Source organism: Lathyrus oleraceus, chromosome 7, assembly GCF_024323335.1.
Source record: "Lathyrus oleraceus cultivar Zhongwan6 chromosome 7, CAAS_Psat_ZW6_1.0, whole genome shotgun sequence".
In the NCBI taxonomy this organism is placed as follows: Eukaryota; Viridiplantae; Streptophyta; class Magnoliopsida; order Fabales; family Fabaceae; genus Lathyrus; species Lathyrus oleraceus.
The window spans coordinates 14458451-14530539 of record NC_066585.1 but is presented as its reverse complement, the minus strand read 5'-3'; the positions used below and the strand labels follow the sequence as shown (position 1 = coordinate 14530539).

Genomic DNA, 72089 nt, shown 5'->3' with positions numbered 1-72089 from the left:
AAGAAGATGGGGGAGAGAGAGAGAGAGAGAGAGAGAGAGAGAGAGAGAGATTTTCATACACTAAGGGGAGAGAATAAAAACTTAAAGATGAAAATTTGTTTTTTGATTGAGTTCTGATAAGAACGAAAAGATAAGGAGATTTCGGGTAGCCACTGAGATGAAGCCACATATGGATTTTGTTGCAAAAGATAAAGAGGCTTTATTTAAAGATAATAGAAGCCTGGAAAAAATATGGATGGTGTGATGCTAGAGAGAATCTTGTAGAGAAAAAAAATCTAAAAGAAAGATTTGGTGATAAATGGAAAAATATAGAGTAAATAAGAATATGCTCTGGATACCATGTTAGCGAATTTCTATTTTGACTTTCATTCTTATCATAATGAGACAAAATTGAATAGTTATTATAATAGTGAACTAATAGAATAATTTAGTTGGAAAAATAAATTATAGATAAAAAAGATGAACACAATGACAACATGTAAGACCCAAAGATCCCTCATGGCATCGTATCATTGCTCATTTGCATTTGCCTGAAGGATCATAGCATCTTGGCTCCTTAACCCTAGGGTTGGGACTTGTGTGAGTTGCTTTGAGACCACCAAGCATGCTTGAATTGTATATTATTGCTTTTCTAATTTTTGTTTACTAACCAAAAGCACAAAAAATATGTCACTAACTTTGTTTGTTTTGAAGCTTGAGCAATCATGTGATCCAAGGCTCCTAGGAGGCCCCTATGCTTGTTGATGTGGCCAGATGAAGTTGAAAGCAAGCATGACAATGGTTCCCAAAGCTCTCAATCATCATATATGCCTCCCAAGTATCTCAATTTGTCAATTTGATCAAGATAAACCAAAGGGCTTGAGGATTGTATTCCAAGAAAACCCTAATTCAACTGTGCATCAACTGTGCCTTGCTCATGAAGCAACCTCAATCCATGATCAAATACAATAAATGTAAGTTCTTTAATTCATAATTTTATGCATATATGAGCCCATGTGATTGTCCTCAATCATTCATTCATCAAGATTTGAAGTTTGGACTTGAGAAGTTGATCAGTTAATTCATCTGACTATTTTGAAATCCACTGAGACCTAACTTTTGATGTGTTTGTCAAATGAAGATGACCCCAAGAGAAAAAATGTTCTTAAGAACCATGTGAACAACTTTCATGTTCATACAAAATTTATTTGAAACTTGGAAGGTCATCATTAATTTCAAAACATTATAGGTCATTTTGACTGAAACCCTAATTTTGGGTCAACTTCCCAAGGACCTAACTCACTCATTTTTTATGCTTTTTAGGTGGGATCAAATGCATTGGAACTTTTAAGATGTATAATTCAATTATTATGTTGGACAAAATTTCATAATCCTAAAATAAACACATGTGATAATACAAAACATTATAGGTCACTTTGGACCAAAGTCATTGAAATGTGAAAAAATCCAACTTCAAGTGCCCATAACTTTCTCATAAAAAATCCAAATGATGCAAAATTTAAGTCCAAATTCATTGTCTTGAAAAGATCTACAACTTTTATGTTGAAGGTTCTGTCATTTTAGTCTTTCATCATTGAAACAGAAGGGCTTGAAGTTGGTCCATTTTGGCAAAAGTTTCATACACATGTTTTGCACCTTGAACTTCATGGCCTGTTTTCATAAATTTCCCAATTCCAAATGGATTTTTGTTCAACATAATATTTGTTCCTCATGTCAAGACCTTTCCAACCATTACCCACAAGGTTATGTTTCAATTTGCTAAGTTTCACTTCTTGCTTGAAGTTGCACACATGATTTTTCCATTGCTTGCATCACTTCTTGCTATAAATACACATGCCTGGCTTCATTCAAAACCAACCTCAAGGCGCCTAACATTCTGCAGAATTGAAATCCTAACCTCCATTAAAAGGAATTTTGAGTTTCATTCTTCAATTTTCAAGTTCAATTTTCAACTACATTGGTTGATCATTGAACTTCAATTCCTTAGCCTAGCTCCTTTGCCATCTCAAGATCACACTACATCAAAGAATTGGAGTAGATCAAGTGTTTGAAAGCTGCTCTCCAAAGGTTGTTGTTCAAACTTTTTCCATTCGAAACTCCTTGATTATTGCTCATTTCCTATGTTTGTTGGTACCTCTGAAGTCCTCATGTGAGAGGCAATTGATTTGTGCATTTAATTTCATGAATTGATCAAGTTCAGTATGAACACCAAAACTTCCATCTCAAATTTCTCTTCATGTAGTGATCTTGAGTGGAAACCAATGGCACAGGGGTGATGTACATCACCCCATCTTTCCAATGATATGAGGATCGTGTATTTTGGATAAGTTTTCAAAACCTGCAACTCTGGCCAGAGTTGGCTTGCTCGTCGGAGAAGACGGTGGTGTACACCACCGTCCCCCACGCGTTTGCATCTGGACCATTGGATCTCATTTCCAGATCTAATCATGGCGCTTGAATCTTATGACTTTCATTAATGCCATGTGTTTCTCTTTTGACAATGGTACATCATACGCGCGCATCTCTCATCCATCTGATCATCCATGTCATTTAATGAATGTGATCCAACGCGCCAGGATTTTTCTAATTTCTGATTTTTCATTCTATTTTCTTTTATTTCATTTTATTTCATTTTATTTCAAAAATCCATAACTTCTTCATTTTAAATCCAAAAACTATGGGACTAATTGCATTATTTCGCTTTTTAATTCTAGTTTCTGAAAACGATTTTTAATATTTTTTATGAGTTCATTTAATATTTTTTGTGAATTTTCTCTTTTTTGGTTATTTTTAATTCATTTAAAATAGTTTCCAATATTCAAAAATGCCAAAAATATTTTCTTAACATCTTTGAATGATGATGAATCTATGAAAAATATTCTCATCAATTTCTTAATTGATTTGAGATTTATTTGAGATTTTAGTGCAATTATGTTATATTTCTTCATTTTTAATTGTTTAAAATTAGTTTCTGGTTTTTAAAAATGATGAAAAAATTTGTCAAACCTTGTTTGGCCTTGTTGAACTTAGGATGATCCATTTGGACTTTTCCAAGTTGATTTGAAATGGATTTGAAGTTTGACCTTTATTTGCTTATTTTAATTCAAGTATTATTTTAATTTCAAAAAAATACCAAAAACATTTTATTTGCTTCTTGACTTCTAAGCTTCATCTCACTTCTGTTTACCATTGATTGACTTTGATTCCATTCATGTTTGGTCAATGTGTGTTGCTTGTGTCATTTGAATTCCATTTATGTGCATTCCATTTCTTCTTCTTCTTCTTCTTTTTTCTTTTTGATCAATGAGTTAAAGATTGGTGGTTAGCCTTGACATATGAGAGGCTTAACCTTCCTTGATTCAAACCAAATTCATCTTGATCAAAGATCAAGTGAATTGTTTTGCATTAAGGATAGGTTGCTTCTTGGTCAAGCAAAAAACCTAAATCAATACAAGATCATTCTTCTTTTCTTTTGGCATGGCAAGTTGTAGGAGCTTGGCTTACTAGTCATGGTCTCTAACTTGTGTTTGTTGCCTAAAGTTTTATTGACCGGCCTCAGATAGGTGTGACTATTACATTAGTCCACTTACGATTGCTTAACATAGCGCTAAATTGCCTTATGGCACACTAACACTAACAACTAATGACTAACTTTTAATTCAAGCATTTAATTCTTGCAATTTACTTTAATGCAATTTAGGCTGCGTTTGTTACAGCTTTTTAAAAAAAAAATCTATTTTTTTATTAAAAAATCATTTCTAAAAATTTTAAGAGTGTTTGTTTCAGATTTTTTTAAAATGATTATGTTAAAAAAATGATTTTTTAATTAAAAATGAGAAGCTAATCCAAGTAGCTTCTGAATTTCCATTTTGCGATAGATGAGAGAGAAAATGCAAATACAAAACACGGAAGGTTACATCCAAAGCAAAGTTACATAGTTATCCTTAAATTTTTTGAAAATTCCGAAAATACCCTTCGAGGGTTTTGCTTCATTTTGTTCAGAATTGTGAACAGTGCCGTCTTCTTCCCTCTGCTTCAATGGCGGCGTGAGCAGTGCCATCTTCTTCTTCTTTGCACCCGGTAAAAATTATCACGAATCTTCTCCTTCTTTAATGTTATCTGGGATTTTCAATTTTTCAACTTATTTTGTTAAATTTGTGATATAGGGTTTTCAACTTATTTTGAAATTGAATTCTGGAACTTGAAGCTATTGGTAATTCAGGTTAGAGCTCTTTGTCATGGTTAATAGTGAAATTCATGGTATGAACAATTTAAATGTGGTAGAATATTGTTATGGGTTGGATGTAGTTGATTAGAGTTGTTTGTTTGCTAATTGTTCTGTTCTTGAAATACCTCATGAGATTGAACTATTTCCAAATACATTATTAATATGATAGCTTCAAGTGATTTCCAAATACATTATTAATATGCTAATTGTTTAGTTGTTTACAGGAAAGAAATTTATTTCTTTTAGAAATGGTAATTAAAGGGAGTGAGTGATTAGAGGTTTCTGAGTTGGAGTTAAGCCTTTCCGATGAAAAGAAGGGAAAAAGAAGTTGAATGTTTAGGTGAAAAGAAAATAGCCAAATCATTCCCACATTTACACAATAAAAGATTTAGCCTAATAATTTTTTCAACAATTGGACAGTTATGCTTATTAAAAGAATGGGAGTTGCTTATCTTATTATGTGCAGATGAATCATCAAAGCTAGTTATTTGAGCTACCTGCACTTCTTAACTTTGTCATGTCACCCTTCTTAATTTTCATATGGCGCTCATTGTTTGCAAACAACACACTGCCAATTAACTTTCATTGCAATGAAAATTTCATAGGATTTTATGAAGAATAATATAGTGAAGTACTAAATCAACTTATAATTAAACACAAATTGTAGTCTATAGGTTATAGGTTACAATTTTGTTTTCAAATATTTCTTAATACAATGTCCACTGGTTGTGAAAAATAATGGTGAAGAAGAGAGTACAGAAAGCTCATTTAAGGGGTTGGATGTTTTGGCTAATGAGTAATGTCCTACTTTTACTGCTTTGATAGACACAAGCATATTTTGATTTTTAGTGTTGCTAAGAGTGTTATGTTTGTAGCAAAGCTTGCATCATTCCCTTTGAGGGGTGATCCAAGCCTCCAATCCAATGTAGTTACTTTATGTTTAATGTAGTGAGGTAGGGTTGTGCTAAAGAAGTTTAGTAGCAGTGGCATGCAGACATTATGGTCAAGAAGAAAAAGCATGACAGTGGTTAATACAGTAACATAGAGAGTAAAATAATGAGAACTATCATGCCTAGAACAATTGGAATAATCACAGCCTTTTCCTTAGCACATAACTTTTTTATATCAACCATGACATCCTTTTATGTGTAAACTAATTGCAAGTTCAGTTTGTAACAGACTCCAAAACTATTATGACACCAATTTCATAATAATTGAATTGCAAAGGGAATTAGTTACAGTTATTTTGTTACCAATCTGTTAGGGGATTTTTGTTTGAGCCCTCTCATTTCAATTAAAAGAGGTTAGTGTGAATTCAATTGTATTGGTGTTAGTGAACTTAAGGAATCTGTTAGCTAGGCTTGTGTTAAGTTTGTTAAATAAAGCTAAACCAAAAGAGAGTTATGTTCAGTAACAGACTTGTTGTGAAGTAAAATGTGAATGAGGTTAAATGTGCGAAATTGTTGTGCAAAGAAAACTCTGTTAGTGTATGTTATTTCACTAATGTTAGTAGTTAGCCTAATGCCTTGCTGCTATGATGCTTGGGTTACCCTGCTGTTGTCATGATGTTATTTATTTTCCCTTTTTTGTGTGATGTCTTGGTTGATGGACTGAAATGCTAATGTTCTTGCTTATGTAGCTATTTGATGTTGCAGAGATGTTAATGTAGTCACAATATACTAATCAGGCATTAATTAGTAAGTGAGTTAGTTTCGAAATGCAAGGCATGTGTGAATATGAAGTTAGTATATTTGCATCATGATGCAAAAATGGATGTTATGTATTGACTGCTTGGCCTTACTGCTATTAACTCTTATGCAAAAGGGACTGTTATGCTAGTATGAGTGCCATATGACTCAAATGCGAGAATGTGAGATGATGTTTATGCATTTAGTAGCAATGAGTTTAGTAGTTAGTATGCACATGACTGTTAGCAGTAAGGACTATGTTAATTGTGTTGAACCAAAGCATGTAGCCCTATTAATGCATAGCCATTTGCACCCGTGTACTGACTTAGCTTTGCATTGATACCTGGTGGGAGATGCTACAAGTTGTTGTCTTGGCTGCAGAATTTGTAGGAATGTTATGCATTGATGTTGACTATAATTATACATTTCTTGAACTGTTGAATGCAAGGTTTGAGTTGTCATGAACTTGAGAGGATTGAAATGTCATGTTATTATGAAATTGGTGTCATAATAGTTTTGGAGTCTGTTACAAACTGAACTTGCAATTAGTTTACACATAAAAGGATGTCATGGTTAACTGTTAATTCTTATTTAGAGCATGTATTTGTTGTTACTTATATAGAGTTATATTTTTATATCAACCATGAGGATTAAATAATAATAGGTTTGTAAATACCATATTACATACACATAAACTCTTATTTGAGTGATAAATATTAATAGGTTTATTTCAAATTTCTACTCTATTAGTGATAAATATTAATATTCTATTTGATTATTAGAATGACATCTAAAAAAGATGTGAAAAGTTTAGAGAAGGATGGAAAAGTTGTTGCAAAATGGGGGATGACAGTAAAACAGAAAGTTTGCTGAAAATTTGCATTGAAGAAATAGAAGCGGGTAATAGGCCAACTACCCACTTCAGTAAAGAAGGGTGGAAGAATATTACTGAAAAATTTCAAAAGAAAACCGGATATGCTTATGATCGCACTCAACTAAAGAATAGATGGGATACATTGAAAAGAGAGTTTTCGTCATTTGTGAAGTTAGTGGATAAGCAAACTGGAGTAGAATGGGATCATGAAAAGAAAACTATCATGGCTGACGATGATTGGTGGGCTGAAAAGAGTAAGGTACGGTTATGTCGGTGTATACTAGACTAGTATTTAATTAATTGTATGAATTTTTTCATGATATATGTTTTGAATGTTTATTTATTTTTCAGGAGGATCCAGATATTTTGAAATGGAAACATGGAGGACCTAAGTTTGTTGAATTGCTAGATAAATGTTTCAAGGGTGCCATAGCTACTGGATTCGCCCTTTACAAACCATATGAAGATCAATTCCCATGTGAAGGATCACAATCTGTTTTTGAAGGCGGTCGTGAGAATAACACAATTACTGAGGATGAAGGAGATGCAGATAATTTTGATGTTGGCAATGAAGTACAACCCAACCCAACACCAAGTTCTTCCAAAAAGAGAAAGGTTTTAGGGAAAGGAGAGAAAATTGGGGCAACAGAGAAACTTCAACGATCTCTTGATCGTATACTCGATGGGTTTGGGCCAAGCCAACAAGGACTCCCAGAAGATAACATTAGTTATGCTAAATGTTTGAAAATGTTAGATGAAATCCCATCCTTGGTAAAGGGATCACATTTACACTTTAAGGCTGTTAGAATCCTTGCCAATAAAGAAAATAGGACAGCATTTTCTTACTTCATGAATACCTCAACTGCTGATATGGCTCTTGATTGGATAGACACATGTCCCGAAAAAAAATATCCGCGTGATCGTTGATAGGATTGCATGCTTCTTAGAAAAAAACCATTAACAGTTTGAACTATTATGTTTTTATTAGCTTGATGTAATATGATATTTTTCATAATTACTTTGTTGTTTTGATACCAAATGGAAATTTCATTATTGACTTGTTAGAATATGTGATTTTGGATTCTTAAATGTCATTCTTGTGTTCTTACTTTCTTGCTTTAAGGATTTAAGATGTCATGATCTTTAACTATCCAAACATTTATAATTTTACATTTTTGTGTAACAGGATGGGTGACAATTCAAGTAAGAGTTTGGGTGAGAGTTCAGATGATAGTTCATATGAGAGTGACAATACTTCTGAAATAGATATTGAAGTCCAACAGGTTGATAGAAGTCAATATCATATTGCAACGGTGATGGCTACTTTTATGGTTACAAACCATGTTTTGAAATACATTGTCAAAGAAAAGAAAACTACGTCAATTCTCTCCGGCCAACTATGGTTTATAGAGTTGATAACAGGAAATGATAACAGGTTTTTTGAGCAACTTCGAATGAGGAAACAAGTCTTTCAGAATTTGGTATGCGAGTTAACTAATAATTGTGGGTTGACACCTGCTAAACACATTGGAGTTGAGGAAAGTGTTGGGATATTCTTATATATGATAGGGCAACCTTCCTCATATAGAAATGCCCAAGAGCGATTTCAACATTCTAGTGAGACCATTCATAAACATTTCAACAGAGTTTTAGAAGTTGTATGCAAGTTGGGGAAAAAAGTCATAAAACATGTTGATCTTGTTGACTCTTCTCAGTATATCAGAGATGATAATAGATATTGGCCTTACTTCAAAGACTGTATAGGGGCAATAGATGGCACACATATTAAAATACATGTCCCAACAGAGAAACAAAAACCGTTTTTCAATAGGAAAGGACATACAAGTACTAATGTGATGGTTGTGTGTGACTTCAATATGTGCTTTACTTTTGCATTGTGTGGATGGGAAGGATCTGTTCATGATGCAAAGATTCTTATGGATACTCTTCGTAAACCCAATTTACGATTTCCTTATCCCACAGAAGGTTAGTTTTTGGTACTTCAAATATTTTATTAGTATAATTAATATTTTTATGTTCTTATCTGATATGTTTTGTTTATATATATATAGGTAAATACTATCTTGTAGATTCAGGATACCCGTCACTTAAAGGTTTTTTGGCACCATACAAGAATGCAAGGTATCATCTTACACATTTTAGACTTGCTCCAGGATTCAGATCAAGAAATGAAATTTTTAATTATTATCATTCTAGTTTGAGAAGTGTGATTGAAAGAACTTTTGGCGTGGTAAAAGCAAGATGGAAAGTATTACAAGAAATGCATAATTTCAAGCTTCAAACTCAAATGGCTATTATTTGGGCTTGTTTTGCACTTCATAACTTTTTAAGAAGAACAGACTCAAGTGACTTGGATATTCTTGAAAGTTTAGAGAACATCAATGGTTTACAAGACAATGAGCAAGACTTCCATGAAGGAGATGGAAATGGTGTACCTACTCATGGTGAATGGCAAGCTCCAACTCAAGCTGATGTTAGATATATTGAAGAAATAAGAAACACTATCAGAGACCAATTGCCCAGAAACATGGGGCGACAATGGCAATAATTTTATTTTTATGTTTGATGGCTTTAGAAAAATTAGAATGAGACTTAAAAAAGATGTAGTTTTTTTTTATGTTTGATGACTATAAAAAAACTAGAATGAGTCTTTAAGAAAATGTAGTTTTATTTTTATGTGTTTGTTTTATAATGCTTTAAAAATATTTCTATGGAGAAACTAGCATTAGAGGTCTTATCCCAAATATATATATATATATATATATATATATATATATATATATATATATATATATATATATATATATATATATATATATATATATATATATATATATATATATATATATATAATATTGTTATTTAAAAGTGTTATTAATTTTTAATCATAAAGTAACAGAAATATTTTTAAAAATTATATAAATAATTATTAGTTCATTATCATGTATAATCATCTATTCATATATTTAACACTAATTTGTATGTCCTTTTTAGTAAATTTATATTTAAAAAATCATTTTTACGTTTAAATTGCCAAACAAGAAAAAAAATGATTTAAAAAAAATGATTTTTATGAAAGAAAACAAACGCAAATCAACTTCTACTTTTTTAATAAAATCTCTAAAAAAAAATCTCAAATTTTTTTTTAAAAAAATCTATTTTATTTAATCTAAAACAAACGGGCCCTTAATTTATTGCTCATTAATTCATTTTTCTTTGCCCTTTGCTCACTTGAGCTCATGTTTATGTTAATGCAATTTGCCTTTTGCTCACTTGAGCACATTATTATGTATATATTATTGTGCTTGTTTTATTTTTGTTTGTGTGAACCCAATGCAAATGGAGAAAGGACTTAGATTTAGGATCTTACCTATGCTAATGGAGTTTGAAGAGCAACTAGGCCTCATGCCTTTAGATTGCTAAAATTGTCAAAGAGCAACTAGGCCTCATGCCTTTAGAATGCTTAATCTTGAAGATGAATTGAAAGGATCCTACTTCTAAACTCACTCTTGTCCATTCTTTCTATTGTATTGTGGAACTTTTTTGATTTGTGTGTTCTTATGTGCTAGGGATCCTAACTTGAGCCAATTATAAGAACCATTGTCATGAGCATCCAAAGTGAGAGATACAAAAGCCATTGGAAGATTCCTAGGAGCTTGATTGTTATTTGCTTGATTGCTTGAGTTATTTGCTTATTGCCTGCTAATTCCAAAGGATGGGAGCAACTTGGATCATCTTTATGATCTCAAGAATGTAACTCCAATGTGGTTTTATTTCTCTTCCTTCATCTTGGCATGTTTAGGACCTAGCCCTTCTCTTCTTCTCTCCACTCTAACCCAAGCTAAACTTTTGTGCAAACATTAACATTGTTTTAAATTAGAAACCTAAGCACTATGTTTTTTATTTTTCAAACTCTTTTCATAACACTTATTTTGAATTGAATCCTTAAGTCAACTTTGACCTTATTTTGTGAATACTTTTCATCTGTAAATACAACTCACTCAATTATTTTTGTGGTTTCAATGGCCACTTTTGCCAAATCTTTTCATAAACATTAGCTATTAGGTTTCAGTTATCCTAGAGGTTGATATAATACTCACCTATATCCTTAGTGATGGACTATAAGACTCTCATGCTTATTATAGGGTTAACCCCTCACTAGCATGTTGAAGCTCTCCTCACATGGTGGATTTGTGGTTTTAGGTTGAGTTTTCTCCCTTTGATAACAAAAGACCTTAAGGCTTTTGACCAATCAATTCACCAACTTCTTTTGAGATTTTTACCCCGAACTACGAGGTTTTGATCCTATTCTTTTTTAAGATGGTACGTAGGCAATGGGTTTATCCATTCAAACACAAAATTGTAAATAACTTGTATATTCTTTTCTCATCTCCCCAATCATGTTTGCACAAATATTTTAACAAATACCAACCTACCTTACAACATTTGTGAAAAGGGCTCCCTTAGAGTACTAAGGATGTTTTGGGTGCTTAAAACCTTCCCATTGCATAACCAACCCCCTTACCCAGATCTCTGACATTTTTATTAGTTTTTGATTTGATAAAACTTCTTGGTTTCGCTTTCTAACCTTTCCTTCGGATAAATAGAAGTGCGGTGGCGACTCGAATTGTATGATTTACTTTTGATTTAGTCAATAAATCTAAAGGTAACGAATACCCTGCTACACAACACAAGAGATTAATTTGGAAATTCCAAAATTACATAATAAACTACTATTGTTGTCAAATAACAATCAGAGAATAACAGTGTAAAAATAGTTACAACACATAGACTACCCTCAACCACCACAAGGCCCCAATATACCCACATTCTCCAAAACAAATATTTAACTACCCCTCACAACACTCTAAAACAAGAGTATAAGAGAAAATATAAAAATTCGAGTACAAGTTTAAAGTGATTTTGACTGGTACCTTTTGTAACAAAGAACTTGAATCCTTTATATAGCCTTAGAGTCCCTCTTCCTTTACAAAACTAAGTGATGTGTGACTTCTTCAATACATATATTTTTAACCAACCTCAACAATCTCTACCTTGATTGAAAATAATACATAAGTTTTCATTGTCTTCATCGACAATCATACTCTACCATAAAGAGTATAGTCACTTGAAGCGACGCCACTTCAAGAATTTTAACATTGTCTTTACCGATAATCAGAGTTTAAAAAACTGTGATACTCCACCTAAAGAAGAGTATACTTCACTTGAAGCTAAATTAATTCAAGAATTTCTACATGTTGAAAACCAGGTTGAAAACTTATGGTGATACTTCCATGTTTTTATGAAGCTCTTCAACCATCAACCAACCATCAACATAATATCAAAACATAAATTGCATCAATTCCCATGTATTAATCCGCTAGCAATAGCTCGTTCTTTTCCATGACAATAAAATTTTCATGAGGACACACTTCTCAATTTTCAGAGAAGATCATCATCTCCCACAACGAGGGAGACATTGCTATAATTTGACTCAGAGACCTTCTGTCATACTACCCCATTAAGACACTTATACTTTATATGTCCAATATTTCTAAATTTTCAACAACTCACCCATTTCATTGTTTTTCTTCACATTAGGCCTCCCTCTAGCTACCAGCACTGAGTTTGATAAATAATGTCACATGAGTAGTCGTGGTTAGGCATTACTCTTTCCAATATATGCCTTAGAAGCCAAGGACCTTAGATTACCTAGCCCATCTTGGCCTATTTTAGGACGTAGTGCGAAAGTCGTTCAAGTGTAAGATTTGATACGATTGTTACGCGATACTACACTCATAAGAGTCTCTCTTAAGAATATTTTTGGAATACGAGTAGTCGTTTATCCGATAATATCCGAAAGATGGGATGATGACTATGGGAACCTCTTGTAGAACATGATTTTCAGGTTTAACCATAGTACACTCCCCTTTGGGTGGTTCTTAACCGAGACTCCATGCTCGTGACTTGCAACAAACCCTTGATTCATGGTTGATCCGTTCTTGTATATCCTTAATATCAATGGAACTTGGGTGTTGATAAGGTGTAAACCATAATCCACCAAAATGGATGATTGATATTAAGGATGACTTGATCCATCCCGTGACCTTTGTGTGGTGTGTTTTGCTTGATCCTTGAGTGTGATTGTTGCATCCTTGCATTCATGCATTCATACACATCCATATCATCAACAATGAGAAAATTTTCAAGGAACTTAAGAGGTCTATTTGCAAAGTTTCAGACATGGATAAACAAAGAAGGAATACAAAGAAGTACAGTTTTAGACAACCCAACTTGAAAGAGTTAAGGAGTTTGACATCCTATGTATTAGATCCCTTGGAGTTCAAAGCTCGTCATGGGAAGCTTTTTTTTATTCTTGCTACTCAGGTGGATGAAGGTCTAATGAGTGTGTTGGTGCAGTTCTATGATCCTCTGTACCGTTGCTTCACATTTCCGGATTTCCAGCTTTTTCCTACGCTTGAGGACTATGCCTATCTTGTGGGTATACCTATCTTAGATCAGTTGTCGCTCAGTGGCTTGGAGAGAGTTCCTTCTTCCCAAGAGATTGTTGATCTGTTGCACATAGATGTATCTGATATTGGTGCTCATATGACTACCAAAGGTGGAATTCAAGGTCTCCCATCTGATTTCCTCATTGCTCAAGCTACTTTGTATGGGAAGGCCATGAGTGAGGATGCCTTTGAGGCCATATTTGTACTTCTTATCTATGGGCTAGTGTTATTTCCCAACATCGACAATTTTGTGGATGTGAACGCTATTAGGATTTTCTCTACTCTTAATCTCGTTCCGACTCTGTTGGGTGACACTTATTTCTCTTTGCATATGAGGAATGCAAAGGGTGGTGGTACCATTGTGTGTTGTTTGCCTCTGTTGTACAAGTGGTTTATTTCGCACTTGCCACAGACGCTCGCCTTCAAGGAGAACAAAGGATGTCTACGGTAGTCCACGAGACTTATGTCTCTCACTAATGATGATATCTTTTGGTATAACCGTGTGTATGATGGTGTACAGATCATTGACTCTTATGGTGAATTCTCCAATGTGCCTCTTCTTGGTACATGTGGGGGGATTAACTACAACCCAATTTTGGCACGTCGTCAGCTTGGGTTCTCCTTAAAGGATAAACCTAATAACATTTTGTTAGAGGGTGTGTTCTTTCAAAAGGGTAAAGATCCCCAAAACTTGAAGGGCAGGATGGTCCGTGCTTGGCGCAAGATTCATAGGAAGGGAAGGAAAGAGCTTGGTCCGAAGAATTGTATTGCTTTGGAACCATATACCTCGTGGGTGAGGAGGAGAGCTTCTGAGTACCGCATGCCCTATGACTATCCGAGACCTACACCTATGGTTATGGCTGGGCCTTCAACCCTCCCTGACCAAGGAGTAGAGGAGTTGAGAGATGAAGATCGTTCGCGTGCTTGGGTCCATGAGCGAGAGGAGCTACTTCAGCAGCTTAGAGATAAGGATGCATTGATAGAGTTTCTTGAGCATCAGGTTATCGACGAGCCTGATGATGTGGTGACTTCTCTTCTTCCTCAGTCTTCCAAGTTTTGGAAGAGGAAGTATGATCGACTCGCCAAGGAGAAGGCAGATATGGAGGCAGCCTATGAGAGAGAGGTGAAAAGGCTTCGTGCAGCTTATCTTCCGATCACGAGAGCTTTGGATGATTGTTTCTAGGGTTCCATAGGATGTTCATTTTCCTTCTCTCTTGTATTGTATTTGGTTACCAAGATTGTACTTCTTTGGTGTAAAAACTTTCCAGATATTATTGATATGATTATTCCATATATGTCTAAAGGATTAACATTTTCCAAATATTTGCAAATGGAGCTCTAAAGTTCCTCTGATTAAAAATAAAATCATATGCACAAGTAATGCATGCATCATGTGCATAAGCAGGTTTTGTTCCAGGGCTTCTTGTTCAGTGGTCTAACTCTGTGTTCTTCATTTATTTTAAAGACAAGTTGACGCACCGGTACTACACCAGAGCCAACTCATCAAAGCTAATGGATCACCTAGAGCAAGAGAACAGAGAACTCAAGGAGGAAGTGGCAAGATTAACTGCCCTGATGGAGTTATTCTTGGCCGCCCAAAGCCAGTCTTCTCCAACGCCTTCAACTCCTCCCCAGAGGATGGTCATTTCAGAGATTGCTGCCTCTACCGTGTCTGCTGCTAGTGCCCACTTTGTGTCATCTGCTATGCCAGCCGGGTTTCCCTAGGGTATGCCCGCGAATTTTGTTCCAGAGGGTCTCGCCCCTACTTTTGCTTCTCTGTCGGCATCTAGCCCGGTCCTTGTTGTGCCACCTCCATTCGTGCATACTTTGTCGAGAGTAGATGACACCATTTATTACTCTGAGCCATCTGAGGGCCCAGATGTCTATGAGAAAATGGACGCTATGAATGATCAATTCCTTGAGCTGCGCAAGGAACTTAAAACTCTCAGAGGGAAGGACCTCTTTGGTAAATCTGCTGCTGAGCTTTGTCTCGTACCTAATGTCAAGATTCCTGTCAAATTCAAAGTGCCTGACTTTGAAAAGTACAAAGGAAATACTTGCCCGCTCAGCCATCTTGTGATGTATGCACGCAAGATGTCGACTCAGACCAACAATGATCAACTCCTAATCCACTACTTCCAGGACATCCTGTCCGGTGCCGCTTTGAGATGGTACATGGGTCTGGATAGTGCGAACATCCGCTCCTTCAACGACCTTGGCGAAGCCTTCGTCAAGCAGTACAAGTACAATGTTGATATGGCTCCCGATAGGGACCAATTGAGGGTCATGTCCCAGAAGGATAAGGAAACTTTTAAGGAGTACGCCCAGAGGTGGCAAGAATTGGCTGCACAGATTGTGCCCCCGCTCGAAGAGAAGGAAATGACGAAGATCTTTCTCAAAACTTTAAGCTCTTTCTACTACGAGCGGATGATTGCTAGCGCTCCTTCTGACTTCACCGAGATGGTGAACATGGAGATGCGTTTAGAAGAGGGAGTCAGGGAAGGGCGCCTGACCAGAGAAGAAGGCTCTTCTGCCAAACGTTATGGGGCGTTTGCCAAGAAGAAAGATGGATAGGCACATGATGTGACTTCCCATGTGAAATCAAGAAGACCCTCTGTGAAGAGGAAGACTGTGCGTCCAGCCAGTAACCAGCACCAGGTGGCTCATATAGCACCTGCATTCAGAGAAAACCAACATTATCAGCATCAGAACCAGCAACAGCAACATCAACAGTATCAGCAACATCAATAGTATCAGCAACAACAGCATCGTCCGCAACAGCAGGCCTACCAGCCTCGAAACAACAATCAAACCAGCACGAGCTATGATAGGAAAAGGGTCAGTTTTGATCCTATTCCAATGACCTATTCGGAGTTATATCCTTCATTGATTGAAAGGAAGATGATTACTCCACGTGACCCACCTGCTATACCGACTAACCCTCAGTGATGGTATAAGCCCGAGCTTCATTGTGTTTATCATTCTGGTGCTCCCGGACATGATGTAGAGAACTGTTACCCTCTCAAGACCAAGGTTCAAGACCTTGTTAGAAGTGGTATTCTGTTTTTCGAGGACGTAGGTCCTAATGTGAAGAAGAACCCATTGCCCGAGCATGGGAAATCTGCTGTTAATATGGTTCAGGGTTGCCCTGGTAAATATAAGGTTCGATATATCGGACATATCCGACAATCTTTGGTCGAGATGCATAGACTGTTATGTGAATACAGTCACTATAAGCATGACCATGACAGTAGTCGTGTTTGCACTGTCAATGAGAGAGGATGCCGTCAAGTCAGAAAAGACATCCAAGAAATGTTGGATCAGGGTGTAATTGAGATACTTCAGAATCGTGACGAGGACGAAGTGAATGTGATATCCCCTGTCTTCAGGATACCTAAGCCTGTTGTTGTCAGATATGATGGCAGCAAGCAGAAGGCTTCTCCTACTCTCATTATTAAGCCAGTTGGCCATGTGCCCTACTCTTCCGACAAAGTTGTTCCCTATCGTTATAATGTTGTTGCATTAAAAGATGGGAAGGAGGTGCCTCTGCCCTCCACTTCTGTTGTGAATATTGCTGATGTCAGTGGTTTGACCTGAAGTGGTCGTGTTTTCTCGGCGCCGCCGAAACCCCAGGCTGACACCAGAAGAGTTGATGTTGCTGATAGTGTCGTCCGTCCTGTGGGGAATTCTTCTTCTTCTTCGAATCTGGCACTTGTTGTTGATAGACCTGTCGCTGTTGCTAGAACTCATGTCCTTGTTGGCCAGAATGGCTAATGAAAGAGGACCGTGATGAGATGTTGAGGCTCATCAAGAGGAATAAGTATAATGTTGTAGATCAACTGCTACAAACTCCTTCAAAGATATCTGTGATTTCTTTGTTGATGAACTCTGAGCCACACCGTGAAGCTTTGCAGAAGGTGTTGGACGTGGCGTACGTAGATCACGACGTCACCATAGAACAGTTTGATAGAATTGTTGCAAACATTACTGCTTGTAACAACCTGAGCTTCTGTGATGCTGATCTTCCCGAGGAGGGAAAAGACCACAATTTGGCCCTTCACATTTCTATGAACTGCAAGGATGATTCCTTGTCTAATGTACTGGTAGATACAGGATCATCGTTGAATGTGTTTCCAAAATCCACTCTGGCGAAACTTTCATACCAGGGGCCTTCCATGAGGCAGAGTGGAGTGGTTGTGAAAGCTTTTAATGGATCGCGCAAGACTGTGATTGGCGAGGTTGAGCTCCCAATCAAGATTGGACCTAGTGATTTCCAGATCACTTTTCAGGTCATGGATATCCACCCATCATATAGTTGTTTGTTGGGCAGACCATGGATTCACGAGGCAGGCGTCGTGACATCCACCCTACACCAGAAGTTGAAGTTCGTCAAAAACAAAAAGTTGGTGGTGGTAGGGGGAGAGAAGGATCTCTTGGTTAGCCATCTGTCTTCCTTTTCTTATATTGATGTTGAGGATGAGGTTGGGACGTTGTTCCAAGCCTTGTCTATTGCTGAGCCTTCTAAGAAAGGAACTTCTTCATTTGCGTCCTACAATGATGTGAAGTTTGCCATTAAGCATCGCACAACTACTGGTTTAGGATAAATGATTAAGCTGGAAGACAATAAATCCTGGGCTGGCATAGGGTATTCTTCAGGCACTTTCAACAAGCATGGGCTATTTCAGTGTGGTGGTTTCATCCACACGGTCGAAGACCAGGAAGCTACTGTTGTTGTGGAAGAGGATGCAGAGGAGGATTCTAGCAACTTTGTCATCCATGAAGGAGTCTGCAATAATTGGGTCGTTGTTGATGTTCCAACAGTTGTCCATAAGTCCACGTAATATTCATTTTTGTTTAAAAACCTTTCTCCCATGCCAAAAGGAGAAGAGATGACATTGTTGGAACATAAATACAATGATATTCATTCAAGAAATTCATGTTAAATGTTTGTTTTTCCAAATTATTTTCACTTTTTGCTTTCTGCATGAAATTGGTGATCACATAAAACCCTAAAATAGAATAAAATTAATCTTTTTCATCTGTATAATGATTTGCTTTGCTTGAATTCTAAAATCTCTTTTATATCCAAAATCATTATGCAGGTTGATCAAACCTATTGAACATAATGATCCAGCACCATCTCCCAACTTTGAGTTCCCTGTATTTGAGGCCGAAGAAGATGATGTTGAAGAGATTCCTGATGAGATTACCCGTCTGCTTGAGCACGAAGAGGAGATCATTCAGCCGCATCTTGAGAATCTGGAAACAATCAACTTGGGGTCTGAAGATTGGGTTCGCGAAGTGAGGATTGGGGCACTCCTGGAAGAGTCTGTGAAGAAGGGGTTGATTGAGTTGCTACGAGAATACGTCGACGTCTTTGCCTGGTCATATGAAAACATGCCTGGTCTAGATACTGATATCGTGCAACATTTCCTTCTTTTGAAGCCTGAGTGTGTGCCTGTGAAGCAGAAGCTCAGAAGAACTCATCCTGATATAGCAGTGAAGATTAAAGAAGAAGTTCAGAAGCAAATTGATGTGGGGTTTCTGGTGACTTCTACATATCCCCAATGGGTGGCCAATATTGTGCCCGTGCCTAAGAAAGATGGAAAAGTCTGAATGTGTGTGGACTATAGAGACTTGAATAAAGCTAGTCCGAAAGATGATTTTCCTCTGCCACATATTGATATGTTGGTAGATAATACAGCTAAATTCAATGTCTTCTCATCTATGGATGGATTTTCCGGATATAACCAAATCAAAATGGCACCCGAGGATATGGAGAAGACAACGTTCATCACACCTTGGGGAACATTCTGTTATCGAGTGATTCCCTTCGGTTTGAAGAACGCCGGAGCCACGTATCAACGAGCTATGATTACCTTCTTTCATGATATGATGCACAAGGAGATCGAGGTGTATGTTGATGATATGATTGCAAAGTCGAGAACGGAAGTTGAACATGTATAGCACTTTTTAAAGCTTTTTCAGCGTTTGAGGAAGTATAAGCTTCGTCTGAATCCTAACAAGTGTACATTTGGAGTCCGTTCCGGCAAGTTATTGGGCTTTATTGTCAGTGAAAGAGGTATTGAAGTCGATCCTGCCAAGGTCAAAGCAATACAAGAGATGCATGCGCCAAAAACTGAGAAGCAAGTCCGAGGTTTTCTTGGCCGCTTAAATTATATCTCCAGATTTATATCCCACATGACTGCCACATGTGCGCCTATATTCAAGCTCCTCCGGAAAGATCAACATCATGATTGGACCGAGGATTTCCAGAAAGCCTTTGACAGTATCAAAGAGTATCTGTCCGAACCTCTGATTATGTCTCCGCCTGTGAAAGGGAGACCCTTGATTATGTATCTGACTGTTCTTGAAGACTCGATGGGTTGTGTATTGGGTCAGCAAGATGAATCAGGGAAGAAAGAGTATGTTATCTACTATTTGAGTAAGAAGTTCACTGATTGTGAGTCTCGATACTCAATGCTTGAGAAAACATGTTGTGCTTTGGCTTGGGCTGCTAAGCACTTACGCCAGTATATGTTGAATCATATGACTTGGTTGATGTCTAAAATGGATCCAATCAAGTATATCTTTGAGAAGCCTGCTTTAACTGGGAGGATTGCCCGTTGGCAGATGTTGTTGTCTGAGTATGATATTGAGTATCGAGCTCAGAAAGCTATTAAATGTAGTATCTTGGCTGACCACTTGGCACATCAACCAATTGAGGATTATCAGTCAGTTCAGTACAACTTCCCTGATGAGGAGATTCTGTATTTGAAAATTAAAGATTGCGATGAGCCGACGCTTGATGAAGGGCCAGAGCCTGGTTCCCGATGGAGCATGGTGTTTGATGGCGCTGTAAATCAATATGGAAATGGTATTGGGGCAGTGATTATTACTCCTCAGGGCACACATTTTCCTTTTACAGCAAGGCTAACTTTCAAATGCACGAATAATATGGCGGAGTATGAGGCATGTATTATGGGATTGGAAGAATGTATTGATCTTAGGATCAAACACCTTGATGTTTATGGTGATTCGGCCCTTATTGTTGATTAGATTAAGGGTGAATGGGAGACGAATCAGCCTGGCCTCATCCCTAACAGAGATTATGCGCGGAGGGTTTCAACATTCTTTACTGAGGTTGACTTCCATCATATTCCTCAAGATGAGAATCGGATGGCAGATGCTCTTGATACACTTGCGTCTATGATTGTGGTGAAATTCTGGAATGAAGTCCCCAATATTACTATGATGCGCTTGGATAGACCAGCTCATGTATTTGCAGTGGAAGAAGTGAAAGATGATAAGCCATGGTATTTTGATATCAAATGTTTTCTTCAGAGTCAGATTTACCCGCCTGGGGCATCTGTTAAAGATAAGAAGACTTTGAGGAGATTATCTGGTAGTTTCTACCTCAATGGCGATGTGCTTTATAAGAGGAATTTTGACATGGTTCTGCTCAGATGCGTGGATAGACACGAAGCAGACCTGTTGATGACTGAAGTCCATGAGGGTTCATTTGGTACTCATTCCAATGGACATGCCATGGCTAAGAAGATGTTGAGAGCAGGCTACTATTGGTTGACAATGGAGTCTGACTGCTGCAAATATGTGAAGAAATGCCATAAGTGTCAGATTTATGCGGATAAGATTCATATTCCCCCGACACTTCTGAATGTGATTTCATCACCATGGCCTTTCTCTATGTGGGGAATTAACATGATTGGCATGATAGAGACAAAAGCGTCCAACGGTCACATATTTATTCTCGTAGCAATTGATTACTTCACCAAATGGGTTGAAGCGGCATCGTATGCAAATGTGACCAGGCAGGTGGTTGTGAAGTTTATCAAGGATCAACTCATATGCCGTTATGGTGTGCCAGATAAGATCATTACTGATAATGGATCTAACTTGAACAACAAGATGATGAAAGAGCTGTGTAGTGACTTCAAGATTGCACATCATAATTCTTCTCCTTATAGACCCAAGATGAATGGGGTTGTTGAAGATGCTAATAAGAACATTAAGAAGATTATCCAGAAGATGGTTGTTACGTACAAAGATTGGCATGAGATGTTGCCATTTGCTTTGCATGGTTATCGTACATCTGTCTGCACTTCAACAGGGGCAACCCCTTTCTCCCTTGTATATGGAATGGAGGTTGTGCTCCCCGTAGAGGTTGAGGTCCCATCAATGAGAGTCTTGATGGAAGCCAAGTTGACTGAGGTTGAATGGGTTCAGAGTCGTTATGACCAGCTGAACCGAATTGAAGAGAAGAGATTAACTGCCATGTGCCATGGTCAGTTGTATCAGCAAAGGATGAAGAAAGCCTTTAATAAGAAGGTCAAGCCTCGTGTGTTCCGAGAAGGTGACCTTGTGCTCAAGAAAGTCTTGTCTTTCGCACCCGATTCCAGAGGCAAGTGGACTCCAAACTATGAAGGTCCATATGTTGTTAAGAGAGTCTTCAGGCGGTGCTTTGATACTTACAACTATGGATGGGGAGGATTTCACTCGTCCTGTGAATTCAGATGCAGTTAAGAAATACTTCGCCTAAAATAAAACAGAATAGCTAGCTAAGTTGAAAACCTGAAAGGGCGGCTTAGGCAAAAATGAGTGTCTCGGTGGATTGAAAACCCGAAAGGGCGATCCAGGCAAAAGTTAGAGACATGAAAAAATGAATATATGTATCCCGCTAGATTGAGTACCTCACCCTGGGGAAATCTAGGCAAAAATTAGGGATTTGGCAAGTAACTGCATCCTGACAAGACTTTGTTTTTCAACTGTCATCTGTCAGAAATTTTCGCTCAGTCATCGTCAACTGAAGCTTCAAATACGTTGGATTCGGAGTTGGTGGAGAAATGGTCATTATGTTCAATGTAACCCTTTTCCGATATATATCACCAATTTCAAATTTGTAAAGATCCATGGAGTCTTGCCATTTGCAGACTACCATTCCATCAAATCAATTTGAGCCTGTATCCAATTCTTTGCACTCTTATTTGTTTCTGTTTAACAAATGTTTGCATGTTTTAATTAATAAATATCATTGTTTTAAATAAATAAAGTTTTTTTTATAAACTGTTTTTAAACAAAGTGAACATTCACGATGACTCAAAGGATAATTGGGACATCTTCAATGCTCTCCCAAGGATAGTATGATCTCCAAAAGGGTAAGGCATTTGTTCATTATTCCTAGCATATTTGTATCCTCTTCATCATCTCTCAGGTTGTCTCCCCAGCGAGCGCAGAAGGAGATTATGCATCACCAAATTCCCCGGAGAGTCTGGAGCTTTGGTCCTGATTTGTTTAGAGGAGTATATCTCTAACCCCATCAACTCCCCCCAAAGAGTCTGGAGTTTGGTTTCAGTCTTCTAGCTCCCCAGTGAGTCTAGATCTAGCATTTGTGTTATCAATTATATGGTTGTCATCCCTTGTGTGGATTGACCTAAAATCCCTTATAGATTGATAAATTGATATGCTATCTTTTTTTGAGGAAGTTGGTCTTCCCTCATTCGGATTGGAAATCTCCCGCAGAGTGAGCAGGAAATCCCAGCATGAGTGGAATTTTCAACAAGTTGATTTGTAGCTTATCCCCAGCGGATTCGCGTACAGTAATCTCCAGCAGGTTTGCCTCCTGTTCATCCTCAGCAGGGTTGTTCATACTAGACTTCCCCGATTTGGTCGCTAGTGGATTATTTCCAGCTGATCGCCTTCAGGATGTCCCCGGTTTTGATCACCAGTAGTCTTCCCCAGAAGACTTGCCTGATCGAAGCCTGGTTGTTGTTATTTCCTCCTTCTCAGATAATTTTCCTCTTAGCAGAGCGGGTGATGAAAATGTTTATTTTCTATCCCCAGTGGAGTAATGTTTCTCTTTTCCTCAGCAGAGATTGTTTCTCTAGCAGTATGAGGAATTGTGGTGGTCTTTGAAACTTTTGTTTGGTGGTTGTTCCCCATAGAGTTTCATATCTTGTCCCGATAGATTCCCCAGTAGAGTTTCTTCTACAGTGGATCTTATCCATGTTTAGTTCCCCAGTTGAGGTTCTGCCTGATCCTACCTTGGCGTTGGAACTTCTGAGAAAGATGTTTTCTCTTCTTCCCCAACGAATTGACTGGTTCTCCTTCTCCATAGCAGAGATATTCCTTCCGTGGTTAGAAGTGATTACTGTTCGATGAGCTTCTGTTTGGTGGTTGTTCCCCACAGAATTCCACATCACCCTCTGATAAGATCCCCAGTAGATTTCTTCTCTGACTGATCTTATCCTTGTCTCTACGTACTGTTGGAAGATCCCCAGCTTTGGTATTTGTGACCCTTTTCTTTTTCCTAACAACGGTCTCTAATCCCCGGTGATCCTGCTTGTTCCCCTAGCAGTGATCTTTGTCCCTGGCAGCGACTTCGCTCAGTTCTCAGCATTGGTCTTTATCCTCTGCAGAGATTGGTGTTTCCTGGTATTTTGTTGCCCCCACCAGATTGGATTTCCTCCTGTGGTCCTGACTTGCTCTTTTGGGATGTAGTACCGGATGTCTGTCCATTGATTCTTGGACCTGGTTGTGTTAGATATGTCTGTTTGTCAGCATTCATCATACATAAATCACGCATATACATGCATAATTAACATTCAGATATTCATGTTGCATTTTTTGCCATATATCTTTGTTTGTTGTCTCCTGCTATTTGGTGATACATATTTCCCCAAGCAGATGTTTGTGTCTGATCTCTCCATATAGAGTCAGCCCCATAGGCAGAAAGCGTCTACCATTTCTTCCATATTCCCCACTGAGTTATGTCCTTGTGGATGATTGTTGTTTCAGTTTCCTCCCTAAACATGTGTTGGGATGGAATTACTCCCCCTGAGTTATATCCTCATTGGGTTGAGTCTTGTTTCGTTTTGTCTCTCTAGTTTGTTCCTAGAGTGACTACTCTTGTTTTTCCCCTGCACTTCCCCGTAGTTTAGATGAATGATTGCTCAGTAACCAGTAATTGTCCATATTTTCCCCGACAATGTTTTGCGGCCTTCTACCCAGTAACCGGTAGTTGTAAGTCCTATTTCTATGGTTTTCTACCCAGTAACTGGTAGTTGTAAGTCCTATTTCTATGGTTTTCTACCAAGTAACCGGCCTCAGATAGGTGTGACTACTACATTAGTCCACTTACGATTGCTTAACATAGCGCTAAATTGCCTTATGGCACACTAACACTAACAACTAATGACTAACTTTTAATTCAAGCATTTAATTCTTGCAATTTACTTTAATGCAATTTAATTTCTTGCTCATTAATTCATTTTTCTTTGCCCTTTGCTCACTTGAGCTCATGGTTATGTTAATGCAATTTGCCTTTTGCTCAGTTGAGCACATTATTGTGTATATATTATTGTGCTTGTTTTGTTTGTGTGAACCCAATGCAAATGGAGAAAGGACTTAGATTTAGGACCTTACCTATGCTAATGGAGTTTGAAGAACAACTAGGCCTCATGCCTTTAGAATGCTAAAATTGTCAAAGAGCAATTAGGCCTCATGCCTTTAGAATGCTTAATCTTGAAGATGAATTGAAAGGATCCTACTTCTAAACTCACTCTTGTCCATTCTTTCTATTGCATTGTGGAACTTTTTTGATTTGTGTGTTCTTGTGTGCTAGGGATCCTAACTTGAGCCAATTAGAAGAACCATTGTCATGAGCATCCAAAGTGAGAGATACAAAAGCCATTGGAATATTCCTAGGAGCTTGATTGTTATTTGCTTGATTGCTTGAGTTATTTGCTTATTGCCTGCTAATTCCAAAGGATGGGAGCAACTTGGATCATCTTTATGATCTCAAGAAGGGAACTCCAATGTGGTTTTATTTCTCTTCCCTCATCTTTGCATGTTTAGGACCTAGCCCTTCTCTTCTTCTCTCCACTCTAACCCAAGCCAAACTTTTGTGCAAACATTAACATTGTTTTAAATTAGAAACCTAAGCATTATGCTTTTGATTTTTCAAACTCTTTTCATAACACTTATTTTGAATTGAATCCTTAAGTCAACTTTGACCTTATTTTGTGAATACTTTTCATCTGTAAATACAACTCACTCAATTGTTTTTGTGGTTTCAATGACCACTTTTGCCAAAGCTTTTCATAAACATTAGCTATTAGGTTTCAGTTATCCTAGAAGTTGATATAATACTCACCTATATCCTTAGTGATGGAATATAAGACTTCCATGCTTATTATAGGGTTAACCCCTCACTAGCATGTTGAAGCTCTCCTCACATGGTGGATTTGTGGTTTTAGGTTGAGTTTTCTCCCTTTGATAACAAAAGACCTTAAGGATTTTGACCAATCAATTCACCAACTTCTTTTGAGATTTTTACCCCGAACTACGAGGTTTTGATCCTATTCCTTTTTAAGATGGTACGTAGGCAATGGGTTTATCCATTCAAACACAAAATTGTAAATAACTTGTATATTCTTTTCTCATCTCCCCAATCATGTTTGCACAAATATTTTAACAAATACCAACCTACCTTACAACATTTGTGAAAAGGGCTCCCTTAGAGTACTAAGGATGTTTTGGGTGCTTAAAACCTTCCCATTGCATAACCAACCCCCTTACCCAGATCTCTGACATTTTTATTAGTTTTTGATTTGATAAAACTTCTCGGTTTTTGTTCGCTTTCTAACCTTTCCTTCGGATAAATAGAAGTGCGGTGGCGACTCGAATTGTATGATTTACTTTTGATTTAGTCAATAAATCTAAAGGTAACGAATATCCCGCTACACAACACAAGAGATTAATTTGGAAATTCCAAAATTACAGAATAAACTACTATTGTTGTCAAATAACAATCAGAGAATAACAGTGTAAAAATAGTTACAACACATAGACTACCCTCAACCACCACAAGGCCCCAATATACCCACATTCTCCAAAACAAATATTTAACTACCCCTCACAACACTCTAAAACAAGAGTATAAGAGAAAATATAAAAATTCGAGTACAAGTTTAAAGTGATTTTGACTGGTACCTTTTGTAACAAAGAACTTGAATCCTTTATATAGCCTTAGAGTCCCTCTTCCTTTACAAAACTAAGTGATGTGTGACTTCTTCAATACACATATTTTTAACCAACCTCAACAATCTCCACCTTGATTGAAAATAATACATAAGTTTCCATTGTCTTCATCGACAATCATACTCCACCATAAAGAGTATAGTCACTTGAAGCGACACCACTTCAAGAATTTTAACATTGTCTTTACCGATAATCAGAGTTTAAACAACTGTCATACTCCACCTAAAGAAGAGTATACTTCACTTGAAGCTAAATCAATTCAAGAATTTCTACATGTTGAAAACCAGGTTGAAAACTTATGGTGATACTTCCATGTTTTTATGAAGCTCTTCAACCATCAATTAACCATCAACATAATATCAAAACATAAGTTGCATCAATTCCCATGTATTAATCCGCTAGCAATAGCTTGTCCTTTTCCATGACAACAAAATTTTCATGAGGACACACTTCTCAATTTTCAGAGAAGATCATCATCTCCCACAACGAGGGAGACATTGCTATAATTTGACTCAGAGGCCTTCTGTCACACTACCCCGTTAAGACACTTATACTTTATATGTCCAATATTTCTAAATTTTCAACAAATCACACCCGTTTCATTATTTTTCTTCACATTAGGCCTTCCTCTAGCTACCAACACTGAGTTTGATAAAGTAGTATCCTCACCATTCAATCTAGGTCTCCATTTTGGGGTGTAACCCTAGTGGCCACCATTGTAGAATTCCTACTAGGTTTATCTAATGTTATTGAAAAGGTATGGTCCATATCAGTTTTACCTAATCCCATGGTGGACACTAATTGTACTTACAATGAGTACAATAGTAGTGACCTTGTATACGATACCCTGGTCAAGAGGTCTTTAGGGTTGTGATATGTAAAAAAGTGATATTTTGATATGTAGAACCGTAAGATGTCCACTACGGGCCTGTTCAACGCCTATTATGGACATCTTTAGTCCTTGTGTGGAATATTACAACAAGTCTCTGACCCAAACATTTACATACTCAATGGAAGAAATAAGGGTTATAGGGCGGAGTGTTACATAAAATTCAAGGAAAACAATGCAAAGAAGATATTCAAGGACACGAAAAAAATGTAGCAATAGAGGATCTGAGTCTTTCAATCAACACTAAAATAACTTCAATCAATCAAAGACAAGGGGGCCTCCAAACCTCCCTGAAGACCTGCAAGAACTATATGCCATTAAACACCAGACAAGAACAAATATGACGATAAATGTTTCATACAAAATCCATCATATAACCCACATCCTCTAAGTGGATGGTGATAGGGGAACAAGCCTAACAATTTCTACGAATATCACAAGTTTAAAGGTTACCACACTGACGATCTCCACCAGTTGAAAAATAAAATATAACACCACATTCAAGACGAACATCTAAGGAGATATGTCTAGGGTGCATTATATCTCTCTATAGCAAGAACGCTTCCGTCTAGGCGTGTTGGGCCTAAAAGTCCCCAACCTAGAAGAGGGAGGGGGGGACTGGAAGAAATGAGTGTAAAACAACCCACACGGCATACACTCAACACCATCAATGTAGGTTTCTCTAATGGAGGCGAGTCGGGTTTATCATGCAAGAGATATTCTCACTATGTCATGCACGTCATAGATTCACTTTCAAATCCTCGCTCAAATTCTATATCTTAGGTCACTTTCTCACAGAAATATTATTGGGGTCATGCTTTATGAAGACAACCTCGTGGGCATTAGTGTATAGATATTCAATTAGGATGTCAATTGAGTACTCATAGCCCATGAGAGTTCTGGTGACGTCCTCTACTAAGACACCTTCGAAATACTACAACTAGATTCAGGGTATTTATAGCCTTTCAAAAGCTCTTTGGCAGGTTTTTTTGAATTAGAAGGTATAAGTCAATGGATATATCTCCATTATAACCACAATCAAAATGGTTTATAACTACACGAGCATAAAATTCAGATATTAGGTTGTAAATGCTCTTTCGTCTTACATAATCATTTACGACCCTACATTAATTGTCTTAGAAGAAGTATTACCTATGACCTACCTCGCCATGAAATACCTGTTAGATGATGGGGGTAGGCATCATAAAGGGAGATCAAAAATTAGCCAGGAAGTGTTACTAAGAAAACTTCGTGCCATTTAATGGTAGTTCGTCACACAATATTTTTAGTTTTTTTTTACTCTTAATGCATTTCCGTTTTGTAGGCTTTTAATAAAGATTCTGAAGAATCGTGAAAAAGACCAAATCAAGTCAAAAGTATCATAACCAGAAGAATTGCATAGTATTTTACTATGAAAGTTACGATGACAACACAAAGAGAGGACTGACAAACGAAGAACGAACAAAAATTAGAGAAAAATCACAAGAAATAGACAATAGCAGTACGCCTTCAAGTGTAACGACACTATTACCTTCTAAATGGTCAAAGAGGTGCACTCCCAAGACCAGCGATGTAATCAAAACAATTTTCTAGAATTGCAAACCAAACAAATCTTCCAATCGCAATGCAGCTAAGTATAAGCGTGGCACGATCCTGCAATTTTAGAAATCTTTGTATAAATTAAAAAATGTGTTTAATTATTATGGTTCTGATTTTTATAGAGTCTAAGGCATATTTTGTATCAAGAAGAGGGAAAAACAAAGACTAGCATTAGGGAACCATGAAGAGAACTTTGTTGACATCATTGTAGGAATATGAAGAGAGCTTGAAGAATCGTCTATATTTGACTAAAAGAAAACACACAAGTAAATTGGACGTCACATCTTAATCCAAAATTTAAGTCATTGGGTTTATAATTATTCTCATTTATCAGTTGCTCAATCTTAACTTTTTACGTAATAAGGAACTTCTGACTCACATTTATCACAAATCACAATAATGCATTAATAATCAAAAAACTACCATCAAACGATCAAGAAACCGCGATTTTACCTAAGACTTTTAGGATTTTGAATATAAGAATCACCTTTGTTATATATTCTTAACTTTCAGCACATTCTTATATGAGACTGATTCTAATGTTATTAATTATTGTAAGTCTTAATTGTTTCTATTTCAATTGAAAAAATCATGAGTCTCTTAAGGGTGAGTAACTAGTTTCTTCTAGATGATTCTATCTTGAAAATATGGTTTTTGTAATTTTATTTGGTTGCTTCTATAACAAATATCTTTTTATAATTATATAGTTTTATTTGTGTTTAATGCTTTCTCTCGTCTATGGAATTTTGAGAATTGAATTAGATGGCAATTAAGACTTAATAGTGAATTGTTTATCTGATTGGTAAAACTATGAAATTATAATGATAGTTTGCATTGTGACAAGAATAGTCACGACCATGAGTCTAATTTTATGCGTTATAAAACCTTTTTCATTGAGACTCAAGACTCCCAATAGCCATGGGATTACTGTTACGAATCCGGTAGACTTGCAATTGAGGATTCCTAGTAGTTGAGGGGTTGCGAGGTTGTTATTTCTTGTTTTGTAAAACTATCTTCCTAGTTTACGTACCATAAAATATTTGTCACTGTGATTAGAGATTTTTAGTAGTTAGGGGATTGCATATTATAATTTGGTGTTTTGTAAAAGGTCATAATTGATATAGAGTAGTTATATGAGTAATCATGTTGATTCTCATGTCTACATGTAGATGATTTGAAAGAAGAACTTAATCGTTTTTATAATTATATTTGTCAACTATTAGTTAGCATTCTATGTTTACAATTACATATATAAACCAATCAATATTTACTGTGTTGAATCCACAAGTGCAATAACTTTGTCCATGATATACCTGACCATGAATTATCCTTTAGATAATGGGAGGGTATGTGTCATAAAGGAAGATTAAGATGTAGCTAGAAAGTGTTACCAAGACAACCTTAAGATAAAGAGGGCGACAATAGCTATCAGTTCGCCACCAATGCTCAACGCTCATAACATCAACTTCGTAGATTTGGACTCAAGAGAGGAATACTTGTAAGATAGGTTGTTCTTACAAAAAACCTTTAAAAAGTTTAGATTGGCACTCAGAATTTCGAAGTGCAACCTCCGTTACAGTTACTCACTTCCTATGTTGAATCCAAAAGTGCAATAACCTTGACCGTAATATGAAATAACCTTTAGATAATGTGAGGGTAGGCGTCATAAAGGAAGATCAAAAAGTAGCGAGGAAGTGTTACCAAGACAACCTTAAAATAATAAGGGAAATAATAGTTGTCAATCTGCCACCAAGACTCAATGCTCCCTATGTCAACTTCGTACACTTGGACTCAAAAGAGGACTACTTGGAATATATGTTGGTTCTTACAGAAGACTTTAAAGAAGCCTAAATTAGCCCTCAGAGTTTTCAAACTACAAAATTATGCATCTCGCTAACATAAACGAAAAAAAGAGAAGTTAACCCACTTACTCCAAAAGAACTTAAATTTATCCTTACGGAGCCTCTCAAATATGCTTGGGATAGATGTTGTCTTGCCTTCAACGTCGCCATCAAGCTACTTGATGAAGCTACTTGATGACAGTCTTTCATACTATGTTTTTAGTATTTTTACTCTTAATGCATTTTCGTTTTATAGGTTTTTAATAAAGATTTCAAAAAAATCATGAAAAAGACCAAACCAAGTCGAAATCATCCTAACCAGATAAATCTCATAGTATTTTATTGTAAAAGTTACAAAGAAAATGAGAGAAAAAATACAAGAATCAAACAATAATGACACGCCTTCAATTGTAGTGGTGCTATCAACTTCTAAAGGACCAAAGTGGACAAACAATTTTTGAGAATCGCAAACCAAACACATCTTCTAATCGCAATGAGGTTAAGTGTAGGTGTGACACAATCCTGCAATTTCAAAAATCTTTCTATAAATTCAAAAAATATATTTAGTCATTAGAATTTCGATTTTTAGAGATACTAAAATATATTTTTATAACATAGAGGGAAAAACAAAGGCTATCGTTAAAGAACCATGAAGAGAGCTTTGTCAAAGAACCATGAAGAGAGCTTTGTTGACATGAAGAGAGCATGAGGGATCATCTACATCTAACTAAAAAAAGCACACAATTGATGTTGTACATCACATTTTAACTTAAAATTTAAGTCATTGAGCCTATAAGTATTCTCATTTATTTGTTGCTCAATCTTCACTTATCACATAATAAGGAACTTTTAACTCACTTTCGTCACACATCACAAATTCACAATAATGCAGTAATGATCAAACTGCTACCATCAAAAGATCAAAAAACTTTAAGATTTTGAATATAAGAGAATCACATTTATTATATATTCTTAACATTTAGTACATATTCTTATAAGAATATAAAAATATGTAAGAAACTGTTTTGAGTTAGAGCTAAAAAGTTCAGAATATTATTCTGTAAAGAGTGAAAACACCAAACTGTGCTTATTGCATAATCCATATACATATTAAGAATTTTTCAAGCCATAAATTAACTAGGAATAAGTAGTAGAAGCTTTAGTGAAGTTCCTTGTCCTATAAAAGCATTGAACAGATTCTCCATGTCCTGTAAAAAAAACAGAAGGGTGAAAGCATCAGCTGATGTAGATTTTAGGTCGAGATAATGATTTCTGATACAATTTGAGATATCATCATCAATTTGAGATACCTCTGAAACATGAGTTTGGTACTCAAGAATGTAAAAGCTTTATGATGTCCTTCTGCAAGAAGAAACTGTGTATAAGTTATGAAACATGTAATCGCGGCAAAGATGGCAAAGAGTTCCAATTATAATGAAATCTTGAGGGACTAAAATGACTCTAACCTCGATTTTATGAGGAGCAATGGTATGAGCATATCTCTCCACAACCTTCCCTTGTTTGTTTACCAAGAATTTGGCGAAGTTCCAATCGATGGCTCTAAATATCCTACCTTTCTGATTCTTCAAATACTTGTAAAGTGGGTCTGCATTCTTTCCATTCACTTCAATCTACAATAATTTGATTATTTCAGAATCATTTCCATATAAACTGACATATCTTTTAGAATGTTTCTAGAATTCATTTGTATAGGGAAATATACGGGGCGCCAAATCCAGATAGAATAGTATAACAACAATCAAGTTTTATCTCACTAAGTAGAGTCGGTTACACAGATTAAACTATGCCATAATGTTCTATCAAAAATCATGTTTATATCCAAGTCACTATTCTAGATTCAATCTTGCTATAAACGTTTCCTTTCGATCAAACAATACAAATCTTGTTTCCAATTATTTTCTTGTTTTGCATATTACAACAATTCCTAGTTCCTATCAAATTGGTCTAACCTGCCGGATACGAAGAAGGGATCAGTAAGGTGAATGCCACGGAAGAAAGCAATGGAGGCCAAAGTAGCAGCACTCGAAAGTGAGTTATCCGAAGTTCGATCCGCTCTTGCAGAGGTACAGAGTATGGCAAAATCGAACCAGGAACAGCTCATCGCAATGTTTACCAAGAGTTTGGGACGATCATTTGAAGATTCCCCCAAGAAGATAAGGGCTTCACCCATCTTAAGGAACCTAAAGGATTAACCTAGAAGAGAGGACAAGAACATACTATTACATTAATTGAATGACAAGGTCCGGTTAACGTGCAACCTTACCGATATCCTCATCACCACAAGAATGAAATTGAGCGACAAGTGAAAGAGGTGTTATCCATGGGGATAATATAGAACAGTCAAAGTTCCTTCTCAAGCCCAATTATCTTAGTTAAGAAGAAAGATTGCTCGCGGAGAATGTGTGTGGGCTATAGTGCCTTGAACAAAGTCATTATTTTCGACAAGTTTCCAGTTCCGGTGATTGATGAGTTGTTAGATGTGAACTAAATGGGGCGAGTTACTTCTCAAAATTGGACTCGAAATCCGGTTACTATCAAGTAAGAGTTAGAGATGAAGATAATCCTAAAACTGCATTCTGAATCCATGAGGGGGATTACGAATTTTTGGTCATAGCCATTTGGATTGACAAATGCTCCATCAACATTCCAAGCCTTGATGAACGAGCTGTTTAAAACATTGTTGAGGAAGTTTGTCTTGGTGCTGCAGATCCTAGAGACAAATGGGTTGGTGGTGAATCGTAAGTGTCAATTTGCTCAATTATTGGTGGATTATTTAGCCAACTGCAACAGAGAATTTCGAAGGGAGACCAGTAGAATTCGGTTGATAAGCTGTTGGGATATAACTTTGATATTGTGTATAAGCCGAGTCCAGAGAATAAGGAAGCAGTCGCGCTGTTATGCATGAATGAGGCAACAGAGTTCCAAGTCAGTGCTTTGTTTCCAATATGGGAAGAAGGGCTACAGTTGGAGGAAGTTAGTAATAATCCATTGTTGCTAAAAAATATTGAGGGTGGTAAAATGGATGCACGGAAGCGACCTGGGTTTTCACTTCAGCAGGAAGTAAGGTATTACGAAGGGAGATTAGTAACTCATGCTACACCTTTTGGAGGACACTTCGGTTTTTATCGTACTTATCAAAGATATTGGCTGCTAACTTATATTGGGTTGGAATGAAAAGTAAGGGGCAAGAATATGTGTAGTTGCGATGTGTGTCAACGCCAAAAATACCTCGCTACAGCACCAGGTGGATTGTTGCAGCCCTTATCAGTGTCTGAATATTTGTGGAAAGAGGTTTCTATGGACTTCATCACCAGCTTGCCCAAGTCGAAGAGGTTTGAAGCTATTCTTGTAGTGGTGGATAGGCTCTCAAAGTACAGCCACTTTACCCCTTTGAAGCATCCGTACACAGGAAAAGCAGTGGCAAAAGTGTTTGCTAGAGAAATTATTCGCTTGCCCAGTTTACCAGCAACTATAATGAGTGATAGAGATTCTATATTTGTGAGTAACTTTTGGTGTGCTTTATTTCGTCTACAAGGGACATAGCTTAAGACGAGTTCGGAGTCTCATCCAGAGCCAGATGGGCAAACCGAAGTTGTGAATCGATGTGTGGAGACTTGCTTAAGATGTTTCATAGTTGGTCAACCAAAATCATGGGTGCATTGAGTTGCATGGGTTGAATATTGGTTCAACACAGCCTTTAATGTGCCCACTGGGAGTACACCATTTTAAGTGGTATACAGTCGCAAGCCACACATGGTTACAAGATAGATGCATGGAGTTATTGGAGATGGACGAAGCACTGAGACAGTTGAAACAACAGCTGCAAAAGGCCCTCCTCCATTTCCACCACGCAACTTGATTTCAATGGTTCATGTAACCTTCTATTTCTCCATCATTTTGTACTATGTATGGATCCAAAATATGGTATGACATGATCTCCAACTTTCATCTCTAAGATAGAAACGTTTCTCCTTTTGCTAAACTTACATTTCATATACTCCGTCAGGCGGAGGACATACGCTTCTAAGACCTGTCTTATCTCCCACCTCTCATTTCATTCCTCCCTCGACTCTCCACTTAGAATAGTGCAATAAAATAAAATAAAAAAGGTGAGCAAATTAGAGAGCTCAAATAAAAAATCACAGTAATCACCTTACGAAAGATTGGAAATTCAGCTTTAAACTTTGTGCAGGCAAATTTATGAATTTCTTCACTGGATCCCGGTTCCTGTTCAAGAAACTGGTTGCATGGAAATGCCAATATTTCAAACCCTACAGACAATTCACAATCACTAGTATCAGTATATCAGAATTCACACTCATAAAGTATAATTGACATATGTCCATGGCTAAAGTGAAATGCCTTGATTCTTGTGCTTCGCGTACAACTCGTTCAACTCTTTGTAATTTATTTCCGTTAAACCACTGCAGCAATGAATTAGAGTAAAATGGGGACGAATAAATTCCAATAGCAGAAAAAGAATTTCAAAACAATCATGTATGAAACTGAAAAAAGCACAGAAAATTTGACATTTTTAATGATATATAACAATCCATTTGACATCATCCACCAGAGAAGTCATTGCTTTATCCCTACGATCTAAGGCTTTTCAATGGGCACAACACAGTGATATGTATAAGAAATGAAGTTACCAATATGAAGCAACATTGACAACCATTAGAACCTTCCCACGGAACACACTCAGACTCACATCATTTCTACGGAAATCCTGCGATCATAAATCATATCAGAATCAAAAAAAGTAAAAACAATTTCCTTAAAAATCGACATGCAAACAAATATGAATCAAATTCGATCAATTTGATAATTTTGATTGACCCATTAAGAAATTTGAGTGCAGCAACAATTGGTTTTAATCAAGACACAATATTTTCAAGTAATTAGATTGAAAAACAAACAAAAACACAAATGGGTATAATCATGCAACAATTTATAATCAGAATTATAAAAAATAGAACCTTGACAGTGAAATCATAGATGGTTTTGGAGGATTTGAAGCATCCTAAAAAGGAGTCCATTTAACGTCAGCTTGGCAGGAGGATTGTTGTCTAACAAGAGCGCGAGAAAAAACATCTCCAAATTGACAGGAAATAAGACGATCCAACGTTTCTATGGGTGAAAATGGCGAACTGCAACGTTTGATATACAGGGAGGGAGGGTAAATAATTCATCTAATCTATTTAATTAAAAAAATTATTCAATCCATTCACAATATAAAATGTTAATTCATTCTATTTAAAATTGGGATATGAGATATGTTTAAATTTTAATAGATTGTTTTTATTATTTATCTTAAATTCTATTCATGAGTAAAAATAAATCTTCAATTTTATTCCAAATTTGATAAGGGAGATGGATTCACATTCTCTTGCGGTGGTTTAAAGGTTAGGATGCGGTAGAAAAATGAATGATTGATAAGGTTAATACTTTAACGTTCAAGTCAATAGTAGGGTAAAAAGTGTAATTTGAATGAAAAATTATTTGAATATTTGTGAAGTGGTGCATTTTCCTCTTTAAATAAGGGAGACGGTTGACAATTACATGCGTATGAAACGACGTGAGATGTCGTTAACTGTTGGATTGATATGAACAGTTAGCATGACGTTCTCGTGAGAGATTACCTGTGACGCAGAGGAAAAGGGTATATGTATTCCATGTTTAGTAGCTTGTTACTTCGTAATTAGGGCCAGGGTTTTATGAAAGTAGCGGATAGTAGGGTTGTGGTTATTTTCAGAAAACATGGTGTGAGGTTCAGGATGATAATTTTCGATTATGGTTCCTCAGAAAAAGTCAATGTCAAGGTCTGTAAAGGCATCATCAGGGGTAATGGTGTATGTATCAGGGCCACTAGGAAATCCTAATAACTCAACCATCTCACGGTGGGTGAAATGGTATTTGGTTCCGAAAAGCCTAAATGTAGTCAAACCTCTACCAAATCATATTCCTCTGTTAGGATCATTATAAAGGGAACTCATAAATTCAAGGGTGAGTCTACAGTATGGGCTCTACCTCTTCCTCACAGCAAAATTATCCCAACCTACTTGATTGAGAAGATACATAACATTATCTCTTAGTCCTAAGGTGGTCAGGATCAATCCGTCTGGATAAATAGAAAGTGTCATTTCCCTCTGTGTTAACATGTCAAAACGGTGCCTCTGATTTTCGCTCCTAAATACAACCTCCATATTATCAACAGGCTACATACTCATAAGTTAGTGATAAGCTATCCTAAGTTATGTTAGTCTGAAAGCAAACAAAGGTTATACTATTAGTAAAAGGTACCGCATGGAAGTGTTAGAATATGTAGTACTAATAATAGTAATAGTAATAATAATAATAATAATAATAATAATAATAGAAAAGAGAAAGAAATTAAAAACAAACATAGGATAAAAATAATAAAAATGAAAACAGCTAAAAAGAAAAGATAAAGATCAAAGATCGTGGATTGCCTTCCACGTAGTGCTTCGTTTAATGTCGGGAGCTCGACATCGGTTGGAACGGTGCTAATCTTTTGAAAGAGCGGACAGCTCTTCCAGTTTGTAGCTCATACAGAAATCCTTATTTTCTACATTGTGGTAGTGCTTAAGTCGTTGCCTATTTACAATGAATGGTTCATTGGTTTTACCCCTTATTTCCATAGCTCCACTTTGGAAAATCTCGTGACCTCAAAAGGGCCAGACCATCTAGAATGAAGTTTTCCTGGAAATAATTTGAGTCGAGAATTAAAGAGAAGGACTATTTCACCCTCATTGAATTCTTGCCTTGTAATTCGTTTGTCATGCCATTGTTTGGTTCTTTCCTTATAAATACGGGCATTCTCATAGGCATCTAGTTTAAGTTCTTTTAGTTCATGGATATCCAAAATTCTTTTCTCGCCTACGGCTGTGTAATTCATGTTAAGGGTCTTAATGGTCCAATAAGCTTTATGCTCGAGTTCCACAAGAAGGTGACATGATTTACCATAAACTAGTTTGAATGGTGTTGTTCCCATCGGAGTTTTGTAAGCTGTCTTATAAGCCCACAAAGCTTCATGAAGTTTTGCAGACCAATCTTTCCTAGAGGTTGCAACGGTTTTCTCCAAAAAAAAATTATTTCTCTATTGGAAACTTCAACTTTCCCACTTGTTTGAGGGTGATATAGCGTTGATACACGGTGTCGGACTCCATATTTCAGCAAAAATCTTTCGAAGATTTTGGAAATGAAGTGAGATCCTCCGTCGTTAATCACGGGTCTCAGTACACCGAATCTAGGGAAGATTTGATTCTTAAAAAGTTTAATCATTACTCGTGCATCGTTAGTGGGAGAAGTTACTTCCTCGATCCATTTTGATATGTAATCAACTACAATGAGTATGTATTTGTTACCAAAAGAAGATGGGAAAGGACCCATGAAATCTATACCCCAGACATCAAAGACTTCTAATTCTAAGATACCTTTTAGTGGCATCTCATCGCGTCTAGAGATATTGCTAGTGTGTTGGCACCGGTCACAACTTTTAACCGTGATGTGGACATCTTTCCATAGATTAGGCCAAAAGAGGCCAGATTGTATGATCTTTGCACAAGTCTTCGAGGTGCTTGCGTGCCCTACATAGGATGCAGAGTGGCAGTGAGATATGATATCATTTACTTCCTATTCAGGGACAAATCGACCGAAAATACCATCGGTGCCTCTCTTGAAAAGTAGTGGTTCATCCCAATAATAATTTTTAAGATCATGGAAAATTTTCTTCTTTTGCTGGTATGTTAGGTCTCGTGGAAGCACTTTAGCGGCTAAGTAGTTGACAAAGTCGGCATACCATGGCAGGGTGGTCTTGGTCCAAATAGATTCCACAACTTCATTAGTTTATGTGTCATTATGTATTAAAGAGCATTCGATCATTTCGCTTTCACTTTCTAATTGGGCTACAAGTCTATCATAGAGAAAATCGTCATTGATGGGCACTTGTTCGGGTTTTAGATCCTCAAGCCCTTAGTGTTGAGATATTAATCTTACTTAATTTGATTTGTAACCCTGTCAAAGCAGCAATGAAGTCTGGTTAAAAATAGTTGACGGTAAAATTTGAAATCAGACGTTACAGCAATAATTTCCAAGTTGCAGAATGCACTGAGGACACCTCATCAAGGACCTACGGTTACTGCAGTAGTTTTCTCTCACCTCAGTACGACATCATCCAAAGTCTTACTAGTAATATGTTAAATTAGGGTTTAATAGTATGATTTGGGCTTTGTGTTTTAGATACAGTTTGCTAACTCATACCTCATGCTCTACTTCTGGCACACCCTGATGATTCTTAGTTTTTTATTTTCCTAAGTCATGTTTTAGATACACATTTAATTAATTAATTTTGTAATAAATGTATTAGTTAGTTTTGTAAATAAATTAACTTAGATTTATTTAATCTTATAGTTAACTAGTAAAGGACCCGTGCGTTCGCACGGGTCGCGCAAGTGCAATAATTTATTTTTAAAAAATTAAAATATAATATATTTTTTTGTTTATATATATATATATATATATATATATATATATATATATATATATATATATATATATATATATATATATATATATATATATATATATATATATATATATATATATATATATATGGTTGGATCAATGTACACAAATTTATTGGATAAGAGTTTTTTTTAATGTAATGGATGTTAAATGATCAATAAATGGGTTCAAAAAATTTCCATAAATAACTTTTTCCAGTTTGGGACATAATAAAGTAAAACATTATTAATTTATAGTAATATAATTTGCTTAATTTTTTTTGTATACTATATTAAGGAAATAATCAAAAAATATAATACAAAAATATTTTTACAATTGATATATTGATATATAATAAACATTCCATTGTTAATGTTATGAATAAACATTCCATTTATCATTGAGATTTTGGACATAAGAAATAAAAATATATTTTTATTTAGTAATGGATGAAATTTTCCAATCTGTTACTAATTTGAGGTATAAAAGCGCAAATATTAACCTTCATAATAAATGATTATTTAACCAAAATACATAAACCATGTAAAAGAAATACCAGAACCTCATTTGTTTTAAAATATAGTAATGAATACTACCAAATATTGAAATTAATTGCAATTGATACAGTAAGGTTTAATGCAACAAAAGATATTGAAACAAAAGGTTCATAATTTTAGTTAAAATTGTGAGAAATAAGTCCAGCAACAAAAATGATTTAACTTCGTACAATTCTTTGGTCCTTAAAAAACTGGGTTCATACAAAACTTGCCCGCAACCTTTTAGGAAGTGATGATTCAAAACCTGCCCGCAACCTTAAAAAACTACAATAATAACTAATTTGATTTCAGGATATTGATTTCATTTTGGAATGATAAGATTGCAACAACAATAAAATAACGGTAATATTTTTTAGTAGTATAAATAGGTAATTTATTTTATCACATTTTTCACTCACATCTAGTCTAAATTTGACCAATTTATTTTATTTTATTTTAATTTTTTTGTGTACACATTTCATTTGAAAATGAACCTCAATCAACATAACACATGCTCCAATTTTATGCAAAATGATGGAAGTCCTCTTTGTATCCCAAATCAACAAAATACCCCATATTTTGGAAATCCACCTCTTATTCCAAATCCACGCCATAATTCAAGATTTTAAAATTCTCTTTTTATCCCAAATCCATAAAATAATTCACCCATTGGAAATTACTCATATCATACATCACCTTACCCAATGAAAAACTTTCTTTTAATGTATTTTGATATATTTGAATCAATTTTTTAATTATATTTTATATAATATATAGTGGGATTTAGTGAGGCCCATTTTCTTAGCCCACTTTAATTATTTACAATCATTTTCTTGTACAACTAAATGTATAAAGAATTGATATTCTTATTGATTTATTACAAATCATGCATAACATTAATTATCTTACGGCTGAATTATTTTAATACTCCACTGACCTAGCCAATAGAAAGGAGGCAGTGGACATAATTATTCATTTCAACCCCCAACTATATTTTGGCAAATAAATAATTTAAATATGTTGAGTTATAATACTATATATGATGACGTGAGATTGGTAAAAAGTATAGTTGCATGCTTAACTTAATCATTTCAAACAAACAATGTAGATTTTCCATTACCAATCAAAAGACAATTCACTGTATATGATAATTATACCTTGTTTTTTTTATAAATCCTTAATTCAGTTGAATGCAAGATTCAAACATTGCTCCAACATTTCTGAACTACCTGCAATTTTAACATATGTATTAGACTTTGAAAAAAATTATAAAAAAATGTGTTTCTATGTGTTTTCTATAATTAGTTTTGAAGGATTTCATAATAAATTTTTATGTAATTGTTTTTTTAATTTCTAACACCATTAGGCATGCTGAAACCAAACATGACATGCAATAATCTATTTATAATTTAGTCGTATACACATATTTCATAAGATGACAACGTATTTTATTATCAATCTAAAATACTTATTAACATTTGAAGATATGATACTCATATAAATTTTGTAGTTGAAAGAACACACAAAACACAATGTTCAACATAACAACATAGGATTTTGAATAATTTCACACACATGAATTAAATATTCATTATCATCCTTTAAACCATACATGAAATATAAATGTCAATTGTAATCCCACAAAATAAACACTTCAAAAAAGTAAGAACACATCATACAACCAAAACATATCATGTTCTTAACAACTTCATACTTAAACTCATTCTGATGCTAAAAAGTTCATAAAATATATTTCAATATCAAATTTCCGAAAATTCTAATTAAGAAGATGGTTCTATCTTTAATTTCTTGGATGGTTTGGTGTCTGATAATTGCGTAGCGCCAGACGCTTCAAAATCAACTTCTTCACCCTTGTCAGCAATTACAACATCCTTAGCCAGAGTCATTAGAATGATTGATTCTGGATCATTTTCACCAGATGCAGATAATGTTTGCTTGCAATATAAAAAATTAATTGTCAGATATAAAATGAATTATAATAATACAATATTTATCATAGAAAATTATTATGTTAACAAATGAAGATACTTACTGCGGAAGTTTTCAAATTTTCTTTGTTAGGGACCAACTTTGCATATTCAGTTTTAGACTGATTCTGCACATTGAAACATCGAATATTTATTATACTTGTTAAATGTTTAAATAATACATGAACTAAGTTAATATTATACGTCTTCTACTATGTAGTCATTTTCAATCTCTTTAACAAAGGCTTCATCATCACAAAGCTTCCAAGCAGGCGCTTGGGAAAACGTTGGCTGCACCTTAACTCTAAAAGTCATTTTCTTATTCAACAGCATTTCAAGCTCATCAGGATAAACCATTGGATCATCTTCTCCATTCTAATGGAAAAATAAAATATCAACCATGAGTGATAATCTGAACTTTACAACTCGATAAACTATTAACATTTTAACTTATGTATAACAATGTACCTCCACCATAGAGTTATGCATAAATTCAGCAGTCATTCTAAGTATAGCAGCACATTCGGAATCCCAGAATACAAATCGATATTTTGATTCACCATTGCTAACATATATCTCAATCTTGTACCTATAGTATTTTAAACGAAGAAAATAATATGATTAATAACAAATCCATTACCAAATTTATTTGCAATTCATCTAGATTATATGTACCTTGGTATAGGTTGTTCGACTTTTTGCCCACATGAACATTCATAAGCTTTTTCAGGATTAGGTGCCTTCGAAGAACACCTTGTGCAGCCATAATAAAACCATCCATACTTTGAGACAGCAAATTTCAATGTGGTTGCTACAGTAACACATAAAGTTTCCTAAAAGCAAATCAAAAATGATATTAATTTCAAAAAGCAAACAATATAATTGTAATAGTAAAGATAAGTTCGGCTCTATAGTATTCAACTTACATGTTTGATTTTGCAGAACTGACTTAAGGACATACATTTCGCATTATGAACAAACCTTTCTATTGGCGAATACTGAGAACCACCAGACCAATTAGAAAGAGATTTTGCAGATTGAGTAGGCTTCTCCTTCTGTTCATTAGTAGGCAACCTATAGAAATAAGATTGTTTTTGAAATTAAAAATTATGTATAATAATCTGAATATAAATAAATAAATAAAATCCATACTTAGACATAAAATCTTGAATTTCAGGGATGTCTTCATTTATCAACAATTTGGAACCACTCAATGCATTTGACACTGTAAATTGTATAATTAATATAAAAATTATTGAACGTATAATGAAAAATACAAATCAGCTATGTATTTATAAAGTCTGATAGTGTAATACCTTGGCCATCTTTTACCATTGCATGAGTGAGCAGAATTACAATAGCTCCATTGTTTTTAGGATCATTGTAGTAAGGCAAAAATTTTGATCCATAGATTTCCCATAAATTGCAATTTATGCAATTACCCCTATTTTGCAATATAAATAAACATTATTATATGATGGGATTCAGTGATGCAAAATATATAAATTTATCAAACACATAAGTTATGAAAACAATGCGCATTACTTCAAATCTTTCAGCACAACAGAAACAACAACTTTCTTCCCCGGAGTGTTGGATTGGATATGGTTAATCTCACTAACAGCACCAATAATATCTACATTAAAGTAAGGTTCATTATTGAATGTGTTTGCAAATATATAAGTTATATAAGTTATAATAGAATTTAAATTACCTTCCAGTCTATCGGTTTTGCATTTGCCTTGAAGTATCTCACCAAAATCTTTAAAGAAATATCCTTTAGGTGGAATATTTTGAAGTTCGATTGCCTTCATTGTGGTACCACCAAGAAACACAAATTTTTTTGAATGATCACATACCTTCCACTGAAAATCACTGTTATAGACACTGCCATTGTTTATAATGCAGGTCATATTCTCCTTAATGACCTCTTTCCATTTCAGTAAATGGTCATGACGAATAAGGACCTGAATCCGATCACCCTAACAAAATGAAAATAATCTTCTTTTTATATGTTATACAAAAAAGCATTTTGTTGTAATTACTAACTATCATACAAAAATCTATACTTAAAAAAAGAAAAGCAATTTACCAAGGAATCCATAACAATCATCTCCAAATGTTCAATACTATTCACAACACTCCAAACATCCATTATTCGAACAGCAAGACGCCAAGTTTCTTTTGAGTCATTGATGTCTTTCACAGAATCAACCTTTCTACTCATTTTCATTGGAAAAAAATTCAAAAATTAATGTAACTGCAAATTTAGATGACTATAAAATTACAAACCTAATAACCTGGAAAAAAAAAGTATATAAATTTGATAGAGGTGTGTGGCAAAATGCTGAAAAGGATCCAACCTTTGATGTTACACATATATAACATCGTTTTGATTGTATAATTAATGTTATTAAGTTATAACTTTAAATTAAAAATAACTATTTAATATAGTTGATTAATATTAATTGAGTAATTTAATATTATTGTTAATTTACCTACCAATTAATTATTATTATTGTTATTATTATTATTGATATTTACCCGCCATATATGATAAGAATATTTTTAAAATTTAAATAGTATATTTATTATTTGATTTGATTTGATTTAATTGAGATCCAAACTCTATAAATTAAAATCGGTTACTTATTATGAACAATAATATAGGGTCATTCCAATGTCAATCTATTATTAATTGAATTTTACATAGATGTAATTTTGCAATAACACGCTGCCATATTGAATCTTATACCGCTGTTATCTTTGCACTAACATATTTTATCCTTTCAATAGAATAATTATAGTAAATACGTACATTCTGTATACCGAATTATAATAAAAATGTATTAAAATCAAAAGCAATAAAACTGTTTACAGTAAATAAAAATATAGTCTAATTTCTTCATGATCATAAACATTTAAAGAAAAATTCATTGAAATAAAAAATCAATAATAAATCAAAAGTTGAAACAAATGCTAATGACACAACATATATTTAAAATTTTATTTGATATATTTTTATATAATAAATAAATTAGTAATAAGTAAATGAATAATCAAATAGAATAGAATTTTAAGATGTTATTCTATATTTTTATTTACTGTAAAAAGTTTTATTGCTTTTGATTTTAATACATTTTATTATAATTCGGTATACAAAACGTACGTATTTAAAAATATTCTTATCATATATGGCGGGTAAATATCAATAATAATAATAACAATAATAATAATTAATTGGTAGGTAAATTAACAATAATATTAAATTACTCAATTAATATTAATCAACTATATTAAATAGTTATTTTTAATTTAAAGTTATAATTTAATAACATATAATTATACAATTAAATATATATATTTTTATTAAATTGTAAAATGGTAGAGTTAGTTAAAATGGTATAATATTGTCAGTGGTTTTGGAATAGTGGTTTTGGAATATTTTGAGTTATTAAGTGGGTAAATGGGATTAATAATGATGATAATAAATATTAATAAACAACAATATTAATAATAATAATAATAATAATATCAATTTATTCAATTAAATAAAACCCTAATTTTCATCAAACCGTTTCATATTACTTCTCCCTCTTTTCATATTCTCGGTTTGACATCTCAGAAAGACCACTTAAAAAATCAGTATATTTATTATTAAAAAAATTCATTTTGTCATTTAAAGAAAATCAAGTAACGATAATATTTGGCAAAAATACTACAATAATAATTATTTGATTTCAGAATATTGATTTCATTTTGGAATGATAAGATTGCAACAACAATAAAATAACGGTAATATTTATTATTAAAAAAAATTCATTTTGTCATTTAAAGATAGGTAATTTATTTAAATAGAGTTTAAATAGAGTTTAGTACGAAATAGAGTTTAGTAATAATTAAATAGAGTTTAGTACGAAATTACTTATAGGAACATGAAAGTAGTTGTATTATGGATTGTAATTAGGGTAATTAAGTAATTATGGTGGTAATTAAATTTTATATATTGCAACAACAATAAAATAACGGTAATATTTATTATTAAAAAAAATTCATTTTGTCATTTAAAGATAGGTAATTTATTTAAATAGAGTTTAAATAGAGTTTAGTACGAAATAGAGTTTAGTAATAATTAAATAGAGTTTAGTACGAAATTACTTATAGGAACATGAAAGTAGCTGTATTATGGATTGTAATTAGGGTAATTAAGTAATTATGGTGGTAATTAACTTTTATATATTAAAAGTAGAAAAGTAGATTAGGATAATTGATTTGTAGATATTCTTCTTGGTATTTTGTTTAATTTGACCATAAAACTCTTTTTGTGTCCCGATTTAATCTTTTGTATTGTTGTAATGGAGACCTTATCCATTTGTAAATATTACCCCTCCGTATATAGTTTTAGAACTTTTACCGATTAAATTTGGTACACTCTTGTACATATTAGTTGGCATCCTTGTAATATATTTGTAATACCTTGTAGATAACTACCAACTTGCAAATAAACCAATCTTACGTAAATCAAACTTTTTCATCAAACTTTGTACATAATTCAAAACCATTTCACAAATCACATCAAAACTTTTTCAAGATCAATTTCAAACCAAAATCAAACCAAACACTTGATTCTACGCCAAGTGGTACGTTTCCAAACTCTTTTTCGCAATAAATCGAAAGAAAAAGACTACCTGGATGAAAGGTCCAGTCTCAGTCCCGAACACTGGCCCCAAGTAGTAATTGCTTGCATGCTCAAGTGTTTGTCTTTTATCTCAAAACACTTGTAAATATCCATACACTTTCGCAAACAAATTGGAAAAAAACTACATGGGTGAAAGATCCAGTCATAGTCCTGAATATTCGACCCAAGTAGTAATTGCTTGCAAGTCATGAATATTCGTCTTCTCAAACCCTAAATCATAGTAAAACCAATCAAACTTGTTTATCTCCGTTGTGCGACTTTGAAAACCGTTTTCAGAAAAGAGTATGCTTTATCCATATTGATGTAAACAAACAAAGACTTCAACCTCCAAGAGCGAGTCGCAAGTAAAGGTTTAACCACTCGATATGTTTAAAGGACCACTCCTTAAAATAAACCAATAAATAATTCTTTTTACAAAGAACTATGTAGCCTTGAGTTCTCCCTAGCACTTGGAGATACGTAGGAGCATAATTTTGAAATCTTGTCAGGCACGTTAATAAAAAACCCAAAAACATTTTTCATTTCTCTCTTTCTTTCTCGCTCAATAAGTAAAAGATCGCAAGCTAACATCACGTTAACATTTTACCGCAAATCCAACTAAGAGGTTCTCCTTGAGTACAACAGACGTCAGGGGTGTTAATACTTTTCCCTTGCGTAATCGACTCTCGAACCCGAATTTGGTTGCAATGACCATTTTCTTTTTCTTTAATGGGTTTTATCAATATTTTCAATTTTCTTTTTTTGGAATAAATAAAGTTCGGTGACGAATCTGTTCGAATCAGTTTTCCACGAGCATGCGATACATTTCGCAAAGGATCGCGTTTTTCGAGATGTGACAGCTGACGACTCTGCTGGAGACACTTAGCTCCAAGCTAGAGAGAGTCAAACTTATCTTAGTTTTATTTGCAATGTTTTCTTTTGGCTTTGTTTATTCGTTTTCTTCTATCTTTTCCTTAGTCTTTATCTTATATTTTGCCTTATTGTTATCTTGTATTTGTTACTTGGATCTCATTAGCTCTTGTGGTGCATACTCCAATTGCTTCAAACATTATGGGAAAGACTCTATACCCGAGTCTAGAGGAAAAATATAAGATACGACGAGGTTAAGTAATGTGGGTTCCCGATATATTTTCTCGTAAGGGTCGACACGAGAACCTCACTTATAGTAGATTCTTTTGAGAATGTTGTCGTCCGACAAATAATTTGCCATAAACTTCGATGTTTTCATTAGGACCCATGACTCTAGGGACCTTTGTAGAACATTGAACCTTTGACCAACTAGGAATGACAGTCACGTAGTGCGGGTCCCCGAGATGTTTTTCTCGTAAGGGTTGGTACGAAGACCTCACGCAGAATAGATTCCTTTGAAGGAGTTAACGCCCGACAAGTAGTTTTCCGTAAGCGGCAAACATTCTTGGTGAATCCATGACTTTGGGAACCTGATTAAACCTTTAGAGCCTGTAGCGGTAAATTCATGATCATCAAGCTATGGATAAGCAAGACATCAAATAACAAGAGTCGCCACCGCGCTTTTATTGTTTCCAAGGGAAAAGGGAAAAGTACGAACAAAACCCACAAATAAGAAGTTTTCAAATCAAAAATAATAAAATGCTAGAGATTACAGGTAAGGGGGTTGGTTACACAGAGGGAAGGTATTAGCACCCAAAATGTCCTAGGTACTCCTAGGGAGCCCTTTCTTGTGTGCATATGTGTTTTTGTACAAATGATGTTTGCAATCAAATTGAATGGGGGGATGAGAAAAGAATTCATTTAATTATATTTTTGTGTTTGACAAGACCTTCGGACTTGTGCCTACGTACCAACATAAAAATGAGGGATCAAAACCTCGTAGTTCGTGGTATAAATTTCAAAGTGGATGCATTGCTTTTAACAAAGATTTAAGTTTGAAAGGCATAAAAGCCTAAAAATGGTTTGAATGAGTTAGTTCTTTTTGGATTTTGAAAATTTTAAGTCAAGTATAATTAAGTCTATTTACAAGTTTGATTAAGAAAAGAAGTTTGAAAATGCAATGGCTTAAGGCCAAAGTTTCTAGTTTGCAATATGGTCTAAGTTTAGAAAACAAGCACAAGCAAAGAAGTTTTTAAAATGAGGGAGATATTTTGAAATTAAAGAAGTGGGGAGGAGATGAAGAGACTAATCCTAAGCACAAATTTAAAAGTTGAGAGTTGAAAAGATCTGACCAATGGGTTGCAATCTAATATACAAGAATGTCATATAGAAACCCAAATTCCCTTGGACTTTTAGAATCAAGCAACAAACAATGCACAAAATATCAACTTGAAGAACCAGGCATCAAATAAAGAAGCCGCATCCAAGCTTAGTAATTCCATGATCTTCTTCAAATTTGCCCAATGTAGCAGATGAATTTCACAATGCATAAGTCACAGGTTCAAAATAACAACTACACAATGATCACGTTGCAGATGAACTCAAATGCATATTCAATGATGTATTAGATGAAGTTTCAAATCACAAGCACTTTGTTACATGAAAGTTGGCATTGGCCAAGTCCTTTGCATAGGGAGTGTTGCCTAAATTCTAAGTCCAATTGTCTCAGATCAAACCAACAGTCTACACGAGATATTTTTTAGGGTTTTTGTTCTTATTATGTACATTCATGGTCAAAGACCACACAAGCAAACACAATATACACAAACATAAGATATCACAAAATATGGTCCAAGTGGACAAAGCGAAAATGACATTAAGATAAACAATTAGAATAGTATGAATAATGACAAATGAATAAAGCTAAAAAATAAAGTGCATTAAAAGTAAATGACTTGAAATCAAATGTTAGTTGTTAATGAGTTAGAAGTTAGTATTGATTTTGCTTTTCTTTTGTTTTAAGTCATTCTTTGGAGAACACTCAACCCATTTATCACAAACATGGATCCTTGAACTAAGACATCTTCCAAAGGAAGGAAAAAAGGCCAAGTTTCCACACAATACCATGAAAGAGGGGAGACTTACAATCTCATTAACTAGAATGATATGTCTTTTGTGTCAAAATTTAGCGCTATGTTAAGCAATCATAATTGGACTTATGTAGAAGTCACAACTATTTGAGGTCGGACAATAGAATTTTGGTGTTAATGCATGTTAGAGATATAGTATGATGAACTATGCTCATGAAACATACCACGCATAAAAAGAATATGCAAAGTGGGGGACCTAATCTCATCCATACTTATGTTGATTTTATAATCAACTAGACTTAGGATATAGAAATATCATAGGTCTAATGATATAGATGCATAAAGAAGAGGAATGAGATGAAGAGGGAGGGGAAATAGATCGAACTCAAATTGGACAAATGAGGACTTTTACCAAATTAAGATCATTCATTCATTTTGGGAGATGGAATGTACATTCCATCAATCCCTTAAATCCAATGATCTTAACTTAACAAAGTCAAATCAACCTTGACCAAAGCCCAACAACACAAGTCAAACTTACAAAGTCAATCAAAATGACTTCACACAATTAATTTGGCATTTATTTAATTAAAAAATACTAAAAATAATACATTAAATTAAATATGGTTGATCAATTTCCTAAAACCTCATCAAAACACCAAAGAAATGGCCATGAGATTTATCATAGGTCGAACAAGGTCAGAGGACCTTGGAGAAAAAATTTCAGAATTTTTGGAAACCTAAAAGTATTTTTAAACAATTAGAACTATTCACAAGATCAATTAAATCATGAAAAATATTAATAATGATCCAAAAAATGATTTTAATTCAGAAAATGAAAGGGGATTTTATTTTAAAAAAATTGGTGAAACTCTCATATTTTTTGGATCAATATTAAAATTAATATGAATTAATGAAAATCAAAGGAATAAAAATTAAAATAAAAAAAAATCAAAAAAACGTGGACCACTTGATCTGCCTCATTAATTGAGGTGGCAGATCAAGTGGTTGAGCGCGCGCGTTCCATGATGCGCCAGAGTCAAACATCCACACGATTGGTAATCAATATGTACGCTCCAGATTAAAATATTTTAAACTCATCTAATGGCTCTAGACCACGCCACATCATTGTCGGAGCAAAGCGTCGGTCGTCTTCTTAGGCGACCTTGGCCGGACTAGTCTATTCATCACCACATCATAAATGAAAAGGGAGGACATGATCTTGAAGATAAAATGGCATAGATCACGAATATCACCTCAATTTTAACTAACTCCAAATATATAAAGAGATATGTGGAGTTGAATTTTGAGGTGTGTCAACTGAGTTGCTTCGATTTGACCTCAAAGCAACTCAATCTTCTTACCTACATTGGTAGGACTTCAGACCAACTCCAAACTCTTGAAGAATGCTTGATCAAAATAACATGTAGAGAACATTGGGACTCATATATGATGCTTAGAGCCATTGTGGATCATTCCTTGGTTGAGCTCTTAACAATGAGGGTCTTAAACCCTAGATATGCACTTGATAGATCAATGGTGATCATGCCCTATCTACAAAAGAGTTAGACAAATACAAAGACATATTTTTGGTATTTTGGTTAGTAAAAATGATAATATACAAGTATGATACAATCACATGGTGTTTGGTGATCTCTCCCAAAACAAACCCAATGAAAGAGGAGTAAAGAGGATGTCAAGGCATGATCCCAATGCTAATGTATATTATGAGATAGCATGAGGGATCTTAGGGTCAAAATTGGGGTCTTACAGAGCCTACCCATGGAAAAGTACTGATTCTTAAATCCTTTTCTTTGTGAACAACTACACATAATGTTCTAATGATCCTAAATCCAAATCATGCATGATCTTGTGCATCTATACATGACATGCATTACTTTTTCATAAAAATTATTTTTGCATAATAAAACAAAAGAATTTCATGCATCCATATTCATCAGTATGCATGTATATTTCTTTTTTAAAAAACTCATGTCAGCTCTTGTCCATAACCAGTTAGTTGATTCCCTAGTACTCATAATGAACTCGTGGTAGTTATTGGAGAACAATGGAGCGTTTGGAACTGAATCAAGTTGCCGAGGTTTTTTGTTTCGATCAACCAAAGTTCGCATTTGTTTGTTCTTGCCACGGGCCAAATGCTTGCCTTGTTTCACAATCACTTGGGACAGATGTTGGACAACCTCTAACAAGACACGAATGCGGTTTTTGGTCTAATGAGCATTGTTGAATAGTGGAATCTGTTGGACCTCTACGTCTCAAGGAGAAATTTCTCAATTTTAAGAATGGATTTCTTGATTCTAAGGTTGATCCGGGATAACTTCTAGAGACGATGACGATGATGTAGTGTCTTCAACTTTATGTGGATCCTAGAACAAAAGAGTTGTGAAAATAAAAGAAAAAATGGTCACATATGATCCTCATTGAACATATGATATGTGGCCTAATTGTTGATTAAGCGGATAGAATGGGTGATGGTTGATTGGTTTCTCCACATAGGGGTGGTGTACCTTACAAGCACACTAACGGTCAAGTATGGCGCGGATGCAAGATTTTAAGGTTAGCAAAATATTGTACTTTGACTTGAATCATTAGTTAGGTTTTATAACCATGAAATTAGGATTTTATGACCCCAAACTCTAGTTGGACAATTGTATATGTGATTTTGATGCCACGGTCATTATTTAATCACCAACCTTATATGATTGTGCATATATAAGTGAACAAGTTAAGTTAGCTTATAAAGGTTACTCACAATCTAATTTGGGTTAGCACAAATTTAAAATAAGTTATTTTGGTTTGTGCTAAAAAGTTATGAAGGATAATTTTTCAATTATCTCTTCATATTGTTCAAATTTTTCATAATACACTATCACAAACGTCTTATTTTTGGTGGAGCAGAGGAGCAATCCTAGTGTTGATCATGGTTGTGATGTAGATTGACTGACACTTTGTGGAGGAGGTTATTTGAGTCTAGTGTGACTAATTAAGTCCAACATCAACTAGAAATTAAGGAGATGTTGGATATGTAAGAGATGCGACTATTCAATTTAATTGTAAGTGGTTAAATATAGGGGTGGCAAACGGGCATGTCCGCCCCGTTTAGGTCCGCCCAGCAGAAGCCCGCAAAAAAACGGGGCGGGACAGGGCGGTCATAATTGAGGATGTGGGCTTAAAATTTAGGCTCGTCCCGCAAAAAGTGAGAGCGGGGCGGGGAAAGTCCACTGACACTACACTCTTTAAGCTTAAAAATACAAAAAGTTATATAAATGCACATGCTCGTAAAAGCCCGCGAAAAAAACGGGATGGGACGGAGCAGACACATTAGAGGGTGAAGGCCTAAATCTTTGTCCCGCCCCATACTAAAGTACGGGCAAAACAGGCATGCCCAACGGGCCGGATCCGTTTTGCCACCCCTAGTTAAATCTCACATCAATTAGAAATAGAAGAAATGTTAGATATACAAGATATGTGACACATATACCTAACTCCTTAAAGTTTTGAGTCGAGATGTTATATTAATGGCTCTTGAACGTTTAACCTAATGATGTTCCTCAAATTCTCAAAAAAAATATGTGGACCCGTTTTGCCCCTCCTAGTTAAATCTTACCTCAATTAGAAATAGAAGAAATGTTAGATATACAAGATAGGAGACACACATACCTAACTCCTTAAAGTTTTGAGTCGAGATGTTATACTAATGGCTCTTGAACGTTTAACCTAATGATGTTCCTCAAATTCTCAAAAAAATTATGTGTGCTCGTTGGTTAGAGATTATGAGGAGCTAGACTTTATGAGGAACATGAGTGAGATCCTAGTGCGAGTTAAGGTTGTGATGTAAATGACTTACAATTGTTGAATGTCTCTTAAGCTTTTGGATTGTGAAGTGGTCGCACTAGGATCTCACTCATGTTCCTCATAAAGTCTAGCTCCTCATAATCTCTAACCAACACGCACACATAAGGTTGTGATGTAAATGACTTACACTTGTTGAATGTCTCTTAAACTCTTGGATTGTGATGTGGTGTGAACACTTGAATGTTTAGCTAATGATACTTTCAACACTCCCTGAACTCTCCAAAAAATTTCAACACCACATTCCCAATTAAAGCAAGTGGTCCATTCAATAACAGTATGTATATATGTAAGCATATCAATCAAATAACGAGCCATATGGAATAAAGTAACATGCACTCTGATACATTATTGTGTTATTTTAATACTAGAGTAAAACTACCAAATTATTCTTATTGCATTCTGATACATTGTTTTGTTATTTTGATACTAGAGTAAAACTACCAAATTGTTCTTATTGCATAGTCCAGAAACACAAACATAATAAGAATTTTTCAGGCCACAACTTAACTAGGGATAAATAGCAGAAGCTTTAGTGAAGTTTCTTGTCCTATGAAAGCATTGAAGATTCTCCATGTCCTGTAAAAAACACAAGGACAACGTATCAGCAAATGCCAGACCAAGAATCGACGAAATTTGTTTGAGCTACAAAAAGTATTGATCATCAAGAAGATAGAGAAAAGGTGAAAATAGTTGACTACAAAACTAACCTCTGAAACATACGAGTTCAGTACTCAAGACTGTAAAAGTTTCGCAATGTCCTTCTGCAAGAAGAAACAAGAAACGTATAGCTTATTAACATGTAATTGCGGAAAAAAGGCAAAGGGGTTCGGATCAATTATAATTATATGTTGCAGAATAGAGCATAGGAACTTCGCTTAAAATGAATCTAACCTCAATTTTGAGAGGAGAAGTGGTAGGAGCATATCTCTCGACAACCTTCCCTTCTTTGTTTACCAAGAATTTGGTGAAGTTCCACTTGATGCCATCTCCAAATATTCCACCTTTCTGATCCTTCAAAAACTTGTAAAGAGGATCCGCATTCTTTCCATTAACTTCAACCTACAATAATTTCATTATTTCAGAATGATTATCATATAAACAGGCACATCTTTTAATCGGATAAAAAATTACTGTAATCACCTTTTCGAAAATTGGAAATTCGGCTTTGAACCTTGTGCAGACAACATTCTGAATTTCTTCACTGGATCCCGGTTCCTGTGAACGAAACTGGTTGCATGGAAACGCCAAGATTTCAAACCCTACAGACAATTCACATTTACTAGTACATCAGTATAACAAAATCCACACTCATAAACTATAATTGACATTTCTTTCATTTTTGTGACATACCATTATTCTTGTGCTTCTCGTATAACTCATTCAACTCTTTGTAATTCGTTTGTGTCAAACCACTACAGCAATGAATTACAATATTATAATTGTACTATAATTTCAATACAATCATGATAAATAAACATCAACCGTGACACTTATCACAGTTTTAACTGTTAAGAAGAAACTTAAAGTTTGCTTAGCATCATCCAACACAGGAGCCATTGATTTAACCCTACAAACTATAGCTTTTCGGTGGCTTTAGACTTTCGAATTTATCATACAAGATCACAATTAAACTTGTATAGAACACATCCATGACATTTATCAAGCATCAAACACACAAATAGGTAAACTCTTTTCACTGCAAATCAAACAACATAACACCTACGATTGCACTTGATTGACACCGAGTAAAGAGCAACATTGAGTATGAATGAATGAAATAAAGTTACCATTGTGAAGCAACATTGACAACCAGTAGAACCTTCCCACTGTATTCACTCAAACTCACATCATTTCCACGGATATCCTGCAATTATAACTCATATCAGAATCAATTTCCTCAAATTTGAAAATTTCATTGACCCATGAAGAAATTCGAGTACAGCAACAATTGGGCACAACCAAGATACAATATTTTCAATCAATTAGATTGAAAAACACACAAAATCACAACTGGGTATAATCATAAAACAGTTTAAAATCAAAATTCAAAAAAACACAAAAAGGGGGTAAAAAAACGAACCTTGACAGTGAAATCATATATGGATTTGGAGGATTTTTCGGCCATGTTAGATCTACGAAGAAAGAAAAAGTACAAGGCGAAGAGAAGAACAAGAAGAGGTAACAAGTTCCAGAGAGTCAACTGAGTGTCCATCGATTAATTTATCGAAAATATTTTTCTTGATTGTGATATTTTACCATTTATATATTATTCTTCATTTCATTGGGAATGGAAAGATTATAATATAGCATTCAATTTTTATTATTTTTTGTAACGATAACAAACTTTCATTAAGTAAAAAAGATTGGGAATTGTTACATATAGACATACCTTAATTTATTGTGCCAATAAATATTCTTCTAAAAAGTAAATACAGAAAATTAAAAAATATTTAAAATACAGTAAATAGCATTAATTTTTAAAAATATTTTTTTTAATCACAATACTTTATTGAAATATTTCAAAACAATACAAGCAAAGTGACCAACTAATCCCAAAAAATCAAAAACCAAAAACTAACAACATAATGCATGAGCAATTGACCTATGTGTTTTCTCAACCTAGGGTTTGTGCAACACCTATATATAATGTATCTATAATTTTAATCTTTATATTCATATTTTTGTCTTTGTTTGCAAAACAACTTTTGTTCTTATACAATTGCTAATAATCCAAGCTAATTCTTCTTTCCAACCTTTTGGGATGTGCTTGATACTCAACTAACTTAAAACATATATCTATATTTCTCTCATAGTTGTACAAGAAAACATTGGGTGCTAGGATGTTTCTCTCTCCATATAAAAACAATAATAGTTGCATTGCCAAGCATGTCAAACCAGTTCAATCTATCTTTGATGGATAGTCTCTCATGACAGGTCATCCACATGATATGATTAGCTCTAGACCTAGCCACATTGCCATTTAGAATCTTCCTTCATTGCACTACTTGATGTTCTTCTCTTATTGATAAGTACATTTTTCTGGTATGAAAACTCGACTACTGCAGCATTCTATTCTAGGCGTAGGACTGCTAGGTGTAAGACCCTAATTTTGACCCTAAGATCTCTCATGGCATCTTATTATTGCACAAGTGCATTGCCTCAAGGATCATAGTATGTTTGGCTCCTTACCCTAGGGTTGGGACTTGTTTGAGTATTTTGAGACCACCAAGCATGCTTGTATTGTATATTATTGCTTTTCTTATTTGATTACTAACCAAAAGCACAAAAATATGTCAGTAACTCTTTTTGTTTTGAAGCTCAAGTGATCATGTGCTCCACAATGCTCCTAGGAGACTCCTAAGCTCAATGAAATGGCTAAATGAAGATGAGAAAAAGCATGAAAATGGTCCACAAAGTTCCTAATCATCATATATTTCTTCCAAGTATCCCAATTTTCCAATTTGATCAAGATAACCCAAAGGGCTTGAAGATTGTTTCCCAAGGAAACCCTAATTTCATTGTGCTTTGACTATGCCTTGCCCATGAAGCAATCTCCACCTATGATCAAATTTAATCAAGGTAAGTTCTTTCATTCATAATTTTATGCATATGTGAGCCTATTTGAGAATCCTCAATCATTTATTCATCAAGATTGGAAGTTTGGCCTTGAAAAGTTGACCAGTAAAGTCATCTGACTAAGCTAAGGATCAATGAGATATAACTTTTGATATGTTTGTCAAATGAAGATAACCCCAAAAGAAAAAATGTTCCTAAGAACCATATGAACAACTTTCATGTTCATCAAAAATCCATTTGAAACTTGTAAAGTCATCATTCATTTCAAAACATTATAGGTCATTTTGACTGAAACCCTATTTTTGGGTCAATTTACCAAGGGCATAACTTCCTTAATTTTTATGATTTTTAGGTGAGACTAAATGAATTGGAACTCTTGAGATGTATACTTCAAATGTTATGTTGGACAAAATATCATAATCCAAAAATAAATACATGTGATAATACAAAACATTATAGGTCATCTTGGACCTAATTCATTGAATTTGAAAAAGTACCCAACTTAAAATGCCCATAACTTTGTCATAAAAATTCCAAATGACGTAAACTTTGAGTCTATATTGACCATCTTGAAAATTTCTACAACTTTTATGTTGGATATTTCTTTATTTGAAGCTTGTATCATAAGGACAAAGGGGTTTGAATAATCTTGCTTTTGGCTAACTTTTTCAAAATGATTTGAATATGTTTTGTACCTGAATTTTCCCAGCCAGTTTTGATCAATTTTCAAATGCCAAATGATTTTTTGCCCAACATGACTTTTGTTCCTTATTTCAATAGTTTTCCAACCATTACTCATATTAATCTTTTGGATTTACCATTTGGGAGTTTCAAATTTATTTTCATGTATGTGCAATTTTGATATTGTATGCTAAAACTTGAAATGCAAGCTTGATCCATTCAAAGTGCACGTCCAAATGACTTTCATGTGATATTAGCAAGTTGCTTCAGCCATCATTGGGCCTTCCACATGCCTATAAAGGCCCATGCAATTCAAATTCCATTTGACATACACATGAACAAAGTGTGATCAACTGATGCATTCACCTATAAATAAAGGCGCCATGAGCTTCATTCAATAACCTTTTGGAGATCCCAAGTGTTGCAGAAGTGAAACCACACCCTCACCAAAGGAATCATTCCATTTTTTCTCTGATTTTCGAGCTTGAAATTCAGCATCATTGACTGAGTTTTAAAGCCAGATTCCTTAGCCAATCACTTCCATTACATTCATAGATCAAGAAGGAGCAAAGATCTTGGAGAATTCGTGGCCAGAAGTTCATCGATTCAAAGGTATAATCTCAAACTTTTTGGATCTGAATCTCTTAATTCAATGTAGCTTGCTTGTGTTTTTGTGGTTTTCTGAAGTCCTCATACTCGAGGCAAACTGTTGATGCATTCAATTCTTCATTTCATGAGCAATTCGTGTGGACACCATGATTTTCCCCTTCATCTTTCTCTCAATATAGGAAGAGTGAGGGAAATCCATTGGTACAGTGATGATCTACATCACACGAGCTTCATTTTCATGTCCTTGTTTTCCATTTTCATTGAGATTTATTATTCTGCAAATTTGGCCAGATTCTGTTGCTTCGCCGGAGAAGACGGTGGTTTCCACCACCACCACCACCACGTGTCTTGCTCCTTGGCCATTGGATCTCCATTTCAGGATCTAATCGTGTACATCCGTTTTGATTACTTCATTTAATCCTTTGTGTGGCGCGTTTGACTCATGAGTAGCGTGTTCCCTCAGATCCATATCATTGCCTTGTGTCACGTCAATTAATGAAATGGATCAGATGGCTGTGGCTTTTTCGCTTATTTTCATTTTCCATTTATTTTCTGTTAATTCCTTTTATTTTCAAAAATTCATTAAAAATTCATTTGAAGTCAGAAAAATATGAGATCAATTCCAAAAAAATTCTTGAAAAATATAGTTTCATATTATGATTTTTAATTATTTTTGTGACTTGATTTGATATTTTTTATGAATTACTTGTTTTTTAATGGTTTTAATTCATTTTAAAATACTTTCTGACTTTTAAAAAATCCAAAATTATTTTCATAGCATCTATGGATCATGATAAGTCAATGAAAAATAGTCTCAACAATTTCTTGATTGTTTTGAGATTATTTGAGATTTTAATTCATATTGTGCTATTTTTAATTGTTTTAAATTGGTTTTAATTACTTTCTGATTTCAAAAAAATTTGAGAAAATTAGTCAAAGCTTGTTTGACTATGTTGAACCTATGAGAATATGATTGGACTTTTTGAAGTTGTTTTGAATTGAATTTGAGGTTCCTTTTGGTTTGTTTATTTTTTATTTGTATTTTCTTTTAATTGAAAAAATACCAAAAAAATATGATTGACTTCGTGACTTGTTATCTTCATTTCTCTTCTGTTTGGTGTTGATTGAGGTTAATTTAATTCAACTTTGATCAATTGGGTTTATTGTTGACTTCTTATTCCAAACTTTGATCAATTTGGTGTTATCTTCCTTTTATTGTTGACTTCTTATTCCCCTCCCTTTCATTTTCATCTCTTTCTTTCCATCAATGGCCAATGAGTTAAAGTCTTGAGGTTGATATTGACAAATGAGAAGTTTAACCTTCTTTTGATCCAAACCAAACTCAACTTGATCCATGATCAAGTGAGTTATTTTGTGTCAAAGATAGGTTGCTTCTTGGTCAAGCAAATAACCAAAAGTCAATACAAGGCCCTTCCCCTTTTGTTTGGCATGGCAAGTTTATGGAGCTTGGCTTACTAGTCATGATCTCTAACTTGTGTTCTTTACCTATATTCTTATTGACCGGCCTCAGATAGGTGTGACTACTACATTAGTCCACTTACGATTGCTTAACATAGCGCTACATTGTCTTATGACAAGCTAACATAACCTTACTAACTACTAACTTTAATTTGAGCTTTTAATTTCTTGCCATTTACTTTTAATATTATTTATTTCTTGCTCATTGTTCATATTGATTTTCATCTTTTCTCACTTGAGCACATATTTTATGTTTATGTCATTTTTCTTTTGCTCATTTGAGCCCATTATTGTATATAAATATATTGTTATTTTGTGTTGTTTGTGTTTGTTTTGTGTGAACCAAATGCAAAAGGAGAAAGGACTTAGAATTAGGATTTACCCATGTTTAAAGGAGTTCAAGAGCAACTAGGCCTCATGCCTTTAGAATGCAAAATTTGTTGAAGAGCAACTAGGCCTCATGCCTTTAGAATGCTAAAACTCAAAGTTGATCTCAAAGGACTTCTCCTCAAACTCATTCTTTGTCCATTCCCTTTATTGTGTTGTGAGATTTTTGATGTTTGCTTTTGTGTGATAGGGATCCCACCTTGAGATTGTGAAAAGATGACCATTGTCATGAGTAGCCAAATTAAGAGCCAAGCCAATTGGAGATCCTAGGAGCTTGAATTCAATTTATTGATTGCTTGTTTGTGTGCTAAGTCCAAAGGAAAGGAGCATCTTGAGTCATCTCTATATGACTTCAAGAAAAGGAACTCCAAGGGTTTTTCTTTCCCCTATTATCTTTGTATGCTTTAGGAATAACCCTCCTCTTCTCCTCCCCACTCTAACCAAGCCAAAAATAATTTTCAAAACTTTGACTTTATTTCAAATTAGAAAAATAGGCCTTAAGCCTTTGACTTTTTCAAAACCATTTTCATAAGTACTTATTGTGAATGAACTTTAATCCAACTTTGACCTCATTTTGTAAATAAACTTAACTTGTAAATATAATCCATTTCAAGTTGTTTTGTGGTTCTAATGGCCACTTGTTAAAACCTCTCCAAAAACATTAGTCATAGGTTTGAGTTATCATAGTGGTTGATGTAAATCTCACCTCATCCTTAGTGTTGGATTATAAGCCTTCCATGTTTATTATAGGGTTAACCCCTCACTAGCATGTTGAAGCCTTCCTCACATGGTGGATTGTTGGTTAGGTTGAGTTTTCTCCCTTTGATAACAAAAGATCTTAAGGCTTTTGATTAAAATCAATTCACAAATCTTTGAGATTTTTACCCCGAACTACGAGGTTTTGATCCTCCTTTGTGATGGTACGTAGGCAATGGATTCATCCATTCAAACAACAAAATTTGTAAATATAATCTATTCTCTTCTCATCCCCTCAATCTTTTGCACAAATCTTTTCACAAATACCAACCTACATCACATATTTGCAAAAAGGGTTCCCTTAGAGTACTAAGGATGTTTTGGATGCGTAAAACCTTCTCATTTCATAACCAACCCCCTTACCTAGATCTCTGACATTTTTATTAGTTTTTTATTTGAAAAACTTCTTACTTGGCTTTTGTTCTCTTTTTAGCCTTTCCTTTGGACAAATAAAAGTGTGGTGGCGACTCGAATTGTATGTTGACTTTTGGTTTAGTCAATAAAACTAAAGGTAACGAAAACCCCGCTACACTAGGCATGGCAATATAACTCGTACTCGCGGGCACCCATCTGAGTCCACCCCGAAGTTGACGAAGAAAACCCGCTTTGACTGGGTTTGAGTTTGGGTTTTTCCCGATTATAAAGTATGGGGACGGTGTTGAGAATGTATCAAGTGTGAGTAGTGTGGATAATAGTCTCACATTGGTTGGTAATGTGGAGACTTGAGCATTTATAAGTGAGAGAACTCACTCACCTATCACCTTAAGGTTTTGGGTGGATATGTGGTGTGTCTCTCACAAAGAGGTTCCTCTAGAAAAGAAGTCTCACAATGTTCAATGCTCATAGTGAAAAACTCCCTTAACATACGGGTCAGATAATGGGGACACTAGTACCTACTCCGAACCCGCCCCGTTTATTTTATTATATACATTATTAATTATTTTTGATGATTTAGAATATTAAATAAGTGGTCAATATTTTAATATTTTGATTTGTATTAATTATTTAAAATATTCAAAATGTATGTATGAAATTTTGTTAGATTGTTTTATTTTATTATTTGTAATGTAATTTTATTTTATTTTTAAAAATCTATTAAAAAAATTGATTTTACTAAATGGATGGTGGCAGGGCGGGGATACTTGAATCCGTTTGGGACGGGTTTGAGTTTTAATTCTCCATCCCTGTTTGGGTTTGGGGCGGGGAACAGGGATTGTTTGGGGATTCGGGTTTGGGTTTGGGGGAGGTAAAAACCGTCCCCGACCCACCCCGTTGCCATGCCTAAGGACTGCACCATGTCTTGCCTGATCTTTAGAATCACTTTGAGAATCCAAGAGCAAGATTTTGTAACAACAATTGTCATAATATCATCGCCACTTAAATAATTAGGGTCCCTCTAATCTAGAGATTATCGACTTTACCACACAAGCTCTAAAGCAATTTACACATGGTTGCTTTGTTCCAAACTTTCAAGGAAATGATGTAAAGGTCGCCTTGGTTTTTAGGAGAGCATCTACTCGTCCAGGCAATTGGAGATTTCCAACTAATAATCTCCCTACCAGACCAAAGAAAATACCTACAAACATATTCCACTATATTAATAACCTGTTTGGGGATGGCCAAGCATTGCACCTAGAAGTTACTAATGGCAAATAACACACTTTTATCAACTGAATTATGCCTGCAAAGTTGAGAAGCTTAGCACTCTGGTGCTTAATTCTAGCAACAGTTTTCTCAACCAAAATGAAACAGTGGTGCATAGATAACTTCTTGCTAGTTAGAGAAATACCCAAGTACCTGAAAGAAGGGGGCCCTCAGAAAAGGATGTTAACCTTTGAATGTCTTGCTTGATGATATCTTTCACATTACCAAAGTAAACATGACATTAAGAGGGATTGACTGCTAGTCCCGTGGATTTGGAGAAATTCTCAAAAGCTTTCATGATAAGATCAACAGAAGTTATGTCACCTCTTGTAAATAGCAAAAGATCATCTGCAAAATTGAGGTTCACTTGTTCAATTTTTCACATTTGGAGTGAAAGTTGAAATTGAGATTTCTCTTCAATTTCTGCAAGATTATATGGAGGTACTCCATGACAATTACAAAAAGAATAAGGGATGGGGGATCCCCTTGTCTAAGACTCATATTAGCCTTCAAGATGCTAGTGATCTCACCATTAACTCTATCAGTAATCATAATCCACTTGATCAATTTTTGGGGGAAATTAAATTCCTTCAGGATGTCTTCTACTACCCTCAAATCCAATATATCATATGATTTTTGCAAATCCATTTGCAACATACACCTAGGAGCTCCCCCTTTCATATGCTAAAAGAATATGATATTGCATATGATGGCCTGAAACAAATGCAACTTGGCTCATATGAACAATACTACTAAGGGCATTCCCTAATCTAGTAGCCATGATCTGAGAAATGATTTTGTATATATTAGTGCAACATGATATAGGTCGAAAGTCCTTTACCCTATTGACAACCTTTGATTTGGGGATGAGAGTCACAATAGTGTTGTTAATAGTCTTGTAGAACTTCCCTTTATCAAAAAAATATTTAATTATTATTATGATATCCTTTTTTGTTATATTCCATGTTACCTTAAAAAACTTGGCCCCATAACTAGAGGTGTTTAAAACCAAACCAACCCAATAGAAAACTGCAAACCAAACCAAAACCGCAAAAAACCGCATTTGGTTCGGATCCGTTTGGGTCATTCTCTAACAAAACCGTACGGTTTGGTTTAGTTTGCGATTTGTATTTTTCAAACCGAACTAAACCAAACCAAACCGCATTATGTTACAACTCAAACTTCAATTATCCCACATCCAATCCAAAACTCAAACTTAGTATGCCTTAACCTTACAATTAAAAACGATTTTCTCTTACTCACACTTAGGATTTCAATTTCAACCTTCTTAAATCTCTCCCAATAGTATCACACATTCTTCTCATCTTCTTTACCATGTACGTTTCACTTTTTCTACTCTAATATTTCATCTCTTATGTTCTTTTCTTTTTATCTTTTATGTTACTATTTTCTCTTTCAATTACGTTTTTATCGCACATTTCTTCTCAATTCCGCATCTCATATGTTCTTTTTTTCATCTTCTCTAATCTCTCATCTCATATGTTTTTTATGTTTTATTATAATGTTTTTGATATTATTTTATTCTACTATTATATATATGTTTTTTATTCCATTTTTGTCTAATCTAATTTTGTGTATATTGAATGCGAAGTTTTTGTCTAAATATGATAAATTTTTATGTTATTTAGTAATGTATGAATGACTAAATACAAAGTTACGTTGTTCTCTATAGGTGTATGTATGACTCAATAAAAATATTGTAAAAAACTGAACCAACCGAACCAATTCAAACCGCATTGGTGTGGTTTAGTTTGGTTTGGTTTTATTTCTAAAAGTCAACCAAACCAAACCAAACCGCATGCTTTTTTCTCTTGCGGTTCAGATGATTTTTATCGTTAAAACCGCCCAAACCGCACCGCGAACACCCCTACCCATAACCATCTACCCCTGGAGCAGTTGAACCTTTGATACCCTTCAGGGTTTTATATATTTCCTCTTTTATTACTTAAGTTGTCAGGTAGTCACACTGCTAAACATTCAATTCATTTCCATGTCTCATAGCATCAATACCAATTCCTTGCATGTTAAAATATTAAAATTAAAATCGTATTGAAAACTATTTAAAACATTAAATATTACATATTTATATTTATTAAAAGATTGATAAAATTATTTTATAATATATTTATACTATTGATGCATATCAAATATTTATTGTTAAATTATTTTAAAAAATAAAATTAATTTATAAATATTTATAATTTATTTATATTGATATATTTTATAAAATACAAAAAAAAAATTGTTCATAAAGGTTGAATTTAAACAAACATCTTAGATTTAGTTCCAATCGGTTGAAATACTTCAATCCAAAATTATTGAATTAATTTACTCTTATGATTAAGTCTTTAAAATTTTATATTTTTAACAAAAATAATTTTTACTTTTATTATTGAATTAATTTAAAATGACAATTTTTCTCTCAATCATAAAAGATTACATATGATATCTAACCATTACTATTTTGTTTAATTTGTTAATTTCATGGTATTTTATAATATATAATATTATGCACTCGGTATTATAGTGATTTGACTATGAAAATAATTTAGATGACTTCAAGATTTGAATTTTACTCATCACATTTCTCTTTCTAACAATTATAATTATTTAATAATACTGATTATTGTGACAATATGAATTTTTTTTATTAATAAATTATTTAAATATTGAATATTAAAATAAATTATATATATATATATATATATATATATATATATATATATATATATATATATATATATATATATATATATATATATATATATATATATATATATATATATATATATATATATATATATATATATATATATATAATTTTATCAAACTTGGTGGATAATTCAAAATTTTCCTTAATTTAAATAAAATATAAAATACATAACCGAAAAAAATTTGTTGTATTGATGTTCAAGGAATATTATTTACTTACTACTGTATTTGTATTGATATCAATGGATAGAAAATGCAAATCACATTTCACATATTAAAATAAGTTATATTTTCCAAGACATTTCAATTACCGGAAAATTTACTGGTGTAACAATTTACAATACTCTACATGTATTGGAATTGTTTCAAAACTGAGCTATATTTTTTGATAAATTTCAGAATATTAAATATGATTTTTCTTTTTTTCTTATAATTTGGATGGAAGGAGTATAATATTATGAGAAAATTTCAATTAATAACTATCATATATTTCGTTATATTGAACTATCAATTTTAAATTAATAAATAGACGAATTCTTATCAGATAATAGGATAAATTTTTTTATATGGTCAAGCATACCAATTAAATTTAATGTGTCACTATCTAACATAACCATTTTGAAACGAGAATTTATTTAAATTTTCAAGTATAAGATTTTATTAGAAATCTATTTACCTGTAAAATCAAACAGCGTGTCATTAAAAACTTAATTTAAAACTATTTTATACTTGTTGGATGTAATGTTTGATAACTCTATATGTGTTAGTATAGTCCTAGTTACAATGTATATCTTATATTTGTTGGGTATAATGTTCAATAATTTTATGTGTGGTGATTGTTAGAGTTTATATAAGATCTTTTAGGTTCTGAATCTTTTATGATCAATTTACTCATCATTATGAGATATGTCTCTTAGATTGGCAAAAGGCAATAAAAGAAAATTAAGTTTCTTGTTTCTTGTCTGAGAATGACTATTGTGTATTTGAGTTTCCTAGCTATTAATTGGATGTGCCGACTTTAGGTCTGTGTTAGAAAATTCGGTAAAATTAAATGGATCCAGGACTGAATCGTGATTGAGAATCACTTTCCTTAAAAGTATTTCAAGCACTCTTTTATTATGTCTTAGAGTTGGAAAATGCAAGAACACTCAGGATAATGTCAGCCTTAATTTCGAGTCTGCACAAGACAAGTGAAGAACCCGAAATGCAAGGAAGGTTTTTCTGGAATTTGAAAGAGAAATACGTTTTTAGTTCTTGTGTAATTTTTCTGAATAGAATCATATATTTATAGGAAATATGGATGTTGTTTCAAAAGTTTGCAACCTTTGATGAAACAACATCATTTCACCATAAAACACAATGTTTCATATATGACACTATTTCATGAAAAGATATGAAAATTGAATTCAAAATTCAAACAAAACAATAACTAAAATTCTGAGCACTAATAAAAACGCAGCATGCCGGCCGAAGGCCGGCCGCCGGAGAGCCGCCTCATTAACGCCGCGATGTGCCTAAGTGCTCAAGTGCCGCCTACAAGCCGCCACTAGCGCCTCTACGCCCACGCCCCCGGTCCCGGTCCCGGAGCCGGAGCCGGTGTCGCTGGTGGCAACACCGACGAGGGTCCATTGGTTGTGTCAAGTGGCATAATGCTTGGGACCACCACATGTCCATGTGGCACCTTATTCTCTTTGTTCCTTTGGTGAGTTAAAGTTCCAAAGCATTTATAAATACTTTAAAGGATGTCTCCACTTTCTATGTGGGACTTAAAGCAAAGCATTAAATGCTATTTAACTCTTTTGTCATTTTGGAACTAATATTGCAAAACAATTTCCAACAATCCCCCACTAGTTCTAATAATGACAAAAATCATTCCAGATAGTGAAATATAAAAAAGTGTTAATACAGTTAGGTATCTTTCGATTTTAAACTTAACCTTAGTGAGGATAACGCAAAGTTTAATCGGAATGTTTGGTAGCAAAGCTTTTAAACCATTAATCCATGGGATCAGACCGGCGTTACCTTACACACACTCTTTAAAGGTTCTTCCTTTACATATCTCGCTTAGCACTTATTTATGGCCATATGCTATCCTTTTCATGAATTTTTCATGAGAGAAACTCCAACTCTCACTTTGAGACGGCACCATCTCAAAATTCACATAGGTGAGGTTCATATAGCATCCTTTCCAATAGATACTCTTCTTCGTTAATGAACTTCATTAAGAGGTTTTGGAAACCTCAACCCTCAATTCAACACAGTCAACCTTATTTCCCAAATTCTTGACTTACATCCAATTCAACGACTTGTTGTTACCCATTGAATCTTGAAGTTAATGTTTTGTTAACATAAGATTGGGTTGCTGCCGTTGTCGGAACTTTTATTTAAGGAGTTTCAACCCCATTTCTCTCGAGGTTGTTCGTACTAAGTCTCTGGCCAGTGGCTTGGTAAACGGATCTGCTAAGTTATAGCATGTTCGTATGTAGGTGAGTGAAATGATTCCATCCTTAATCAATTTTCTTACGAACGAATGTCTAAGTCCTATATGTCTAGACTTTCCATTATACACTTCGCTGAATGCTCTTGCTAATGTGGCTTGGCTATCGCAATGTATCATCACTTTTGAGACATTGTCTTTAGCCAATGGAACTTCCAACAGAAGATCCCTCAACCATTCCGCTTCTTGACCGGCGAAAGCGAGAGCCACGAACTCTGATTCCATGGTCGAAAGTGTAATGCATGTTTGTTTCTTGCTCTTCCAAGAAATTGCTCCACCAGCAAGTGTAAATATCCATCCAGTTGTAGATTTATGGTCTCCAATATTAGATATCCAACTCGCATCAGTGTATCCTTCTAATATGGCAGGGAACCTTCCATAGTGAAGACCAAGGTCCTTGGTTTTCAGTAGATAGCCAAAAATCCTTGTAATTGCCTTCCAATGTTCATTACTTGGATTACTAGTAAATCGACTCATTTTACTGACTGCAAATGATATGTCGGGTCTGGTACATTGCATTAGGTACATTAGACACCCTATTGCACTTGCATATTCCAATTGAGCCACTGATCTTCCATTATTCTTTTGAAGTTTGTTGGCATGATCAAATGGAGTGGTTACTTCCTTAAAGTTTAGATATTTAAACTTATCAAGCATTTTCTCAATATAGTGGGTTTGACTAAGTTCATAACCCCCACTATTTCGCTTAACCTTGATCCCTAAAATTGTGTCAACAAGTCCAAGATCTTTCATCTTGAAAGTGGATGTTAGAAACTTCTTTGTTTCTAAGATTCCTTTTAAATCATTACTAATGATCAACATATCGTCGACATAGAGACAAAGGAATATTACAGTGGTTTTGCACGTCTTTGTGTATAAACACTTGTCACAAGAATTAGGAATAAATCCATTTGAGAGTATTACAGAGTCAAATTTTTGATGCCACTGTTTTGGTGCTTGTTTTAGTCTGTATAAGGATTTGACAAGTTTACACACCTTTTGTTCATTTCCAGGAAGCAGGTAGCCTTCCGGTTGTTCCATGTAGATTTCCTCATCGAGATCTCCATTTAGGAACGCTGTTTTAACATCCATCTGATGGATTATAAGATCATTCAAAGATGCTAAGGCAAACAACAATCTAATAGTAGTTGTTCTTGCTACTGGTGCGTATATGTCGAAGTAATCTATGCCTTCTTTCTGTCTAAATCCTTTTGCCACTAATCTGGCTTTATAAGTGTTTAGAGTACCATCGCTATGGTATTTCTTCTTAAACACCCACTTGCATCCAATGGGCCTTGATCCCTTAGGTAAGTCAACAAGTTCCCAAGTGTGGTTTGATACAATTGAATCCATTTCATCTTGGATAGCATCTTTCTAAAAAGTGGAGTCCCTTGAAGTTATTGCTTCCTTATAAGTTTTTGGATCATCTTCCACTTGAAGAATAATCGGAATGCGTTGAACAAAGTTCTTACAATTTCCCTCAACAAGATAAAAGGAAATAGATTGAGAATCAATCTCATCTGGTCCTAGATTCTTTGTTTTTCGAATTCTCTTGCTTATCCTAGGCTCGGGTTGTGGTTCAATGATTATAGGAGTGCCTTCAGTTTGTATTTCTACAATCCGAGAAGAGTTATCTTCATGAGATTCTTTATTAGTGGCCGACTCCGATCCTTTATCCTTTGTGATAAGGTTTTCAAAGAATTCTACATCCCGGGATTCAACAATTACATTAGATTCTAGATTTAAGAGTCTATATGCTTTACTGTGTTGTGCATATCCTACAAAAGCACATCTTATTCCTCGAGGACCCAACTTGGTTCTTTTAGGGTCCATGTTTTTGTAGTATGCCATACACCCCCACACTTTAAAGTAACCGATATTTGGCGCTCTGCCTTTCCATGACTCATATGGAGATATACCAGTTTTCTTTAACGGAATTCTATTGATTATATGACAGGCGGACAATAATGCCTCACCCCACAAGTTAAGGGGTAATTTAGAATGCATCAACATGGCATTCATCATCTCTTGATATGTTCGATTCTTTCTTTCTGCCATGCCATTTTGTTGCGGTGTTCGTGGTGCCGAACATTCATGTATTATACCGTGCTCTTCACAGAATGCATCAAATTCAATTGAAAAGTATTCGCCGCCCCTATCACTTCTAAGGACCTTTATACTTTTATTTAATTGATTTTCGACTTCTGCTTTATAAGTCTTAAAGGCATTAAATGCATCATCTTTATGCTTATAGAGATATACATGAGTGTATCTAGAGGAATCGTCTATGAATGTAATAAAGTATCTATTCCCTCCACGTGTCAACATGCCATTAAATTCGCACAAATCTGAGTGCACAAGATCAAGTAATTTCGTTTTCCTTTCAACACTTTTGAAAGGCTTCTTAATCATTTTTGATTCAACACATAATTCACATTTTTTGAAATCCTTTATATTACATGAAATTAGTCCAGATTTAATTAGTCTCTTCATAGAACTAATACCACAATGTGCTAATCTATTATGCCATAAAGAAATAGAATCAAGCATGTAAGCGGAATTAGAAATTTCATTAATAATATTATCATTAGTACATAGTTTGATCATTCCCTCTGCGGAATATCCTTTTCCAATGAATACACCATTACGGGTCAAAATAAGTTTGCCCGATTCATATACAGATTTAATACCCGGTTTTCCCAATAAATCCCCACTAACAAGATTCCTATTCATGTCTGGAACATGAAGCACATTTACAAGTGTAACTTTCTTTCCAGAAATGAAGTTAAGTTCGACCGAACCGGTTCCAACAACTTTAGAGCGGACTTCATTTCCCATCTATACCTCTTGTCCATCAATTGCTTCAGAATAGGTTTTGAATGCAGCCTTGTCATAAGTAACATGCACCGTAGCACAAGTGTCATACCACCAACCTTGAACTTTTCCTTTGATTGCCATAATTTTGCTCACTGTAGCAATTATGTCATCATCTGATCGAATTGCATTGATCTCATTTTTTGCTTTATTTTGTCTGCAATCTCGAGCATAGTGTCCAGGTTTACCGCATACGAAACATCCGTTCTTTGGACCTTTATGACCGCCAGAGTTCTTGAACTTGTTATGTTCTTTCTTTGGTCCAAGATGACTTTTCATGCCATCATGTCTCTTCTTTCCCTTGTTGGTCACAACGTTTGTTTTGAAATGAGTAGGGGGGTCTGATTTCTCCCTCTCCTTCGATTCCTCCTCGATTCGAAGATGTTTCTGAATTTTCTCCAAGGAGAAGTCCTCGGAACTGTGCAACAATTTCTTTCGGTAGCCTTTCCATGAAGGTGGTAATTTTGCAATAATTGCACCGACTTGGAAGGTCTCAGGGATGTCTATTTTTACTGCCTTTATTTTATTGACCAGAACTTGCAATTCATGCACTTGGGGAAGAATGGGCTTAGAATCTAAGAATTTAAAATCGAAATATTTAGATATTAAGAACTTCTTCGTACCTTCCTCTTCAGCCTTGAACTTGAATTCTAGTGCCTTCCATATTTCTGTTACCGATGGATTGTCTGTGTAGAGGTCGTAGAGACGATCAGATAAAGTATTCAGAATGTGTCCACGGCAAAGCAGTTCGTCCTCCTTGCGTTTCTTGCGCTCCTTCTTGAGTTCTTCCGAATCATTTTCTTTTGGTTCAGGTATTGGTTGTAGGTCGGGATCAAGAACATAGTGAACCTTCAGGGCAGTCAATAGGAATGTCATCTTGTCTTGCCATCTTGTGTAATTTGTTCCATCAAATCGATCTAACTTGACAAGATCCTGGTTCATCACTTTGATGCTTGAAACAGCAGCGTCTGAAGCCATTATGTTACTAATACTTTTAAGATTGTTAGAAAATTCGGTAAAATTAAATGGATCCAGAACTGAATCGTGATTGAGAATCACTTTCCTTAAAAGTATTTCAAGCACTCTTTTATTATGTCTTAGAGTTGGAAAATGCAAGAACACTCAGGATAATGTCAGCCTTAATTTCGAGTCTGCACAAGACAAGTGAAGAACCCGAAATGCAAGGAAGGTTTTTCTGGAATTTGGAAGAGAAATACGTTTTTAGTTCTTGTGTAATTTTTCTGAATAGAATCATATATTTATAGGAAATATGGATGTTGTTTCAAAAGTTTGCAACCTTTGATGAAACAACACCATTTCACCATAAAACACAATGTTTCATATATGACACTATTTCATGAAAAGATATGAAAATTGAATTCAAAATTCAAACAAAACAATAACTAAAATTCTGAGCACTAATAAAAGCGCAGCATGCCGGCCGAAGGCCGGCCGCCGGAGAGCCGCCTCATTAACGCCCCGAATAGCCGATCGCTCCAATGCGATGTGCCTAAGTGCTCAAGTGCCGCCTACAAGCCGCCACTAGCGCCTCTACGC

The 72089-nt window shown here is 34.7% G+C and overlaps 2 protein-coding genes across 4 annotated transcripts; both read right to left on the bottom strand.

The window, feature by feature from the left end:
* Positions 1-31631: 31631 nt before the first annotated feature.
* Positions 31632-35968, bottom strand: LOC127100436 (probable phospholipid hydroperoxide glutathione peroxidase). Of its 2 annotated transcripts, none has more exons than XM_051037639.1 (7): positions 35712-35968; positions 35385-35461; positions 35095-35156; positions 34885-35003; positions 32178-32342; positions 32022-32086; positions 31632-31919 (listed from the first exon to the last, which is right to left on the bottom strand). In XM_051037639.1, the coding sequence occupies exons 1-7, from the start codon at positions 35769-35771 to the stop codon at positions 31889-31891; spliced, it is 579 nt and encodes a 192-aa protein (XP_050893596.1). In that variant the 5' UTR covers positions 35772-35968; the 3' UTR covers positions 31632-31888. The 2 variants fall into 2 exon arrangements, with proteins under 2 accessions (XP_050893596.1, XP_050893597.1); XM_051037640.1 differs by having other exon boundaries at positions 31721-31919; positions 32022-32073.
* Positions 31887-55613, bottom strand: LOC127100435 (probable phospholipid hydroperoxide glutathione peroxidase). Of its 2 annotated transcripts, none has more exons than XM_051037638.1 (7): positions 55377-55613; positions 55084-55160; positions 54647-54708; positions 54437-54555; positions 54188-54355; positions 54004-54057; positions 31887-31919 (listed from the first exon to the last, which is right to left on the bottom strand). In XM_051037638.1, the coding sequence occupies exons 1-6, from the start codon at positions 55506-55508 to the stop codon at positions 54028-54030; spliced, it is 588 nt and encodes a 195-aa protein (XP_050893595.1). In that variant the 5' UTR covers positions 55509-55613; the 3' UTR covers positions 31887-31919; positions 54004-54027. The 2 variants fall into 2 exon arrangements, with proteins under 2 accessions (XP_050893595.1, XP_050893594.1); XM_051037637.1 differs by lacking the exon at positions 31887-31919 and adding an exon at positions 53596-53872.
* Between the last annotated feature and the right edge of the window lie 16476 nt (positions 55614-72089).

Bases quoted from the DNA above. Each gene is read 5' to 3' on its own strand.
- LOC127100435 (XM_051037638.1), bottom strand. From the start codon at position 55,508: ATGGACACTCAGTTGACTCTCTGGAACTTGTTACCTCTTCTTGTTCTT. The intron at 55,161-55,376 runs GTTCGTTTTTTT...TTATAATTGCAG, and splicing joins TATATGATTTCACTGTCAAG to GATATCCGTGGAAATGATGT. The intron at 54,709-55,083 runs GTAACTTTATTT...TCATTGCTGTAG, and splicing joins GTCAATGTTGCTTCACAATG to TGGTTTGACACAAACGAATT.
- LOC127100436 (XM_051037639.1), bottom strand. From the start codon at position 35,771: ATGGACTCCTTTTTAGGATGCTTCAAATCCTCCAAAACCATCTATGAT. The intron at 35,157-35,384 runs GTAACTTCATTT...TCATTGCTGCAG, and splicing joins GTCAATGTTGCTTCATATTG to TGGTTTAACGGAAATAAATT. The intron at 32,087-32,177 runs GTTAGAGTCATT...ACTTATACACAG, and splicing joins TTGCTCCTCATAAAATCGAG to TTTCTTCTTGCAGAAGGACA.